General features: G+C 38.7%; 1 protein-coding gene across 8 annotated transcripts; it reads left to right on the plus strand.

The window, feature by feature from the left end:
- Window positions 1-10231: 10231 nt before the first annotated feature.
- LOC149813286 (uncharacterized) lies at window positions 10232-34851 on the plus strand. Of its 8 annotated transcripts, none has more exons than XM_089991792.1 (5): window positions 10232-10361; window positions 10731-10806; window positions 15974-16776; window positions 17245-17705; window positions 34349-34851. In XM_089991792.1, exons 3-5 carry the CDS (start codon window positions 16069-16071, stop codon window positions 34455-34457), a joined length of 1278 nt encoding a protein of 425 aa, XP_089847918.1. In that variant the 5' UTR covers window positions 10232-10361; window positions 10731-10806; window positions 15974-16068; the 3' UTR covers window positions 34458-34851. The 8 variants fall into 8 exon arrangements, with proteins under 8 accessions (XP_089847918.1, XP_089847914.1, XP_089847920.1 ...); XM_089991788.1 differs by having other exon boundaries at window positions 16062-16776; XM_089991789.1 differs by lacking the exon at window positions 10232-10361 and adding an exon at window positions 10420-10632 and having other exon boundaries at window positions 16062-16776.
- The last annotated feature ends 37238 nt before the right edge of the window (window positions 34852-72089 follow it).

Consider the following 72089-nt stretch of genomic DNA (forward strand, 5'->3'; position numbering starts at 1 on the left):
CTGGGAGCTGGACTGAGCATGCTTGGTTAGGGGGGCTGGATGTTTTTCTTCTTCGTCTTTGACAAAGAAATTTTTATCAATGCAGTCTTGGACGATATTTTTGAAGACAAAACAATGGTCCGTGCTATGCCCCACTGCCCAATGGAACTTGCAGACATGGTCTTTGAATCTTCCCATGATTGTGGGAGGGCTGGTAGCTTTCGGGAGCCTGACTAATCCGTTGGACAACATGTATTCAAGGATTTTGTCGAGTGGCTCATTTAAACGAATGAAATCTCGATCATTGCTACAGTCTTTGCGCTTTGACTTTTCCTGATTCTTGCCCTTTTGCTGAGGACTGGATTGAAAAGGTCTATCATGGCTTTCGCAAAACTTTTCCTTCTGGCCTCTAGACTCCTCCAGGTTGCTGCTTTGATTGCCCTAGTTGCCTTTGTTGCTGCCCTTGCTAGGCTTAGAACTTCCCGCACTGTTATTGTTGTGTTTGTTAATAATGTTCATCGAGAAAGCGACAGGTATCTCCTCTTCAGCGAGAACTTTCCTGAAACTGGCTTCAGCCTGTTCGAACAATATTTTAACCATCATCTTCTTGAATAACCGATATATAGCAGGATCAATCTCATCCTTACTGGCCTGATCTCTCTCTGGCAGACTCTTGAGAATCCATTTTGTACTCTCTGCTTGTAATTGTGGTGCTAGAGTGGCGTCGTCTTTGATCTCGTCTGAACCACACAATAATGCCAATGCTCTTTGTAGGTGTGATCATTGCAAAAATTTTCCTCTTGGTTCCTTCTTTTTCTTCTCTTTGCTTTTCTTACCTCTATTACCTTTTTGAAGGGGAATAAAAAGAAAGAAAAGAGAAAAGAAAAGAAAGAAGATAGAGTAACACTTTTGCAAAGGTCTCACTTGACTTTAATTTTGAAATATTTTGAAATTACTAGCCTCTGTTTTAAAAATTTGCAAGAATATGGAGAGGCGGGATTCACTCGTCGATACGAGGTTTGACCATTTCTGGTGCCTTTACCAGAGGTAATTGAACCAAGGATCAAACTTATGCCTTTTGCTTTGCCTAAATATTATCTAAGAATTTGTTCTAAGTCTAAAATATACAAAGAATCATGCTTGTGCAAAGCAAATAAAAAAAATGTATGCTTTTGAAAAAAATAGTTTAGAAATTTTGGGGTTTTCCAAGTGATTGTGAAATAAATTTGATAATGGAGTGAAAAAATGATTCGAAGGGTTGAAAATTGGTATGAAAAAGTTAGATTTTTTAATCTAACTCAGAATTTGAAATAGATCTGAAAGAAAAGACTTGAAATTTCAAGTCTTGGAATAATCAGAGTTTGGAAAATGGATTTTGAACTTGAGAAAATAAAAATAAAAGAAAAGGAGATTTTGGAACTTGAGATAGAATCTTGAAAAAAAATGGAATTTCAAAGTCAAAATGGACTTTGAATTTGAATGGATCAATTTTGAAAAAGGAATTCTTAATTTCAGAACCTGAAAAAGGATTTGAATTTGGATTCGAGAAATAGATTTGAAAAATAGTTTTGGAAATGGGAATTGAAAATGAACTGGATTTGAAATTTGAAATCCTAGATAGAATTTGATCTGAAATCTGGAATCCTAGATGGAATTGGATCCAAAATTTGAAATCCAAGATGGATTTGAATCCAAAATTTGGAATCCTAAATTGAATTGGTTCTGATGTCTGGAATCTAAACTTAGAATTTGGCTTCATTTCATCCCCTTTAACGAATTGATCTAGAGCAGAGAATGATCCATCAACATATTTAAACAGATCCTTAGAGAACATAATTGTGTTTGAATTCCATTGAATAGAAGGATTTGGCATGAGGGAGGTAACCGACGATAAAGTTGCCATAGAACTAGAAGCCATGGAGAATGCAACTAATGTGCATATGGATCAAAACACACTGACATGGGAATCAAGACACTTAGGCTCTAATGCCATACAAACTATGGAGGCACACGAAAATGATAGAATAAAAGCTTAAAGCACACAAATTTATGTGGTTGAGTTAATATGACCTACATCCATGAGTTCTCTCTGTCGATGACTTTTCCTTGCATTCTATACTAGTTACATCAATGAGAGTCCTTAAAGGACAAAGTTCATCTTTGGAAGATACAATATGGTTTTGGACAGAAGAGATTGAGACAGAATAGGAGTCTATCTGGACAATTTTTTTTATGAGCCCTGTTCTCTTGAGACTTTGAATACTGTTGGAGATGAGCTTTACCAAGATAAGGTTTAACAACCTATCTGGTTTGTTTCCACAAAAATAGTACTATGCCATTAGAGTCCATCGTGACTCAGTATTTCAGTAGTCAAATATGCTCTTAAGGCATGTTTGAAAGCAAGAAAAAAATATCATAAGAAAAGAAAATTCTGCCTATGAGAAGCTTTCCCTTGTTTGTGTGGCATGAGAAAAACATGTTGAAAATGTGAGAAAAATGAGAGAGAGAGACTTAAAAATGGAGGAGATGAAGATAGAAGAAGGCAGCGAAGCATCTGACGGAATGAGATGCTTCGAGGGTGAGGAGTTGCAATAATGCAAAAATACTTTGATATGTTAGGTGGAGGAATTTTTCTTATAAAAAGTCTTTTTTTAGAAAAAAATCCTTTAAAAAATTGTCTCATTTGGAATGAACGGAAAAGATACAAGTTTTTTTCACTTCAACTTTTCCTGCTTCCAAATGTGCCCTTACCTTCTTGCATAAATATAGAGGTTTGATTAAAACCGTCGAAAAGAATTTACGGGCATAATGTCCAATTTGTGAATAGGATATTATCTAAAGATAGATGATCACAATAACATTATTTAACAACTTATGATTTATTGCAATAAGTATAATCAATTTAGCATGTCTATAATCATCAGAAACCGATTAATTCAAAAGTATACCTAGCATTTGTCAATCTAATAGGTGCCAACGGAAACTGGTTAACAATAATTTCTTTTGCATTTTGTGGGTAGCTGAATGATCTGTATCAAGTGGTGTATGAAAAATTTATGAGTGATGTTTCCCAAATTTTCTTTCCACAAATATGTCACAATGAGGTTCAGTTAATACAACATAATGTCACAAGTGCCCATTTGCTTCGTGTGAAGCCATTTTCACATGAAAACGTCTGTTTTCTCATGTGAAAACATCCTTTGTGTTGCCTCATGCTGGACATTGTTGTCTCCTAAGCCGTGCACTCCTTGTGAAGCTGTTTTCCTGCTATCCTCAGTGAATAACAGAGGGGATAAAATTACATGGAGGGATCGGATCCTACCTCCATATGGAACCTCTAATGTAAATTCCACTGTATATAACTTTTGTACAGTGTGTAAATATGTCAACCTCAGCAATAAAGTGGGGGCCTTAATCCCTCAATGTTTTATTGAAAAAAAAATTGATGCACCATATTTGGTTTATGCTGGATACATTGGAAGGTACAAATGACACAAAGAGAGAGAGAGAGAGTTACCCAATTATATAGTAATTATTTAAGTTAAATATGAGATTTGTGATTAGATAATTAGAGAATTCTTTAATTATACCGTTTGATGTTTAACTTAATGAAGAACTTAAAAACTTAATGTATGTATGTATGTATATATATATATATATATATATATATATATATATATATATATATATATAGAGAGAGAGAGAGAGAGAGAGAGAGAGATTTAAAGAAATTACAAGCATGCCATGTAAGTAATACAATCTATTTTTGATAAAAAATACAAAATGCCCAAATAGATTCTTGGTTCCATTATCAAAACACATGACATCAGTGTCATTTAAAAAAAATAGTAAAGAGTCAAATTTTTGGCACCCATTACCCCTATTTTTGCTTTTATAATATTATTACAATAAGGTGGAAAGGATCCTTTCTTTCTCACATGAAGAGATCTCAGTGAAGAGGCAACGAGACGAGGACACCCTAAAAGACAAAGATGATCAATCTAAAGGAAATTTCTAGACAAGCAGAAATATGACCGTGAGAGTTGTATCTTGGTCTTTTAAATGAGTGTTTGAAGACCTGCCTAGGCAAAGCATTTATTAGGGTTTGTTCGATCGTCTCGGATCTCATATCAAAGGCAATTTAAGATCCTAAACCCAAGGATCTTTATTTTGGGGAATTATGTGGTTGTATGACTGGAGGATCTGCTGTAGGTCCCACACCAGATCAAACTTCAACCATAGAGATATGAGGCATTTAAAAGCACCCTTTAATCCTAAAGCCTTGGATGTATATTTAGATCTCTCTAATAAATATCGCAGATACTCTGAATATATCAAGATTTTACTGTGTAATATTATCAAACACTGATACAATCCCCAAAATATTTTGATATTTTCAAGATAACACTTATTTTGATTGGAAGACATCATGGTATTAAGTTATTAACCCGATCTTTACTTGATAAAAGCATTTTCTTAGTTATTTTATATGTTTATTTCATATCTTTTTATATATTTGTATATGTATGTGTTCCAAGAAAAAACAAACTGTTTTCACATTTGGAAGCAAAAAAATGATTGGAAAATGTAAGTAGGAAAGAAAAAATGACAACTTTTTCAACCATTCCAAATGATTTTTTTTTTTTTAGAAAAGAAAGTTTTTTTAAAAATTGTGAATTTTTATAGGAAAAATTCCTCCAGCTAAAGGGTGGAGAAATTTTTCTATCAAAAAATCTTTTTGATTAGGGCAACCATTCACACACAACACATCTCATCCTATGGCTGCCACAACAAGAGCTTTCTTCATCTTCATTTTTCTTCCACCCACCACTCTTTCTCTTGCTCTTAGGTGTGGTCCACCACATCTCTCTCTTTCTCACATTCTAAAAAAAAAAAATTATTTAAAAAATTTCTCATATCAAAACTTTTAATAGACAAGCAATATTTTCTTTTTCTGTGAGATTTTTTCTTGCTTTCAAATGTGCCCTTAATTTAATGCAAGATTTTCCCTTATCGAGACAATTGTGATACTGACATCTGTGGTACTGCATTGTAGTTGCTCAACACTGTGAGGGGTTCCAATAGTACTAAATCCAAAGTGGTACAAAAATAGAAAAGTCCAGCTATATAATTGCAGAATGAACAGAAAGGGTTACCTATATTGCAGTTAAATCAATATCTTCTGGTCAATTCTTTATGAACTTTTAAATGCATAGACAGTAAAGGCCTGAACACTATGGGTGGCGTTTGTTCAGGACCCATGAGTTGCGCCCCTGGTTCCAAGTGGAGGTGCGTTTGTCTGGTCTGGAAACACCTTGCCAGTATGTATCAAACACGGGACACAGCCCGGGCAGAGACCAGTCAGTCCCCGCTCGGGTGCGTCCCTTGTATCAAACACCCTCTCAGTAATACCGAAAAAAGAAAATAAACAACCCAGAAAAAAATCTTGGTCTGATCCAAATCACCTATCTTCATAAATGGGAGTACACCATATATCTCACTCGGAACCGACCCAAGCCATGCACCATGGTCCAGGTAACGATCCATGAATGTTGGACAAATTCTACAACCACCTAGATCCAACCAGAGTCCAGACCCGTTTACAGTTCCCAAGATTTTATCCTCCACAAATGAACTCCTGCTATGAAGACAAGGACATGCTCACCTTTCTTGGTATAAATAATAACAATAATTAATTAATTATCAGTTGTACTTCAAATTCAATTTACTGAAAGAAGACATTTGTGGACTCTCACAGCAGCAACAAGATGAACGGCAGAGCACCACTGGATGCAGTTGATCTCAAGATGAACAACAACCAAAACCTATACGAATGGGATGACCATCATTTGGATGGACCCCACTCTTTATTTTATGTCATTTCTATTTTTTGATGGACGACGTCAGAATGGTTTAAAATGAACGGCTCACAACGAGATGGGTGTAGTTCATTTTTAAGATGGGCACCTCTAACGGTAACGCTGTTAGAGGTGCCTCTGATGTGATCCTCTCTCATTATATGCTCCCATGATCTGGTCAACAGCCACAAATCTCTGTGTCTGAAAAATCTCTTGAAAAATTTAAAACTTTGTTTTTAAAATATATCAAGGAAATACTTGTTGTACAAACAATTAGATATAAAATTTATGTGAAATATATAAAAAATCTAGAATAAAAAAAATGTTCATGTGTTAATACCATGTCAAATTAGGTGATATTTGTTGGAAAAAAGTGGCAGGACAAAATCTATAAAATTTATGAAATTTAAATACTATAAAGAATATTATCAATTGAGCATGACATATTATTGTGATTAAATATAAAAAATGATTACTTTGTTTTATGAGAAACATTCATATTATTTATTTATTTATTTAAAATAATCATGAAAGGAGCTATACACTTTTACAAATGATCCATATGATATATCAATTTAAATATGTAAATAAAATGTCTATCAATGTTTTGAATTAATATATTTGATTTCTAGATGAATCAAATTTCAAACAATAAATACTTGCAAATATAAATAAATATAGAATTATAATCAACAATCATAAATATGATTTTAGTCAATATCAAAAATAAGATCAAACTTATTTAAACGAGCATTTGAATATGCCAAAACAAAAACTATTTAATTGTCATGCAATTTCAAACATGAAAGAAGATTAATTTGTTTTTTGCTTAAAAAGACAAAATTTAGAAAATTCAATAAGCTTTCAAACACATCAAAATTTATTGAATTATGATATACGGTTGCAATGTTATGGCTTTCACAAGCTGACTATATTAAGTGTAATTTGATTTCAGGTATGATTCTGTCCAAATATATATAAGATTCAATCATGAATTTGAATAAATAATATATATATATATATATATATATATTAATAATATATATATATATTTCACCAAGAAAAGCTCTCAAATTTATGTTGTTTAAAAAAATTAAATAAAAAATAATGCACACAGTTATAACTTGAATTACCATAAAAAAAAAAGGCTCAAGTTTAAGTATACACCCAATAAGGTAGACTCAGGCTTGCTTAAGGCTACTCAAAAGATATTTTTTCATTGCAGGGTAAGATACTCTTTAAGTTTCTAAATGACCTCAAATGGGTAAAATCAAGATAAGATTTTGTCACGTCACCATTTAAAACAATACCTTAATCATATTTGAATATACATAGATTTCATAAAAATTTATACAAGGCCATATAAAATATTCAACAATATTTTAAAATTATTGTTTCTTTTTTTTTGGGTAATGTCACCTCCTTAATATATCAAAAAAATCAAAGGAAAATTTTTCATTTGGGGACAACCTTTCGCCACTAAACTCGAGAAAGGGCCTTCCTTTTCAGAATTTCCTGTTATTGGGACTCTACTATATGGGAAACTGCCAACATCGTCCTATCTTGGTTAAATTGGGTAGAATGATAATAATATTCTCAAATGACAAATACTTACTTTTCTCTTTTTTATGAGAGTAAAAAGCAATTTTTAACTCCAGAGGGCACATATAAAAAAACTCAAAAGAATCATTTTTCTCACGATGTTTGAGGTTAACTTGACGTCTTTGTTTGGCAGTTTCTGGAAAAACAGAGACCTGTATCAGAAAATTCCAAAACGTGAGGCCTTTTCAGGGGGGCAACAAGTTACCCACTAAATGGAATTCTCTCTATTTCAAAATTCCGCGATATTTGTTGTACAGCATTAAAATCCCACCCGAGGTTTACCTTGCAGGAGGCGAGCTATTGAGCGACCCGGTTCTCGGTGAGGGTTTCTCATTAGGGGTGTCAACCGCGTCAAGTTTGGTTTGGATCCAGGACCCAGGACTCAGACCTGATTTGAACATCGGTTCCGGACTCAGGTTCAATCAAACCCACCATAAGAGAAGCCATACCCAGATCCTATAACGATTACATGAACGAAACCCGAATAAAATAATTGTTTTTATCCTTTTATACATTGAGAAATAGTGGATCTTTGTCGGAACTCAGGTCAGTTCTGGTTCTGGTATGAATTTTTACAAACCATACCTGGCTTCATATATTAATCAAGACCTTTCTGGTCTGACTCGAATTCTAATCGGACCTTCTTATTTATCACCAAACCCTGACTCTATAGAGTTTGGTACCGGTAAGGTCTGGGTCAAACCTGACTCATTGACACCCCTATTCCTCATCACTAAAAAAAAAGAAACCCTCAATTTAAATGAGTAAATGAAGTTATGGATAATTATTTGACTTTCATGTAAGCTGTTTGTCAACAGGGTCCAATGTGATAGCTGGAATGGTATTGGTGCACTTTTTTTTTAGGCAAACGCCTCAAAGGTTCTTAGGTCCAAGTCCCATAAGGGGCAGGTAGTCCCTTACCTTGATTCTAAACAGGGGTGAAAATGGATTGGATTCAGTCAGACCTAATATCTGAATCCAACTTTGGATCTTAAAAAGAAGAACAGAATGTATATAACAAAACTTTCAAAAAGGCTCCAGTTCATGATCTCACTTGCATATTATAATAGAGTCGCAGGAGCAGATCTTATCAAAATCTCTGTTGACCAGATTGTAGGATATAGGTAGCTCTGATCTGGGTTGGATACTATTCAGACCTGTGTCAGAACTCTGATCCATTTGAATTCTTATCAGATACTAGAATGGGCTCCAACCCTGATTTCTACAGGTTTTTTCAGATCAAGATGGGGAGTTTTGGTTATGAACATGATGTAGATCAGGTTGGACCGTGATCCAATCTCAGGTCATAACCTGGTCCAGAATGAAAACATGGGAGAGCTGGGTCCGCTCACATCCGAGAACCAACCCGGATTATAAAAATCCTAAGGGTACGCTTGATACCTTTGGAGATCCAACCATCCGAGGTGGCACAGCAGTGCCATTGTGGCGCGGGCCGCATCCAAGATCCGAGGTGTTTCGAACCCAGGATCTGAGATCCTTTCTTCATGAGATGAAAGGGAAGTGGAGGTGGGTTTCGGACCTCAAATCAGATCCGAGGATACAACTGTCAGCCTAAGTGATGAGCTGTCTATCACCGGATCGGATGGGTCAAAACCCTAACCGTAGATACTGGAAATAAGGCATTGGAGTTCGGACCTTTGGTGGTGGCCAACGGCCGATTCGGGATCGCATCTAACGGCTCAGATATCGACTCTACCTGTGGCCCCACATTTAACGCAAAAGCTGGATGAGTTTGTTGCTGAAAACAATAAATACCCAAATCGTATTCTGACTCTCTATCTCTCTATAAAAAACAAAAAGAGAATTTTCAAGATGGCATCTGATCTTTTGGGTTACTCAAAAATTGCTTACATTTTGAAAACTTTCAAAAAGACGCCAAAATTTTCTTTTATTCAGATCAAAACAAATTATTTTTTATCATCTACTACTAACCTAACTTATCTTGGGGTTAATATAAAGATGTTACTTTTTTGTTACCCTCCAACAATTAGTACATGACCTTAAACTTATGTGCCAACTCAAGTGAATATTAAATTGCTAATTTTATCCTCCTACTTTCGATTCAAAATGCAGTGATCATTCCATCATTATTAACCTTTCCATACCACAAAGGGGTTCAGTCAGCCTATGACTCACAGGTTGAATCTTGGAGGAGTAGAGAACAAAACAAAAATATTTTTAAAAAACGATAATGATGTAAATGACAGTAACTTTTTGGCACCTTTCCATGTTTTGATTGAGACTGAAAGATTGTAACAAACATGGTTTATATATTCTTTTTTAATGGGTTTGCGCTTTTGTTGCCTGAAGAATTACACCTTGGTCTAAGTTCTCGCCTTAAAAAATCAAACGTCTTAATTTGATAAATAAGATGCTATATAAGTTATATTCTTAAAAAAATCCTACACCTTTGTCGGAAAAACCAGGCACCATGATCTCAACCAAACCGTCTGATTTTTCAAGAGACAAAAAGGCAAAAAGCTGAGAAACTGTCAAGGAAAAAATAAATTAGTCATGTTTGTCATATTTTTTAGTTCACGGCCAGTTACAGTATTGTTCCAAAAATTAGTGCGGTCGACAATGATTGAAATTCTAATGTCAAAACTGTTGTGGCTTAAAAGTTTTCAAAATGACAGCGTATTTTACAATTATGCTAAAATATCAGAGCCAGCTTGAAAATTGCGTAGAAAACTTATATTTTGAAGGGATTATAGTCATGTTTAACAGGTGGCGCTTGTCAATTGTCATGCATGATAACCCAAGTGCTCATTTTTTAATCGGGTTTTGCTTGCTCGTTTGGCTCTAGGCAGCATGATCCTTGCCAAACCTGGCCCATCTTGGTCTTGGTTTGGTTTATTCTTTTGTTGGTTTTCTGAGTTCTTCATGCTGATGGTATCTAAGGTTAGTTGTTATTGGTACCTCTTTTTTTGTCTTTTCATTTTTTGGGGTCATAGACTGGTATATATATGCTAATATCTGAGTTGAGTTTCTCTTGTTTTTGGCTGTTTATTTGGTTACTGAGTTGTTTCTGATGACGAATGAGTTTTAGTTGAGCCAGTGGTCGAATTCTGAAGAAAACGTTTCTTGGTTTTTAATTTTTGTTTGAGTTCAGAAAGAAACAGTTTTGTTAGTGATTCTTTTTTTTGGTTTTAGTCCAGGTGCTTGCTGAAATGTGAGATGGGTTTCTGTTGTTTGATTTTTTTTTTTATAGAGGTTGTTTTAGCTGAGTTTTGTATTCAGTTTAAAGGAAAAAAATTGTTGGTGTTTCAGTTCTGATCGAGTTCAGAAGGAAGCCGTTTATGTTCGTTTTCGATTTTGCTAGTGGGGAGTTTCTTTTGGCAGTCGGGTAGGAGATGCTCCCATTCTGATTTTTTCTCCTTTCCGTTTTTTTTTTATGCAGTTGTAGTATTTTTGTCTTTCCTGTTCTGTTTGAATTTGTTGGATCAGAAGCAGATTCTATCTTCCTGGCTTTTGTCTCTATTGAAGTTCGTTTGGACAGACCCTTTTTTTTTCCTTTGTTCTGTTTTTCTATTGGGAAGGGTTTTCTTGATGATGAGCTTTGATCTGAAATCGGGTACACCATAAAGACTAAAAGATGGTTTCCCTGCAAAATTATGTTAGACTCATTCTTTTGTGGTCTGTGGAGTTGTTTGCATGGCAGAACATATTTCTGTGGTTGGGTTAATGAGAAATGGGCACCTAGTGAAGTAAATAGAAAGGTGGTCTAAAGTTTGTTTTTAATTCTTATTGGGGATGACATGAAAAAATAAAGAAAGCGAAGAAATGCGGTTGGGAGCTTTCTTACAGGTTGGCTGCAGTTAATGGCTATGGTGCCTGTATTTATTTTGTTACTTTTGGGCCATGGGATGTCCCTTTCTTAAAAAAGGTGTTTTTTTTCTTTTTCAAGTTATTTTCTTTATTCAATTGGGGTTGGATCTAAAAGGGAAGAGAAGCTTTCTTCTAGTTGCTGCCATGGCCTTGGCTGGGGACTTCTTGGGATCCCTCTACAAAAGATGATGTATCCACTTTATTCCAGCTGATGCACTGGTTCCATATATCGTGAGAGTGGAAGTTGGGAAAGAGAAGGAACTGAAAGGAAGTGATTAGGTGTTCTTCTAGTTTACCTGTGACAGTTCACTGCCTGTTCTTGTCTTTTGATGCCTTCTCTATAATTGTTTCTTCTAGAGTGTTATTTGTTTACCCCTAAACATAGCCTAGCAGGAAGAAGAATGTATGGTGGATGTTAGACTTCTTGCACAGACGTTTTTGTAACCATATGATCTGCTTCATGTTATTTCCTCGAGTTTGCATCTCTGCTCTTTCTGCTTCTGATAGTATATCATGGTTCAACTTTCAATGATTGTTGCTGAGTTAGTCAAAGCTTTAGCATTGTTGCAGTTTGAGCTTTTTGAACTTTGGGATCCTACTTCTCCTTTGGTTTTTGCTTGCTGTTCTATGTTGAAACTTATGTGATATTTTTTTCATTTTTATCAATTTTGTTGCCCAAGTTCCTACTTGGTCAATCTGACCTTTTTTTATGCTTGTGTTTTGGCATTTCATTTCAACTGGTATTCAGCCATTCAATTTATTGCAGACACGTTCACTTCCTGTCAAAATTTCTAAGTGCAACCAGTTTATTGACTTCTTTATAACTGATCCTTGTTTTGGCATAATATTGATTGGCAGTTAGGCTCAACTTATTGCAGTTTGTTTCAGTTGATGCTAATGGTTTTTTGAGTTTAATTATGTGAGTAACCTTTTCTAAATGCTCCATCAGGTTTCTTGTTCGATATCCAATTAGCAGTTAGTCCTGAATTTATTCAAGAGTACTTCAGTTTAACTTGACAACTCTTGCTTTCACACACATATTCAGGCATACAAGCTTATGAATTACTGTTGTACGAGAGTAATTAACTGTACTGTATTTTACCTTGTCGTGTATAATGATAGAAAAGATTTGGTTGACTCGAGAGCAAATTCACCCACTAGACTGTGAATGGCATGTATATTTCTGGAATTTTTTGTGTATCCCTTTCTGATTTTTCTTGTTTTATCAAATCACTCTTCTGCTTCTCTCCGTTAACCAGCAAATTGTTGCATTCAGCTGAAAACAAATGATACTGCAATATCTGTATTGGTATTTATTGATTGCAAAAGATCAGAACACGAAGTGGAGTTTCAGAAATGTGAATTTGGTGATATTTTGCTCGTGTATTTTTGTTTCCTCTTTTTTTTAAGGGAAATATGCACAAAAGTGAAAATTTTGTTGTTTCTTACAACTTTTCCAGTCTTGTGCAGTCTCATAGAACACAAAATGTCCTTTTTTTTCCTTATTCCCCTAATTTTACACTTTTTGTCATTTACTTTATAATATTAAAAGATGTGGTTTGTAACATGTATTTGTTCTCTTAACTGGTGTGAGAGCAGCAATTCCTAAGAGTGGAACGCCTGATTAGTTAGTCCAAATTTTTCCTCAGTTCATGAAGCCCTGTTTGATACGTGGGACAATCCCTTGTAGCAGGGACACCATGGGCCTGTCTGAGATTGTCCCATATTTGAAATGTAGGATAAAGCAGCCAACGCAGTGATTTTCACAACTTCCATGGTCCGACTCGCCACCAGCTCGTCTAGGTGGCATTTGTCCATTGCGTCAAATACGTCCTGAAGTTACAAAAAAAAAACTCTTATCTGCTTGGAGTGAAGATTTTATTCCTGGGGTCGAATGAGATAGCTGGATGGTTAAGTCACTGTATGATAACCAAGAGTTCTCGGGTTCGAATCCCACAGGGGTTATCCCCAAACTTGCCTATCAAATGAAAAAAAAAGTTCCTTGTTATCCATTTTGTTGTCCTTCTTTCCAAACCCTTTCTCATACTAGTAATATTCTTTTCTTACTTTTCCCTTGAAATTGTTATATATGTATTCATCAAAACAAGAAACATCCACCTTCATAATCTTTCATTGATTGTCGTTTTTGGATTTTCTGTTTCTTTTTAAATGAAATCCAAGCATCAAAATATTCTCCCTTCTTATTTGATAACAACCTTATTTAAAGGTAAAAAATATGTACTGACCATCCATAATCGTGCGATATAAGACCAATGAAATGGAAATAAAAATAAAAAAATTGGACTTGGGCTTGTAAACCATGAAGTGCAGGCAGCTAGGCTACCTCAGAAATTAATCCGAGGAAGGTGAGGGGTATTTTTCACGTAAATGAGGACTGGCTTCATGGAAACAAATGCTTGCCAGTTGCCAAATTAAAATTTCACCATGTAACTTGTTTTTTTCTTTTTTGGGTAAATTCAAAATAGGTGCTCAGTAAACTATATAATATGATTTGTTACCTAGCCTTTCCCTAATATTTTACTAGCATTCTTTCCCACCTTTTTCCTAGTGTTTGCAGTTTTTGTTTGAGTTTTTTTATATTGATCCTCTCGAGTGTTTTGGCACATATTTGTGTCTTTGCCATTTCTTCTTCCATTTCAAGTATCTTTTTTAAAGCTTCATCATCATTTTTTTTCAGCTTTCTTCTTGTAATCCCCATGCATTATATTTGATTTTATAATATCAATGTTGTTAGTAATGAGAGTACTCTTTGAATTCAGCATTTAAAGTGTTATTTGTTTCTGTTTTTGTCATTCTTGCTCTTTGCTGGTAGTTGTTAGTGTGCTAGCATGCATTTATGTGGCTTTACATGTATCAAATTTATCAGAGCATTGGATTATTACTTTGACAATATTAACTTTTACATATTGTATTCTAGCTGCTTATTAGATTCTGATGTTCAGATTGTAATGGCTGTATTGTGGTCTGTTTTATGTTTTTTATTATGAAAGCTTTGTGTAAGCAGTTTTAGGAATTCCTTGTATCATCTTTTCATGCTCATCCCAGTTGCACTTTAGACCGAATTTTCATTGTGCTTCACAAGTGAAAGGGACTCTTAATCATGCCATTAGTGTTATGCAGCAATTTAAAATGTCTGAAAACCTATGTCACAGGGATTCGGCTAGCAGGGTGCCGCACCCGCGTCGACGCGACGCGACTCGACGCGGGTGTGGTCAACCCGACCCTTTTTGTCCATTTTTTTTGGATTTTTTTTTTGCCCTATGAAATGGGCTGCGGAATTTTAAAAAAATGATAAAGAAGACCCACGCCGGGGGGATCCCCCGGACCCCCCTTCCTGCAAGGGCAAAAACAATGAATCAGGCTCCACAACTCATCACTTTCATCTTTGGGGACAACCATATAAGATAAAAAAATGGTAAAAAGTAAGTTGGGCATAAATATCATGGACCTTAACAGCTACCATACATTCATACATATAGACTATACATGATATATATATATATATATATATTACATTTTTGCCCCTGCCGCACCCCCGCACCCGGGTTTTTTGGAAGTGCCGAATCCCCGCACCCGCACCCGCACCCATGTGACATAGCTGAAAACAGTTCTGGAAGCATAAGGAAAGAAAGTTTTCCCTTGAAATTATCTATGCATATCAACATTTCAAGTTCATTGTGGTTCTCTGCCGAGTCTTTTCCTGATGGCTTATTATTACATGCATGCGTACTATAAACCACTTTTTGCATGTATGGACCTAAATTTTGAAGAAGAACAAGAAGATGTTTGGGTGCCCACTGGGCATAGTAGAGATTATTCCCCTTTAACTGCATATTTCATTTCAGGTGTTGGTTTGGCACATGGAGATTATATGGTGGTTTTACTAAACCTCATGTGGTGATTATATGATGGTTATATCTAGAGCCACTTATTTGAATGTGCTATTTTTGCACTATGTATAAAATTTTTAGAGCATAAACTTTTTTCTGCCCTTTCTTTTCTTGTTCTCTTCTCTTTGGTTATGAGAGGTTATGAGGGTTGTGTGAGCAGAAGCCTTTTTGTGTGTGCAAACGCGTGCACACATGCATGCCTGCATGCATGCTTCTGACAAATGAATTTTGAGAAAAAAAATAAAGAGATTAGGGGCAGTCAATCAAGACATCAGAATGAGTAGTGGTAAAATAGCCTAGATTGCCTGCTGCTTTATCTGCAAGATCTGGTGCATGAGCAATCAGTCAGAGGCATTTTGCTGCAAATGCACTTGATCTTCCATTTATGGATCAAACCTAGTATGCAGATCAGGTAGATATGGATGTATGCTGCTTATAGTCATATCCATTGAGAACCCTTGTGTCATATTTTGTTTCTTTCTTTTGGTTTGAAGCATCAATGTTGTGTCAAGAGAGGTATGGAAGTATAAAAGAAAAGAAAAGAGGATCTTAGTGGCATCTTCTTTGCTTGAAATTTATTTTTGCATGTTATCTTTGTAGACCAACTGATCATTGTTTACGTTAGACCCAATTGTAATTACATCTGTTCTGCCATTTTAACATGCCTATGAACATGTCTATGGATGTTGATTGCATGATCATCATAGTATTGGAAATTTGTTTTCTCATGCTGTTCTCATACCATGCATTAGTTTTGAATCATGTATACTACAGATGGCCAAAATGATTCTTGCCGCCCATTGCTTGATGTGGAACATGGTTGGATATCTTGTTGAAAACTATGGTAACATGGCATATCTAGGGTTAATATGAAGGTGAAAGGAGATTTTGGAGGACATGACCTTATGACTATTCTAGAGCCCAAAAGAAGTGAGTTCCAAGCAGATCCACTAATTTCACAACAGTCTGCTGGAGATGGACTTAACCATGGATGCCAACTGCATGATGATGTGGAGACAGGAAATGCTGTTTGTACAAGAAAAAATGACTGCTTCCATTCTCCAGATTCTGAGACCAAATCGTGCCAGGAGTCATGTTTATGCACTGATAAAGCTGTTGTAGGAGTCTCCCCAGAACTTGTTTGTTGCCATAAGGAGGGTGTGTATCATGTCATAAAGGATATCTGTGTGGACGAGGGTTTGCCTTCCAAAGAAATTTTTCTGTTAAAGAACAGTGAACTAGACAAAAAGAGACTTCCAAATTTATTAGATCTGGATGTAGATGAACAAAATAATGTCTTGAGTGGAGGGATAACAGCAGGGGCCTCCACATTGGTTGACCTTCCAGTCAATTATAAAAGCAACCAAGTGAAATATCATAATCTGCAATTCTTGGTTTTAGAGGAGGAAGCTATCTGTAATGGTAATATGGACAAGTCACTTAATGGAGGCTGGCCTGGTCCAGTAAAAGAAATTTCCTCTGAAAAGCTATTGTATGATGAATCAGGTAGAGAGGCTGGGAGCTTGATTGCTTCCACCATTGTTGGTAGTGATGAGGGACAGCATAAACATAATCAGGTAACCATGGAGCAATATTTATATTTTCAAATCATGTTTGATTATCTGGATCTGTTACCGATAGATGCAACCACCGAAACCTTGTTAGCGACCATGTTTGGAAGACTCAAACTGACTTAGCCTATTAACTCAAATAGATGCCCAGGCATAGGGCTTGGAGAACTGGAAGAAATTTCAGTCTCAACTTATGACTTGGGCTGAACACACTGAAAAGCCTAGCTTGAGTTCCTGTGAGTCATGTTTTGTTGTTTTTACTCTCACTGTGTCAACTTAGGCAGGGCATTGGCATTCGTGTCTTGTGCCTCACAACTTTAGCCGTGTGCACCATTGAGTAGATCCTCCATGATGACAAGAAATAATAATATAAACATGTGTTTTCCTATGTCTTTTTTCATCTGTACCCATTGTTCATATGTCAGGACCGTGTCATCCTCAACTTGATTGGTTTGATTTTATGTGAGAATACAGGTCAAAACTGAAGAAATTATCACAGATGCATATGTCGCTACTGAATATTTGAAGTGCAACTCCGGTAAGGAAGAACCCTCTCCATCTAGCACAAAGACACAGAGCGGAAGTGTCATTCTGAATTCTGAACCTCCAGATCCATCAATAGAAGGCACTACTGTGGACGAAGGCATGGATTATGGTTGTCAAGATAGTCATGATCTAGCTCAGATTGAACTTGAATGTGGTAGTTCAGTAGGTCTTGGTGCTCAGGGCTCAGTGCACCACATCAGTGATGAGTTGAATAGTTCTGAGACAATTTATTCAAGCGCCATCCATGCAGATCTATCCGGACAATTGAATCCGGGGAGGGATTCTGTATCTGATTCATCTGCATATTCTGCTTCAGTTCCATACTCGGGTAGCATCTCTCTGCAATCTGACAGCAGCACAACCAGTACACACTCCTTTGCTTTCCCAATGTATGTTGATGTTCTCTTTCTTATTTGGTCATGCAAGTGTTTGAAGTTACATAGCTAGCCTTTTTCTTTGTTGATCTCATCTTTGTTTATTTTGGATAATGCCTTTGTTAAGCATTTTACACATGGCTCATACGTTCTGAGAAGAATGGTGCTTCTGTTCTCACAGAACTAAGTTTCAGTCCACTATCTTGATTTAAAGCAGTGTTGTTAAAAACATGCCTCGCCACAAGGGAGGGCCTTTTGGCCTTGAGTGGAACATAAAAAGCGCCAACTTATGAGGTGTGCCTCAGCCTGAGGTGTGCGCCCCATTTTGTTTGGGTCAAATGGGGTCAAAGGCCCCATTTTAACCCAAAAATGGGGGAGGGCCGACTGATTGGGGCCTCCTCCTTCTCGTCTCTCACTCTCATCTCTCGCCCTCTCTCTTGTCTCTTGCCCTCCTCCCTCTTGTTGTCTCCCTCTCTCTGTCGAAAGGAGAAGTAGTAGTAGAAGGTCTCTCTCTCTCTCTCTCTCTCTCTCTCTCTCTCTCTCTCGTCTCCCTCTCTCTCTTTGTTTCTCCCTCTAGCTCTTCCTCTCCCTCTCTCATTGTCTCCCTCTCTCTCACTGTCTCTCCCTCTCTCGCTATGCACACAACACAAACACATGCTACGTCCTTCTTGTTAGTCGACCAACATTATTGTTCAAGTTGAAAACTAACACTGTTTTGACAACTAACCTTTCTAAAAAATTAACACGGGCTCTGTCCCTTTGAACTTTTTTTCCCACTCAAGAGATGAACCATGTAACCAACTAACCTTTCTAAAAATTATATTGATTCAGTAATTTTTCTGTTCAAATAATTGTCATGCTATTCATATTGGTTGCACTTCAAGTTTGCTTTGTTCTATATGTTTTCCTGTGGAAGTTGCTTAAATGTTTCTATTTCATCTCTTCAAGTAACAATCTCAAATTCATTTGATATTGCATCATATCAGATACTCTTTAATGAAATCTAAGATGGCTTACTTTTCATTTAATATTTTCATGTGGCCTACTTTTTATTTCTTAGATACTTGCATAGATGAATCATAGTCACATGTATCGTTAAAGGTAATTTCTCGGCGAGGGTATTTCTCAGAGAGATTTTCAAAAGTTGATAAATCTTGGGAGTTTAAAAAAATTGAAAAAAATATAAATAACAACAAAAAAGCTAAGAAAATAATAAGTTTTGCATTATTTTTCTTTCAAAAATATAAAGAAACATGTTTTAAAGGTTTTCAAATATAAAAGAAACAAAAAATAAAAAATGCAAACTTAAAATAAAATAAAATAATCAAAAAAAATATCGTGATATTTTGTTTCTGGTGATATTTTGTAAATATCATGATATATTCCCGATATTATCGACTACCTTGAAATAGCTGATAATAGTGCAATATTTTCAAAATATCAGTGATAGTGAGATCAATATACACATTAATGTTACTTATTGTAACACCCCGATCTGGGACCTTAGGAGTCCGAGTTCGGTTGGTATTACTTTTCAGAGAAAAATAGTACAAAGTTTACACAGAGAAAACGTGGTTAATTTTTTTTCATTTTATTCTCATAAATCAACTTTTTCTTACAATTGTTCATCATTCATAATAAAATGAAGCAAATACATCTTATTCAATGACAAAGAAAATAAAATATACCAAGTGCTCTGTTGTAGAAGGAGAAGTTGCTCACGTCCTGATTTGGCTAATGCCTGGAACCTACAGTTGTATTTAAACATGGGGGGTGAATCTACAACCTAGTAAGAAATAATTATAAGCAAATAAATAATTAACTTACAACTGTAGTGGGCTCTAAGCTCTTAGTCTTAGTTTAGTTTTTGACACAGCATAAAGTTTGTATATTTTAATTACCCCCTATTATCTTCATTAAACACTCTCTCTCATAACTATCACTAGGTTGGCTATACCGGTCATAGCTGTCTATGGACGTAGCAACCCAGTAGAACACTCAAATTTTACATGTTGGCCAGACAATGAACCATACACTCTCAGTGGTCTTCGGACCACCAGGCACTGCAGTGAACAACCACGGGGACCCCACCGATAGCTAGCCAGGAGGTCAAGCTCTCAATCTCGGTATGGTTCATGCTATATCCTAACCATAATGGTTATCAACCATCAATGGTTCTCCAGAGTGTCAAACCAGTGTGAGTGTAATTCCTAAGTCATAACTAAGTTCACACATTGAACGACATTCTCAAACTCATAATTCACTCATTCTCTCACGAGTGATGTTGTGACTGATCACAAAAAATCTAATTCTTAATCTCATGATGACATTAGAACTTACACCTCTCTCACTTAGCACGCAATAATACAGTGTCTCTACATCGTTAAATCACCGGCGGCCCACTCTCTGTGGTGGCTGCACTCTGGCTGCAAACCAGGTAACCCTTGCCATATGTCGCCACTTTCGGGATTTAAGGGGTCATGCATGCTGATCTTAAAATATTCATTCATACAACATGAATGGACTAAATGAGACTCTAATCTAAACACAGTTTTTTCACAATGCATGCTATTAATGATCATATAGACATGCAATCACAATACAATTTCTTTCTATCTTGCATGACATATCACAACTAACATACATATCACAACAAATATGTATATAAATTAACTCATAATGTCAAGCATGGAAGTTTATTCACGTCATGGACTCACTCGAAAACTATCATGCTAATCATTTATGACATTACAATAATATGCAACGTGAAAATGTTTATTCACTTCTAAAATTACGTATAATATCCTTTACCTTGAAGGTGAATCTAATCTCTCTTCGAAATCGAGCCTCACGAAGCTCTAACAGTATGATCTGGTTACATAATATGTTTATATTAATGCACAAAACTTCATACGTTGTTACTAAATTACCAAAATATCCTTTTCCGAATTTATTCATGAACCCTCAATTTCTGCATCACTAATTTGACTGAATTTCATGAACTAGTAGATTTCTCTCTTCAATATGAGTCCAACGCACCAAACCTCACTCAATTATGAGTTCGGGATGCAAAGTTATGTCCATTTTACCGAAATGGATCTCGGGTATCCAAATAGGTATTCTGGTCATTTCGGACTTTGGTATAACTCCAGAATTACCCGATCCAGATCCATATATGGTCTAGATCCAATACAGTTTAGCTTGATCTAGATTCATTACCCATCTGGGTCCAGAACTATATGACTGAATCTAGGACAGTCTGGATCCAGACATGTCTGTCTGGATTTGGGTTAGTCTGACTGGATCCAGACCTGTCTGACTAGATCCAAGACAGTCTGACTGGATCTAGACCTGTCTGACTGGGTCTCGTCTTGAGACTGATCCAATCGAATTCAGAACAGGTCTGGTTCAGTTCAGCTGGATCTGAACTAAGAACCCTGATTCAGTCAGACCGAACCGATTCAATCAAACCCGGTTTGGATCAAACCGATTCAGCTAAAACCCAATTCAGTCTGAACCAATTCTCATGAACCGGTTTGGCTTGAACCCAGGTTGGTCTAAACCGACCCACATAACCCGGTTCGGCTAGACTCGGTTCAACCCGAACTGGTCCACTTAAACATATATTTTTTTTGTCTGTATCGGTTCGGTCTGGGTACGACCCAGACCAACCCGGTTCGGTTTGGGTTGCATCCAGGTCGAACCGGCCTATTTTTTTTTCGAACTTGATCTGGGTGCGACCCAGACCGACTCGGTCCCCCCCCCCCTTTTTTTTTTTTAATTGGTCTCAGTCTGGTCTGGGTCGCACCCAGACTGACCCTCGGCCTGTTCAAAAAGAACCGAAAGGGGCAAAGCCCCTTTTGTTTATAGAGAGGGGGTGACCACCGACCGACCCTCTCTTTTGTACCCAAAAGGGCACAGGTCGGCCACCGGCCGCCCCCCGATGATAGAGAGATCGGCCACCAGTGTCAGCCGATCCTCTCTCTCCTCTTTGTCTTTTTCCTGCATTCTCTGTTTTTTTTTTGTTTCCTCTGAAAATCGCCGGCAGCCATGGCTGCCGGCCCTCACTCACCGGAAAAGGAAAGAAGAAGAAGATGAAGAAGGCGGAGGAGGGTTACCTTGTCGTCGCCGTCGCCGTTGTTGTTGCCTTCACCTGTAAGCCCTCTCTCACTCTCTCTATCGCCCTCTTCCTGCTCGAATGCGGGGGAGGGCGCACTGCGAGGGCTACTTATAGCGCTCACGGTGGGGTGAGGATAACCCCCCCCCCCGTGGGGGGTGAGGTTTATCCTCTCCCCACTCGTCGCAGATCAGGGAAAGGGGTTCCCTGATTTTTGGGGAACCGCCTTTCCCTCTTTTTTTTTGAATGTTTATCTTCTCTAGCGACTTCATCGGAGGGGGTTTACACTTATACATGTTAATCTCATATTTGTCAATATTTATTTGATATTTTTTATTTCTTATTGGTTGTTGCTTGATCAATAAAGCATTTTTTATTTATTTGTATTTTAGATATTTTTAAAGGATTTTTTTAGTTTTTTTTTAATTTGAGGCTTACTTTTTATGCCTTGCTTCAGTTTTGGTGGAGCATCACACTACGCCTTAACACTTTTCACAACATTGGTTTAAAGTCATCCTCAGGTGTAGGTCTTGGGTTCTGTTACTCGATGTGATTTCAGGTGCCTGACCTGAGATGTGCCAGGTTAGGGCAACCGAGAGAGCTGCCTGTTCAATTTGTAACCTAAGTCACAGGGACTCGGCAAAACAGGTGCCACACCTGCGTCGACGCGACGTGACGCGGGTGCGGTCAACACGACCCTGGGTGCAGTCAACGCACCCAGGGTCATTTTTGTCCACTTTTTTGGTGTTAAAAAAAAATCCCCGATGAAAAGGAGGATTAGGGCAAAAAAAAAATTTTTTGCCCTAATCTTTCCTCTCCCCTTGAGCTTGAGCTCTCTCCTATCGACGCCCCAGCTCCACCTCTCAGGCTCCTCCTCTCCTTTCGCAGGTATGTACCCTCTCTCACTCACTTCTTGTGTCGGCAGGGGAGGGGTCGAGCCCCCCCTGCACCCTCTTGCTCTCTTGTTGGGTCAGCAGGGGAGGGGTTGAGCCCCCCCTCTCACTCTCTTGTTGGGTCGGTCAGGGAGGGGCTGAGCACCCCCTTCCCTTCTCGCTCTCTTGTTGGGTCGACAGGGGAGGGGCTGAGCACCCCCTGCTCCCTTTGTTTTTGGTAGGGAAGGGGTTGAGCCCCTCCCTGTTTTTTGCAGGGGAGGGGCCAAGCCCCCCACCCTACTCCCTTTGATTTCAAGGGAGGGGTCGAGCCCCCCCCCTGCTCCCTCTATTTTCGGCAGGGGAGGGGACGAGCCCCCCTCGCTCTCGCTCTCTTGTTGGGTTGGCAGGGGAGGGATTGAGCCCCCCCTTCTCCCTGTGTTTTCGACAGGGGGAGGGTGTCAAGTATAATTGATTTGAAAATTTTAATGTATTTTTTTTTGTGTTTTCAGGATAAAAATGACGGATAAAGGGAAAGGACTTGCGTCATCCTCATCCCAACATGTGAGTTCTGCTGCTAGTTTTGCTGATAGTTGCAATGGGATTGATGATATGGGGCCACTATGGGTACTTGTAGATAAACTTGCAAAAACTGAAGAAGGAGGTGGTGGAAACAAGAGATTTCGATGCAAGCTCTGCAAAAGAGATTTTGTTGGGTCTTACACAAGAGTGGAGGCTTATTTGTTGAAGATACCAAGACATGGCATTTCAGCTTGCAGAAAAGTTGATGAGGCAATGCGAAGACAATACAAGAAAATACAAGAAGAATATGAGAAGAGAAAGGCAATGGTTGATTCTTCTGCAGTCAATGTGCCATTTGCAAGCCACCAAGAAGATGCTGAAAAAAAAGAAAAGTCAATGTAGGAGGTAGATGAACGATACAAGCAACATTCAATACATATGGAAGATACACTACAACAAAGCAGTAGATTAGCGACGACCACCTTCCGTCGCTAATCCGTCGCTAATCCGTCGCTAACCATGTTAGCGACGGATTAGCGACAACGCGGCGACAGTATGCTTACGTCGCGAATATTTCGACGCTAACTGGCGACGGAATAATTCCGTCGCCAAGTCCGTCGCTAATTGCGACGGAATAACGAGCGCTACATTCCGTCGCCAATCCGCCGGTACTAAACGGCGACCACGGCGTGGCGACGGATTTAATTCCGTCGCTAAGCCGTCGCTAGAATAATATGAATATCGACGGAATCATCCGTCGCTAATCCGTCGCAAAAACGAAAAAAAATAAAAAAAAAATTATTTAAAAATTAATTACGGAGAACTGTACAATTTATATTTCCTGTACAATTTATATTTCCTGTAAATAAAAAACAAACCACACAAAAAAATTCATATAACAAGTATCTATAATAATTAATCGTTCCACCTTAAAACTAAGAAGTTTAATTATTTACAATTCAACAATTACAATTAGGAAAAATAAAAAAAATAGAACTTCTTCAACAAAGTCCTCTAATCATCGCCAAGATTTTGTGCGTCTTCTTGTTCATTGTCTTTATCTGTCCCTTCAGCTCCACTACCCTGATTATCGCTAGCAGCCTACACAAGAAAAGAACAGTCAGTATTGATAAACAAAATATAATAAAATAAATTACACACTATATGTGATTCTATCATGTGCTCATGTGTGATCTAAGGCAATAAAAAAACTCTATATGTGATTCTATCATGCTCATATGTGTGCTAAGGCAGTCAAAAAATTGAATATGTGATTATAGCATGTTCATATGTGTTCTAAGGCATCTAAAAAAACTCTATATGTGATTCTACCATGCTCAGATGTGCTTTAAGGCAGGCAAAAAACTATATATGTGATTCGATCATGCTCGTATGTGTGCTAAGGCAGTAAAAAAATTGAATATGTGAATATAGCATGCTCATATGTGCTCTAAGGCAGGCAAAGCCAAAAATTTTATATGTGATTCTATCATAAATGATATATAACATGTTCATATGTGTTCTAAGGCAGTTAAAAAACTCTATATTTTATTATAGCATGCTCATATGTGTGCTAAGGCAGTCAAAAAACAGAATATGTGATTATAATATGCTCATATGTGTTCTTAGGCAGTCAAAAAACTGAATATGTGATTATAGCATGCTCATATGTGTTCTAATGCAATCAAAAAAACTTTATATATGATTCTATCATGCTCATATGTGCTCTAAGACAGACAAAAAGTTAAATATATATATATGTGATTCTATCATGCTCATATGTGTGCTAAGGCAGTCAAAAAATTGAATATGTGATTATAGCATGTTCATATGTGTTCTAAGGCATATAAAAAAACTCTATATGTGATTCTACCATGCTCAGATGTGCTTTAAGGCAGGCAAAAAACTATATATGTGATTCGATCATGCTCGTATGTGTGCTAAGGCAGTAAAAAAATTGAATATGTGAATATAGCATGCTCATATGTGCTCTAAGGCAGGCAAAGCCAAAAATTTTATATGTGATTCTATCATGCTCATATGTGTGCTAAGGCAGTAAAAAAATTGAATATGTGATTATAGCATGTTCATATGTGTTCTAAGGCATCTAGAAAAACTCTATATGTGATTCTACCATGCTCAGATGTGCTTTAAGATAGTCAAAAAAACTATATATGTGATTATACCTGAGAGGGACCTGGAATCGAAGATCCCCTATCCTGAACAGCGGCCTTGATCTCATTTCGGAGAAAGGGGGCGACGGTGTATTGGAAGTAGTTATTCAGTGATTCATTAATGATCTCGCGTACATCATCACCGGAAAGAATAGTCGGCTGCTTGGAGCTTATGTCGGCGCAAGAAGTTGGTGAGCCATAACTGGAAGAACCAATAACTGGTGAAGTGTTCATATTACTCCCAAACCCGAACACGCGACCTTTTTTGGGTTCACCTGCTGCAGTCACCCATGCTGTAGGATCAAATGATGGATGCTGAGTAGCGTCTTCACCATATCGCTCTACCATTTGTTGCTCATATGCCTCCTACAAAATAATGTTTAAAGTATTCATTAATAATTAATGATAACATTATGATGACTTGCATATATATTGCAATGATTATTAATAGAATTAATACATACCGTTGTCGTTCTCGCCTTCTCTGATACGAAGACTCCCGTGGTCTTCCGTTTATGTGTTTCTACAAACACATCCTTATATGGTACACTGCCTCCTTTTTCTGCTTCCTGCGAAGTTAAATGATAAAAGATTTAGTACACAAATTTGCAACTATACTTATAAAATTAATATTATATATTGATGAGTTACCATTTTCTTTAGGTGGCTCCCAAATGTCTTAGATCCACCTGTGTGTAGATGGGCTTCGGGCATCTTCGATCGATTTTGTGAAGCCTTCGCAGAGCGATTTTTAAATGCATCTCCCGCCCACATATCGCACATTTCATCCCAGTAATCTCTCCTGATAGTAATAGGACCATGGCCCTTCCACAATAATGGATCATCTACTACGCCAGATGTTTTTTTTGCTGCAGTCTTCATAGTGTGCAGCATGTCTGCAAATCGATTGGCAGCCACCTTCTGCCACACCTTCCTTGCATCATTTTCTTCCACCGTAGTTGCAAAGCGATTCGAAGCCTACAAATATTTTCAGAAAGTTAGTAGACATTGCTTAAATAAATTAAATATGAAACACATTAACTATGAGGAACAACTGTATACCATGAATGAGGACCACAATCTGTCTAATACCTCCTTTGGATACTCTTTCCATTGAGCAACTGGTCCTGGTAGATGTTGAAGAAGTGAATTCCTAATCTCCCGTACTACTTCTTGTGGCTCAAACCTCGTGCTGCACATGAATTGTTACACAGTAAATATCAATATAAAATATTTAAAAGATATGCAATAATTGAAAACAAAATACTTACGGTCGATTATCGATATACACTATTCGAATGAGTCTTCTTGTGCCAGCCTGTGAAGACCCTGTTTCCTGTGTTGGCTGTTGACTTGTGCGATCAACTGGTGTAGGTGGGTCGTGTACAGGCGCAACATCATCTGTAAAAAAATACACACCAAGTTCTCAGAATGTGCATTTGAACTAATCAAGCATCTAATTAGTTATATGATATACCTATCACAGGAGCCCGTGAAGATGAAGGTTGAGCCTGGCTACTACTGGATGAGCGACCACTATAACCTCCACGAACCATATTCTAACAAATAACATATGTCATACAATACATTCAAATAATTCACATCAAGTATTACAATGCATTCAAGTCATTCACATCAAGCATTGCAATGCATTCAAATAATTCAAATCATTGACATCAAGTATTGCACTAATTCAAATCATTCGTTAATTGCATAAATTATAATACATTCAGATAATTGAAATCATTCACATCAAGTATTACAATGCATTCGAATCATTCGTATCAAGTATTACAATACATTGAAATAAAATTTTTAATCATTCACACCAAGTATTGCAATACAACTCACATCAAGTATTACAATGCATTTAAATAGAGGTTTCTAGTATAAGATTTTGCTCACTAGCTTGAGAATTCTTCCTCGTCACTAGTTTGACTTTCTTCTTCTTCTTCTTCTTCTTCTTCTTCTTCTTCTTCATTGTTTGCCCATCCACTTGGTACATCATTTGGATCACATTCCTCTATGAATGTTTCATCAGCCAATGGAGATATGACATGCATATCATGCGCAACATCGTGACCATAAGCGAAGTCACAGACATCATCTGATTGATAGTAATCACTGTCTTCAGCTAACTCATCTTCTTGTAACTGATCATACTCGGGGTATAGTTTGGATTTCACCTTGCAAACTGCCCACCATTCATTTCTATCTGACTTTTTTATACTCGGATATGAAGTATAATAAACTTGTTGAGCTTGCGAGGCTAATATGAATGGTTCATATGTTCCAAACCTGGATTTATGATTCACCTCCACAATGCCTGAAGCTTTGTCGAGTCTTGTTGCAGTTGGATCAAACCAATGACACTTGAATACCGTAACCCTGTTATTCATGCCTAAGTAAGTCAACTCCATTATTTCCTCTATAACACCGTAGTAATCATGTTCATTTTCACCGTAGCTGCTACCCTTGACACACACGCCACTATTTATCGTTGATTTGTTTATACCGGTCTTTTGTATGGAATCGATAACCATTTACGATATACCCGTTGTAGCATTGCACAACTTTGGTCGGACCATTTTCTAAATCACATATTCCTTGATCTTTAACATCACCATGGCGAACCTACGCACAGACATAAACAATTATTGTGATCACGATCAATTAAGTAACTTAGTGTTGTTTATAAGTACAAAATTTATGTTAGCTTCTTTACCAACTGTTTGGTGATTCTTCATCTACGACAGTTCTTACATCACTAGAACTCATAGCAGAACCCAGTTCTGTTCCTGCAGCATCAAATATCAAATTCGTATATGGATTATCGTGCACCACATTCACCCGTGCATCAAAATCGTTTCTAAATTCTTCTCCATGAAACGCCCAGTTCTGATAATCACTCACAAAACCCTTCCTGTATAGGTGATGTCTAACGCCATGAGGTTCTACAAATCGATTATTCTTACAAATCTTGCAGGGACACCTAATCCGACCTGTGGGATCTACCGTACTGACACTCGCCGTTGCAAATTCAATAAAACTATCGACACCATCCATATATTCATGCGATAACTCATTGTCCACTATCCTACGGTACATCCATTCACGGTTTGCAGTCATTCTGTCGTATGATGTTACGAATAGTATCCTAACGAATTAAGAAAAAAACAATCAGAATGCGACGATGAAGAAAATATCAAATTTATCATGCAATATACTATGTCAAACAATAACAAGAATTTTGATGCATGCATTGATAACTTAATATTTTCATGTGCAAACTATTAATGACATGATACAATCATTTGAAGCATGCTTTTATTATAAAATTTCACATGGAAGTCAAAATCAAATTGAAAGTAACTACATGCAAGCATGGATACAATTACATCAAACATTGCAATACATCATAATCATTCATATCAAATAAATGGCAAACATGTACCTGCAGCAAACACACTTCAATATCTCACTAACTACTACCATGCTTAGCATGGACTCCGTACTCCAAAAATAAGAACACTTCCATATTTCTACATTAAAATCATGCTCAGCATGATCTCCGAACTCCAACAAAGCAGTCCTAGATATCAACAACTAAGTGAGTGTGTGAACAATAAAGTGCTGCATTCAATAAATTAAATAACATGTGATACGTTTGCATCACTTACTCACCACGGGTATTTACCCGATTTGCATTGTTTTTGTCATTTACTTACCACAGGTGGCCGAGCACGAGTTGGTTCCGTTGAAAAATCTGCACAAAAACAAAACAAATTAAGTAACAAACTAACTAATCATGAAACAAGATGAAACACTAACTAAAAAAATTAAAACAAATTAAAACAACTCTAACTAATTGAAAGAAGAGAAAAGAAAAATAGTATATATGTTAAGCCAAATCTAACTAGAAGATGCTAATTTAACAAACCAGCTATAACATGTTGAACCAGTCGACTAACATAAAGTCATAGACAATTTCTAATCTGAACTACTTAGCAAAGGAATAGTAAATCAATCAATTAGTTTACTAGAAAAGATGTGAACTCCGTTTAACCACCACTATCATAAAGAATTCAAATAGCCCTAATCTAACTAACTGATTGTGAGAACATTAAATACCAATCTATCTAAGAAAAATATAATTATAAAAGACTAATAGATTGAAATACTCTAACTAACCAGATTTCAAGAAAACAAATTGAAGTAAAACTAACTACCAGTAGACATTAACAAACTAACAAATTGAACAACATGGACAACTTGTATATATACATTACAAAAAAAATTTCAACTTAAAATCCATATGGACAACATATATGCAAACTACACTTAAAACCATATGGACATCTTATATACACATATTACAAATTTTTTTTCAAGCTAATCACATGGACAACATAGGGATCACATAATAACTTTTTTTTTTTAAAAAAAGAGATCACATGGGCAGCATAGGTATCCATAACAAAAATTCTTTTCAAAACAGATCACATATGCAACGTAGGTATCTCATAACAAATTTTTTTTAAAAAGATATCACATGGGCAGCATAGGTATCCATAACAAAAATTCTTTTCAAAACAGATCACATAGGCAACGTAGGTATCTCATAACAAATTTGTTTGGCAATGAATTGATCTTTATTCACAAAGCAGATAAGATAAAAACAGGTTCTGTGGACTTTTGATCCGGGGCGGGTCCGTACAGCATCTTTTTGAGCTCCCGTTCAAAGATCTTCATAGCTGGAGCAGGCAAGGAAATCGGGATCACCATCCCTTCTCCCCCTTCGTTATTCTTGGAGTTGACGTAGAAGCTAACCAAGCCGGGGATTGGGCCGTCACTGCCCTTGGCTGGACCGCCGTACACCGGCATTCCCCAGCCGAGGTCCAGCTCGCTGAACCCGGCATGCCTGATGTCCGAGACCACGAAGGTGCGGACCACCGTGATGTTAGGCCGGCCCTTGAGCACCATGAGGTCCGCCACTGACCTCATGTACTCGTCTGTCACCTCCTCCTTGGCCTTCTTCACGAGCTCCACCGCATAACCTAGTGGGTTCGCACAGAGCTTCGCCGCTATCGAGACAGCTGCCGGGATTACTATCAGGCATTGCCGTAGTACCCCTGCGGCAGCGGCGGAATGTACCGGGACCGCGCGTTAAAGATGCACAACAGGCGAACCTCCTCCTCCGGATCGGGCTGGAGGCCGGCAGTGCGGCACCGCCATAGGCAGGGGGTCGACCCCCCTTGCCGGAAACGCAGGGGGTCGACCCCCCCTGCCGGAAAGCACGGCAGGGGGTTAAACCCCCTCCGTTTCCGGCAGGGAAGGGGCGTACCCCCTGCGTTTAGAAGAAGAAGAAGAAGAAGAAGAAGAAGAAGAAGAAGAAGAAGAAGAAGAAGAAGAAGAATATTACCTGCGCTTCGCCGGACGGTGGCGGGAGGTTGATGGGGAGCGGCAGCTGGCGAGCGCCGGCTGGCGAGCGGTGGACGGGGAGCGGCGGCTGGCGAGCGGCGGTGGCCGGACGGTGGCGAGAGCCGACGGGCGGGAGGGAGCAATACAGAGAAACAGGGAAAATAGAAAGAGGGATGGGATTAGGGATTTACGCGATATTTAGCGACGGCTTAGCGACGGAAACATTCCGTCGCTAAACCGTCGCTAAATCAAAATACAAAAACCGCGACGAAATATATACTGTCGCTAATCCGTCGCTAATTAGCGACGACGGATTAGCGACGACAGAGTTCCCTCTCTAAATCCGTCGCTAAAATGGTGTTCTTGTAATCAAAAGTAGCGACAAAAACATGCAGTCGCTAATCCGTCGCTAAGTAGCGACAGATTAGCGATAAAAGTCGTTTCTTCGCTAATCCGTCGCAAATTAGCGACAGATTCTATCTCTAGCTAATCTGTCGCTAAGTAGCGACGGGAAAAATCCGTCGCTAATTTCCGTCGCTAATTAACAATTTTCTTGTAGTGATACGAATTTGATAGAAAAGTTTGGAGGTATTTTTATTCTGGTTCACTCCCATTTAATGCAGCTAGAAATCCTTATTTGAAGGATTTAGTAACATCCTTGGCAAATTGTAATTTGAGTGGTTATGTGCCTCCAAATTCAGAAAAAATATAAACCACACTTTCTTGCAGAAGAGAGGGCAAATGTGGAGAGGTTTCTAGAGATTAAAAAATATTCATGGGAGCAAAATGGAGTTTCTGTTGTGTCTGATGGATGGACAAATATTCAAAGGCATCCATTAATCAATTTCATTGCTTGTTCACTTAGTGACTCAATATTCTTGAAAGCAGTTGATGCATCTGGAGAATATAAAAATGCAGAGTATTTGAAGGGATTGTTTATAGAAGTGATAAAAGAAGTGGGTGATTAGAAAGTGGTATAAATCATTACAAACAACGCTCTAGTTTGTAAAAGTGCAGCGTTGAGTTTGGAGAGTAAGTACCCTCATATTTTTTGGACTCCCTGTGTAGCGCACAACTTAAATCTAGCCCTAAAGAGCATCTGCAACCCCAAAGAAGAAGAAAATTCACAAGCATATGCTTTATGTTCATGGATTGAAGATTTAGAAAGAAATGTCAAAAGCATTAGGAATTTTGTTGTTAACCACTATCGTGCTAATGCTATATTTAATAGGCATTCTGATTTGAAATTGTTGAAGGTCGCTGAAACATGTTTTGTGTCCATCATTGTGATGATGAAGAGGATTAAAAGAGTGAAGAATGCTTTGATTAACATAGTGACTGATGAAAAGTAGACATTCTATCGTGCTGATAATGATATCAAGGCTCAAGAAATTAAAAAATTCATTCTTGATGATGATTTTGGGATAGAGTGGTATACTTCCTTCAATTTACGCAACCTATTTAGGAAATGTTAAGAGAAGTTGATAAGGATGAGCTCATGCTTCACAGAGTTTATGAAATGTGGGATAATATGATTGAAAAAATACAAGCTATAGTTTTCAAGCATGAAAAAAAATCCTGCATTGGATGATTCAGATTTTTTTAATCATATTCATTCAATTTTAGTCAGAAGATGGGATAAGAGCAACACTCCTTTGCATTGTATGACACATTCTCTTAATCCAAAATATTATGCAAATAAGTGGCGGGCTGGTGGTATTGGTCGTGTCCCTCCAAATTTAGACCCAGAGCTATCAAGACATAGAAATATGTGTATGACAAGACTTTTTCCAGAAGCATACCTTCTACATCAAGTCACACAAGAGTTTGAAAAATTTTCATCTTCGATATTATATGGACCGGCATTATTTGCGAGAGAAGAAGATAATATAGATCCTATCACATGGTGGTCGACATTTGAATCAGAAACACCTCTTCTCCAACGTCTTGCATTAAGATTGCTATCGTAACCTGCTAGTTCATCTTGTTGTGAAAGAAATTGGAACACATATTCTCAAATCCATAACATGAAGAGAAACAAACTCACCAGCAAGCGTGCAAAGGATTTAATATATGTTCATTCAAATCTTCGATTACTTTCGCGAAGCAATGATGAATACAGGTACTAATTTGTTCTCTTAGTTATTTGATTATTTCTTAGTTTTCATTTAAATATACTTGTATTGTATTTATCATTTTCAAATTGGGTTTATAACGCAGACAAGGAACATCCAAATTTTGGGATGTAAACCCAGAAGAGTGTAACTTCGAGGGAGAACATGATTTCAACATAACAAACATGAATTTAGCTGAGCCCAATATTCCTTCTAATGATGCATTTGATGCTGAAGAAGAAAATTATTAACATCCATTACTTCATCATGATATACTTTGGTATGTAATTTAGTTCTTTTATACTTTACTTATTTGATTGATATTTAGGTCGATTTATGTAATTGCTTTACTTATTTGATTGGTAATTTGATATTTAGGTTGATATACTGCATGCATGATCATATTATGACAATGTTAACTGTTAAATGTTAAACTGTTAAAACTTCAAAATTATATATATATATATTTACATTTTTGCCCCTGCCACACCCCCGCACCCGGGTTTTTTGGAAGTGCCGCATCCCCGCACCCGCACCCATGTGACATAGTTTGTAACCTGTTATGTCCCTGGCCTGGCCTGAACAGTAAACTAGGCCTGTCTATGTCTTTGGTAAAATGCACTTTCAGTGGGCTTTGGCCTGACCCAAACCCAATGAAACTTGAGCCCAGCCCGATCGAGGCCACTAAGGGTCGGATCTGTTTGTCAGTGGGTCAGGGGTCTCCCTGGCTTACTTGGGTCTAATGGGAGTCTAGTCAGGCTGGCCCAGTGTCCACTACCACCCATTTTTTTTTGATTTATTGTACAGTGTGGCCCCTCATAATGGAGCAGATAGAGGGTGAGTTGGTTGATTATTCCATAGGATTAAATATTAAACTGTGAATCAGAGATTTCACTAGTTCAAACTGAGTTGCTGCTGAAAGGATTTTCGAGTACAAAAGATTGATAACAACTACCAAGATCAAACACAAGATTTCACAAAAAACATGCACACAAAGAAACCAGGTTTTACGTGGTTCGGCGCACTGCCTACATCCACGATCTTCACCTCTCTTTTTCAATAACTCAACGTGAGAGGGTGAGTTCCACTATATTAGCAAAGTCAGTTACATAAAATGTGGGATCCTTCTCTAAGATTAGATTCCTTGATTTTAGGTCAAAGATTTAGGAAACTAACTTTACAAGTTTGTATTGCCGCTTTTGTAAGACTTGTTTTTAACAACTTTATCAGAAATCAAGAGTCCTTCCTTTGTGGTTAACCTTTCCATTTGGATCGTCTTTGGATCACACGTTTTTAGAGCCTGATTAGGATCAGGATTGGTAACTCCAACAGCTGCTCTATGTTGACTATTACCTTGTTAGGCAGCTCTGATTGAAGTTACCAAATCTTGGAACGATTGCTGTTGTGCTCTTAACAGATTTACTGTCATTTTCCATTGCAGATTGCCTTCGGAGTGGAATATGAGTCCTGTGAAGATGGCAAGAGCAGATCCCAAACAGTTTAGGAAGCACAGAGGATGGAGGATGTCACTTCTATGCTGTAGATTCTGAGAGTGTGACAGGTGTTATGATTGGTAGATGAGACATATACTACGTCATCGAGGTTCCCAATTCTTGGCATGCATGAAGTTTGTTGAAAATCTTGTTCACATGTTCATATCCATTATGCAGGTATGAAAGAGTTGATGATCGGAAGGGATTCATGGTTGTAGTGTTCGAACGTCAGCATCATATTTGCATTAATTTATCTTCACATCTGATGTTGCAATGCACACAGATACATACATATGTGCAGAATGTTGCCAGTACTGTTGCACGTCTTATCATGTACATGGGCTGGTTCATCTTTGTGTGTGTGTGTGCGTGCATGCACACGTGTGCATCCTTCACCTATTTGGCGTGTGCACCTCTCTTGCTATATCTAATTGAAAGTTGGTCGTGAAAGGTAGCTTGCTTCTCTCTGAATGCCCCAATGGATTTGGAATTCCTGGGAAGAGGAAAAAGCAGATAGAGCACAGGCCTTCTCTTTCCGTCTGCTATTCTCGAAGTGAGCGAATTGCATGTAGAGAGGGCTTATAGTTTAATTGGTTGATACTTACTGCTCACAAGGGTTATATTGTAGGTTTGAGTCCTACTAAGCCTATTCCTTTTTTTCTCCTACAGTACACTCAAAGCCCCCTGCCACCTACTTGATTCTGATTTAGTCCGTCATGTGGGTACCTCTGAGGGCAAAAAAAAAAAAAAGTTTCATCTTGGTAATGATTGTCAACTTTTATGTGGTGGAATTCGCTTTGTGTGCGTGCGTGTATGCATGTGCAATTTCGCTTGCTGTTAACTTGCCATTACTTGAAATCTATAATGCAGTTGCAGAGTGCTTTTAGGTCCCCATAAAACTTGAGTAACTTTACAGCTTGCCTTTGAATTGATTGCCCAACAAATATGGCAGGAGAAATTGATGGCATCAATTAGGTGAGTTGTGTTGAGGCTACTTGTCTAACTACGGCATTAGCAGAGAGAATAAATGAGAAAAGAGCACACACGTGCTTTTCTTGCTGCAACAGCCAATTTGACAACCTTCCTCCCTGTATCGGCGTGCTGAAGTGGCTATATCAAAGCCCGCTGGTCCTTAGCTTTCAGAGGTGGACCACGTAAGGCAGGGTGGTTGTGGGGGCCCAATGTTGTCAGTTGGTGTGTGTCGCTCGATATGTTGTTAGTTGGTGTGTATCGCTCGATATTGGTGGGGTCCCACCCGGGGTATCTTATCGATTGAAAATCAATACGCATCACTCCTGAATCGGTTATTTTTTTAATAAATGTAAAAAAAAAATACTTAAAATTAATTTTTAATAATTTTTATTATTGTTTTTAATAGTTTTAACACATGTCACATTCTCATTAACACGTAAATGTTTTTTATTATTTTTTGGTCCATACAAAACAATTCTCAGTGTACCGATATACAGCTGAATCGTTGGCCAAACGATTCAGGGATGATACTGATACTGACAATTGGTGGGGGTCCCACCCGGGGTTTTCCCTCGCTTTGGTGAGGTAATCAAGAAAAAAAAGATGAAGTTGTTGGACATTATGGGTTTTGGGTCCAACCCACAGTGTGACCCGGTTTGACACCCTCTTAGTGGGTCACGTAAGTGGCCAAGTAATGGAGATAGTGGGTGGGAGTTACGTGAATGTGGAGAGACCACATTCACGTAACTGCCTAATCTCCCATTACAAATAAGGGGTTAGGGGCTACGAAAATGATGAGTGTTCATAGCCATTATCCTGCCCGAATTCTATTCCGCATTCAGACTTAGCGGAAAGGGTCATGCTCACCGTCGACCTAAGGCCTGGGCTCATTGTGGGCGTCGACCGGCTGAGGAGAACGCTGAACTTCCTACACGAACAATGGTGAATTCAGGTACGCTCCCTGTCATGTTGTTTTTGCAGGGTATTCGCCGACATTGGGTTATAGGCCCACTGCCACGCATTTCCGTTGCGCGTAGTCGTGTAGACCCTTTTGGCGTTTTTTGCCCCGTTGCCTGATTTTTGCGACCGCAGGTCACCGTGGGGTGACATCCTGGCAGATGCAAACAGTTTGCTACAGAATTGGGTTTCAGGCAGATTGTCGTCGTGGGGCGACAGTCATCACTGGCAAATGTCACTGAAAAAGGGTGACATCTATTTCCTGGTTCAGGCAAACCTCATAAAAAAAATAATAATCGTTTTATACCTGTGGCCGTTGGGCTGCAGGGAGGATTTGCCATCGCCGGGTTCATTGTCGGAGATGTTGCCGAGGTTGAACACCGGATGGCCGACGTCTGGGGCCTGAAAACCCCTCTTTTTCCAACTGCCCGACGTTCCATCAGGCTGCTAATGAGTCGCTGGCACCTGGACGTCTGTAGTTGATTCCAGCAGGTAGCCGGTGCCGGCAATAGCTTGCCGCCGTCGGTCGTCGATGGCCTTGCTGGCGCCGCTGGGATGTCGCCGACGGATTTTAGGGCATCCGGAAATGGCAGCCGCGAAGCGTCGCCGTGGGGCAACGTCTTTTGACGGGGGGGGCTGTCGTCGGACCAGCGTCACCATGGGGTGACACAGGTCGCCGGGGTCCGGCGTCAGTCACCGTTACGGTGACGTGGGTCGCCGTGGAACCGAAAAGGGCGGAAACCCCTTTTAGGTTTCCCTGAATTTTCAAACAGAAACCCATCGGGTTTCTGTTTAATTTCATTCAAGGGGACCAGACCGGGTCTCCATTTTGAAACGGGTCCGATCCGGACCCATTAAGAGCCGGGTCGAACCTGGGGTCCGTTTCAGACCGGGTCGAACCCGGGTTCATGAAGGATCGGGTCGAACCCGGGTTCATGAAGGATCGGGTCGTACCCGGGATCCAGTTTGGACCGGGTCGTACCCGGGATCCGGTTTGGACCGGGTCGTACCCGGGATCCGGTTTGGACCGGGTCGAATCCGGGTCCATTTAGAACCGGGTCTAACCTAGTTCTGTTATGGAACGGGTCCGACCCGGGTATGTTTTGGACCGAGTCTAACCCGGGTTTTAATTCGGTCTGGGTCTGACTCGTATCAAGTATGGGTCGGGTCAGACCCGGATCCCATTTAAACTGGGTTGGATCCATAAAAGCAGGACCCAAACACTATTGAGACTGAATCGGATCAGGAACCTGATCTGACCCCTTCCGGAACCGGTTCAGAGCCGTTTTTGACCGGTTCTTTCCAGTTTTTCACCGGTTTCGAGATGCTGAGACTCTGTTTTCATAAATATAAAGAAATACAAGGATTTTGACATACGGTTATAGGGTTTTATGAACTTTTGTTCATATTAAGTATCGGTTTATAAGGTTCAGAACCGGTTTAGACCCTTAGATGACCGGTTCGGGGCGGTTTCAGACCGGTTCAGAGTGTTTTTAGACTGGTTCCTACTTGTGGACCTTGGGTTTTACCCATATAAGCACGCTTTTGTTATTTTTCATGCTTTATAAAGTATTTATTTTGAATAATGCATGACTTATGCATGTTAATTCATGTATTTTGCGTTGGTTAAGTTATGCATGATGATTTTAAGCATGAATTGTAACTAAATTTATGACAATTAGTTTATGCATTTTTTGTTGAAGTATGAACTGATATTATGTCATGAATATACATGCATTAAAATGTGTGCATGGGCGTGCTCCATAATACGAATAGGATTTTCGGTAAAAGATTTTGATTGACTGATTCATGTAATCACCAAAGTGATCTGAATCGTGTTAATTAAGGATTCTTTGGACCGTATTAAGATTTGTAATTATGATTGTGTGTGAATTTATGAAACATCGATTCTACCCAAAGGTAGGTCGTTGTGTTCCAAATTTACACAGGGTGTGATAGTAGATGTGCATTCCAGCCCATGAAGCATGTTTGTACCCAAATGTACAATGTTGAATTGCCTCTGGATTCATGATCTACTAGTTTCACCAACTGGAGTCAATTCCTTGAGAATTGAAGAGACGGAGCAATTATGAGTATTGTCGTTTTCACCAAAGTGAAACGATAATGGCTCAACTATGCTTGTCTCAGAAAATATGAAAATAAATGGTCTCACTTTTACCTTTTCAACACGAGTCTCGTCTGAGAAATAATAGTAACGTCTTTCCATTTTTTGGTTCCTTGATTTATCAGGTTCCTTCCATATCGACGGTTCAAGTAGTATCCCTATCTTAGACGGATCGAATTTTTCTGATTGGAAAGAAATCGTGTTATTCACTTTGGGCTATATGGATTTAGATCTGGCCCTTAGAATTGACGAACCTCCCGCTCTTACAGAGCAGAGCACAACCGATCAGAAGGCTGCCTCTGAGAAGTGGGAGCGCTCAAACAGACTTAGCTTGTTGCTTTTGCAATCTCGGGTGGCTAAGAATATTTGAGGCGTCATTCGTCATTGTAGGACGGTTAAGGAATTTCTGGGAGCCATTGAGGCTCAGTTCATCACTTTTAATAAGGCAAGAGCCAGTACGCTCATGTCCAAATTAGTGTCTATGAAATATGTTGGTGACAGTCACATCCGACAGCACATTTTGGAAATGAGGAATATTGCTACTCAACTGGATGACATGAAGTTCGCCATCTCTGACTCCTTCTTAGTCCATCTGATTTTAATCTTGTTACCTACTGAGTATGGACCCTTTAAAATCTCCTACAACACACATAATGATGAGTGGTCTTTTAATGACCTCTTAAGTAAGTGTGTTGAGGAAGAGGAGAGATCGAAGGGTGAGAGGGTGCCAAGTGCACATATGGCCTCTCATAAGGATAAACAGAGGTCGAGGCCAAAGAAAAACTCTTTCAAAAGAAAGAATCAGAAGAGAGTCACTGGTGAGAGTTCAAACTCTCAGGCGAAAACTAGATCCCAGTCAAAAGGCCCTTCTATAAAGTGTTTCTTTTGCAAAAAGAAAGGGCATAAGAAGGTGGACTGTTTGAAGTTCAAGAAGTGGCTCAAAAATAAAGGTAATAGGTCATTCGTTTCTCATGAGTGCAATCTAATTCATGTTCCATTGCATAGTTGGTGGATTGATTCTGGTGCCACGGTGCACATTGCCAACTCTTTGCAGGCATTTCTGAACAAAAGGGAACCAACGGAGCATGAAAGAAGCATCTTCTCAGGAAATAAGATGTGTTCGCATGTCAAGAGCGTTGGGACTTGCAGAATTGTGTTGGAGTCGGGATTTATATTGGATTTGGTCGATACTTTCTATGTTCCATCTTATAGTCGGAACCTAATTTCAATTTCAAAACTTGATAAGTTTGACTTTGTATTTAAATTTGAAAAATCTGAACTTATTATTATGAAAAATTCAATAAATATAGGTTCTGCATATATGTGTGATGGTTTGTATCGATTAAGAACCAAACTCTAAATTCAGGAATCTCACTTCATTGAGAACACAATGATTGGCAATAAACGTGATCTAAAGGATGATCAATCCTATTTGCTTTGGCATCGAAGATTAGGACATATCTCGAAAGAAAGAGTCCAAAGACTCGTGAAAGAGAGAATCCTTGGATCCCTTGATTTTACGAATATAGAGCCATGTGTTGACTGCATAAAGGCTAAACAGTCTAACACATATAAGAAAGATGCCAAACGCAGTAATGGAAAGTTAGAAATAGTGCATACAGATGTCTGCGGCCCTTTTTCATCGTGTTATACGGGTGAAAAATATTTTGTCACTTTTATAGACGATTACTCACGGTATATGTATCTCTACTTATTATCTGAAAAATCTGAAGTCTTTCAGGTTTTTAAGGATTTCAAGAAAAAAGTAGAGAAACAAACCGGTGAAGTTATTAAGGTTGTTAGGTCAGATAGAGGTGGCGAATATTATGGTCGTTTCACTGAGATGGGACAAAAGGAAGGTCCATTAGCGCGGTTTCTAAAAGAGGAAGGCATTGTACCTCAGTATACCATGCCTGGTAGTGCTTATCAGAATGGTGTAGCTGAAAGGAGAAACCATACGCTTAAAGAAATGGTTCGAGCGATGTTGAATCACTCAAACCTCCCTTTGACCTTGTGGGGTGAAGCTCTTAGGACAGCAGTGCATTTTTTGAATAAGGTTCCTACAAAAGATGTTCAAAAGACTCCTTACGAGTTATGGACAGGTAGAAAACCTTCTTTGTCATATATGCACATATGGGAATGTTCAGCAGAAGCTAAATTGTATAACCCACATATAAAAGCTTTTGATCCTAGAACAACTAGTGGTTTCTTCATTAGTTATCCAGAAAGATCGAAAGGCTTTAGGTTTTATTGTCCATCTCATACACCACAGATAGTGGAAACAGATAAAGCAAGATTTCTTGAAAATGGTTATGTTGGGATAGATGCATCTCAAAATATTAATTTTGAGAAAATGCAGGATTCAGGTTCTACACCTATTGAGGATAATGACCCGATTTTCTCTATCATTGTTCTTTCGAGTAATGTAAGAGAAAGTTCAGTCAATGAACATCAATCCCAACTAGATCCGGTTGTTGATGAGGATATACAACAACAACATGATACAAAGGCTCATTTTGAACCACTTGTAGCACCTGTATGGAGGTCCACCAGAATTAGGAAATCTGCTATCCATCCGGACTATGTAGTGTATTTACAAAAGTCAAATGATTTCATAGACATTGATGAAGATCCCTTCACATTTGCAGAAGTCATTGAAAGTGAAAGATCAACACATTGGATCAATGCCATGAAAGAAGAGCTTGACTCTATGGCAAAGAACCAAGTGTGAGATCTTGTACATAGACCTGATGGAGTTAGACCTGTTGGTTGTAAATGGGTTTATAAAACCAAAACAGACTCTAAAGGTCATGTGGAGAGGTACAAGGCTAGGCTTGTTGCAAAAGGTTTCACACAGATAGACGACATTGATTATAATGAGATTTTTTCTCCTGTCTCAACTAAGGAATCATTGAGGATAATCATGGCCCTCGTAGCTCATTTTGATTTAGAGCTACATCAGATGGATGTGAAAACTGTCTTCCTGAATGAGGATCTGGATGAGGAGGTATACATGCAACAACCTCCTGGTTTCAGTATAGATGACTCGAATAACTTAGTTTGCAAATTGAATAAGTCAATTTATGGACTTAAACAGGCTTCCCGCCAGAGGTATAAGAAGTTCAATCAAGTAATAATGAACTTTGGATTCACTGAAAACATTGTTGATCAGTGTATTTACATTAAGACTAGTGGGAGTAAGTTCATAATTTTAGTTTTATATGTTGACAATATTCTTCTTGCAACTAATGATTTGAGTGTTTTACATGAAACAAAAGACTTTTTTTCCTCTCATTTCGATATGAAAGACATGGGTGAGGCCACTTATGTCCTTGGAATCGAGATCCGTCGTAATAGAACTAAGAGTGTCCTTGACCTATCTCAAAAATCCTATATCCTTAAGGTTCTTAAAAGATATGGGATGGAGAATTGTTCTCCTAGTTCGGCACCTATAGTGAAAGGGGATAAATTGAGCTTAAAGGACTGTCCTCAGGATGATATTGTGAAGGCTCAGATGGATGTTGTCCCATATGCTTCAGCAGTTGGGAGTTTACAGTACGCGCAGACTTGCACTCGACCTGATATAGCATTTGTTGTGGGAATGCTTGGTAGATATTAGTCAAATCCAGGCTTTGCGCACTGTAAGGCAGCAAAGAAGGTCATGCGCTATTTACAATGAACGAAAGACTATATGTTGACCTACAGGAAAGCTGACCACCTAGAGGTCATTGGATACTCTGATGCGGACTTAGGAGGGTGTATTGACAGTAGAAAATCCACTACTGGATACATTTTTCTTCTAGCGGGTGGTGCTGTCTCATGGAGAAGTGGAAAGCAGTCTACCACTGTTGCTCATACCATGGAGGCGGAATTTATTGCTCTATACGAGACTTCGTCACATGCCATTTGGATAAGAAACTTCATTATGGGTCTTGGCATAGTGGACTCTATTGAGAGACCACTAAAAATCTTTTGTGACAATGAAGCAGTCGTATCCTTTTCAAATAACAACAAGAGCTCAACATCGTGTCGACACATGGAGTTAAAATATTTTGTTGTTAAAGAAAGGACTGAGAATTATCTGGTATGTATTGATACAATTGGCACGAAGGAAATGACTGCGGATCCCCTTACTAAAGGGCTAGCACCGGGATTGTATTCCCAACATGTAAAGGGGATGGGTCTTTTTTATTCCTTCTGATGTATGACAATACATTATGTGATCACATTTGTGTTTATGTTCTGATTCTCTAAGGTTTTGTGTTATTGTTGATTTTGCATAAAGAATCTCTCATATGGGTTAGAGAGAATAGCAGAATGACAATATTAAAGGACCAATAGAATAGGTGAAAGACCAATCTATTCATAAAGATAATTTCTTTACATGCCTAAGCACTGAAGGTGAATTGTAGTGTAGTACAAGGAAATATGACATTTCATAAAGGGGTGTTCATATCCTTGACTCATACAATTCATCCTTGTGATAAAGGGTGGCATGTGAACCCACATGAAGAATTAAATCGAGATAACGGTATACACCTCGATTTAGTACACTTTTGGTGTCAATGGGTCAAGTGGGAGAATGTTGGACATTATAGGTTTTGGGTCTAACCCACAGTGTGACCCGGTTTGACACCCTCTTAGTGGGTCACGTAAGTGGCCAAGTAATGGAGATAGTGGGTGGGAGTTACGTGAATGTGGAGAGACCACATTCACGTAACTGCCTAATCTCCCATTACAAATAAGGGGTTAGGGGCTACGAAAATGATGAGTGTTCATAGCCATTATCCTGCCTGAATTCTATTCCGCATTCAGACTTAGCGGAAAGGGTCCTGCTCACCGTCGACCTAAGGCCTGGGCTCATTGTGAGCGTCGACCGGCTGAGGAGAACGCCGAACTTCCTACATGAACAATGGCGAATTCAGGTACGCTCCCTGTCATGTTGTTTTTGCACGGTATTCACCGACAGAAGTGGCTATAAACTTTGTTTACTTTGGCCTGTTAACCATCTGAAGACACATCATATAACATTGGTGACTGCTGGCCTGAGTTTACTGTTCATTGATGTTTGCACCATTGCATCCTCTTTAATTTTTTAAGTTTCTCGACAGTTGGATGCAGTTAAGAGCACTTCCACAGTTTCAGTACTCTGAATATTATGTTAAGAGCCTGGATCCTTATTGTTGCTAAAACCACTATCTCTGAATAAATGTTTTAAATTAGAGAAGTCAAACAAAGAGACGTTGGGGAAATGGGATAAGAAAAGGTGGACGTTTACATTCAATGGACAAACTTTTCTGTTCTGAGAATGATCAAATCTGCTTGACTTGTGATCCTTGAAGAACTGCTGCTCATGGATTCCGGGATGCTTTCACGCAAGTATGCGCTGTTTGGGTAGGGGGTAACTAAGAGTTGGAACTAAGAACTCCTCATCTGTGTTTTTACAAGGCAGTTGTTGCACGGCCAGGCGTTGTAATTCTGGAATGAGGGGGCTCTCTGTCATACCGGGTTGTTAAAGTGTGCAAGGCCACATGAAAATAAGAGCTTTTTTTTTTTTTCTTCATGCAGGATAGGGAAACCACCCTTGAAATCAGCGACCTAATCGCGTTGGCTAAGCCTGTCCTGCTTATGGTTACTGTCCCGCCGATGGTGTAAACTCTTGACCCATCCCTTGCTGCAGGGAGTCCTTCAAGCTTAGGCTGAAGCAAGGACTTATCATCATAGGTGGGCCTTGCCCTCATTAATGCAAGGGAATGGAACCCTTACTACCCTTTAGTGGCCAAGGCCCCTTGGGGCTGCATGAAATAGGCGTTTGAGCTGCTGACCCCAGCCTTTTATGGGGGTTGGAGTGAGTCCAACGCTCTGGCTTCCCAACATCTCTGTTCCCTAGTCAAATTGGCCCCCAAGTTGACCGAGCCTAACTGGGTTGGTTCTAATGGCATGAAGATTGAAGGCACCATTAATTCATGAACCTCAGGTTTACAGCAGCTTGCTTGGCTACGACTTGTGGGTTTCTCCCTCAGCAGAAAACTGAACCTCGGCCTGACCTTCTCGCATTTCATAGCTCATACCATTGCCACTAGCTACTAGGGTTGTCAAAGGGATGGATCTGTGTGGGATATTCATGACCTGAACCCAAATCTCTTGACCTGGGCATAAAAATATCCCGACATGAAAAGGACGTGGGTCAACTTAAACCTGATTCAAATGATATCAGTGCCAGTTTTGGGATATGATTTTTGTTTGGTGTCCTATCCAACCTTATATATATTGTTAAAATTGGTTTACTATGTGAATCGTTTTTTCAACAACAATAAAATCTTTTGAAATTGAATTTTTTTTTTTTTTTGAATTGGACCCATTTCAAAGATTGATTTACTTTATTTTATTTTTTTATAAATATTTTATTTTTTAAAACATTTAGGTGAATCGAGAAATAGAGAAAGGAACAAAGATTTGCATATAGTTTTTATTGATTTGGAGAAGGCATATGATAGAGTACCTAGGGACGTTCTCTAGTGAACAATGATGAAGAAAGGTGTTTCTCTCAAGCACATTAGTATAATTAAGGATATGTGTGAAGGAGTAGTAACCAATGTCCGCACTTGTGGAGGGGTGAACCAATTTTCCTATAACGGTTGGCTTATATCAAGGATCTGTTTTAAGCCATTTCCTATTTGCTATAGTGATGGATGAGCTTACGAGATCAATTCAAGAAAATGTACCATGGTGTATGTTGTTTGCTGATGATATTGTTTTGATTGATGAGTCTAGAGCTAGGGTTAATACTAAGTTAGAATTATGGAGACAGACATTGAAAGCAAGAGGTTTTAAGTTGAGTAAGAGTAAGACAAAATATATGGAATGTCGGTTTAGTAAACAACGAAGTAGTGATGAGAGTGTAGTGAAGCTTGGTGAGCAAGAAATATCGGTGGATGCTTATTTCAAATATTTAGGATCTATCATTCAAAAGTATGGAGAAATTGATGGAGATGTAAATCATAGCATAAAGGTTGGGTGGATGAAATGGAAAAGTGCAACTGGAGTGTTGTGCGATCGTAGAATGTCATTGCGGTTGAAGAAAAAGTTTTATAGGACGATTATTAGGCCCACTTTACTATATGGTACGGAATGTTGGGCTACCAAGAGACATCATATTCAAAAAATGAGTGTAGCTGAGATGCGTATGCTTAAATGGATGTGTGAAAATACAATAAAAGATAAGATTCAGAACGAGGAGATACTTAAGAAGGTAGGTGTTGTACTCATTGAAAATAAGATAAGAGAGAATCGTTTACAGTGGTTTGGACATATTCAGTGAAAGCCTAATGATGCTCCAGTTAGAAAGATGAAAAAATGGAAAAATATATTAGTTAAAAGAGGTCAGGGTAGGCCTAGGAAGACTTGGATGGAGATGATAGGAAAGGATACGGATGCTTTGAACCTCACCGAGGACATGACATTGGATAAAAATGATTGGAGGAGAAGGATTCATGTGGAAGACCCAAAATAATTTTCTTTTTTGGTTCATATCGCCGACCCCAATTGTTTTGGGATGTAGGTGTAGTTGTTGTTATTGTTGTAGGTGAATCAATTCAGGGTAGAATCATGATTTGGGTCAGTTCTGCAAATTATACCGAAAATCGCCTGATTTTGGGGTGGAACGCCCACTGTATTGTTAGGATAAAGGGCCCATTCAATGTGAATCAGACGATTCATGCTAGATTGGGTTGTTAAGCCATTGGCTGGGAGGAATTTTGCATGTCGTGAGCTGGGTTGACTCTGCCTGGCATTGGTTAGTGAGGCTCATGTTTGATAAGATAGAAGTACGGTTAAATGTGAAATGGATTGGATTTGGTCGGATCTCTGATCTGAATCCATACATTTATTCCGACATGAATCCCAAGATGGAAACTCCATTGTGATTTCGGTTCGGGTCCAAACTTGTAGGGTGTGTTTGATCACCTCGGATCTCTGCGTAGAACCAAGGAATCGCAGATCAAAGCATGGAACCACGCCTTGATCCAACCTCTATGCAAACAGAGGATCTCAAAACCGAGTGTTGAGGTTCTGAGATTCTCGTTTTAGGCCAAACCCCCCAGGGAAACCGTGGATTTCAAGTCCAATCTCTATCTAAAAAACCTCTGATCTTAGATCCGATCCGAGGTAATCAAACGCACCCCTATGGACAGACTCTTTTTGGTTTCAAGCTGAGATCTGGAATTGGATCAATATTTTCTGTCGGACTCAAATTAATTTTGTGATTTTTTAAGTAACTTCCTTGGCGATATTTTCCCGACAAAAATAGAAGAAAATGTCGTGGTCATTTTCCACATCTTTGTCACGACGCGTTATATTTAACATTTATGTCCGCGTTTTGAGCTGTCAGACTAATTGAAAAGTGATAGGAAAGAGGAGTCAAGAAACTCTTTTCCCACTCACGAGAGAGATCCCACCTTGGGAATCTATTTCCGGAATGTGAACTCCCACGTTTGGTGCTCGCCACGTGTCCCTTGCATTGCCCCCTGTCCAGCGCGTTCGACGATCAAGAACGTGATTTGTATTTAAAAAGCTTTAAACATGATTTTATATTTTTAACCAGATAAATAAAAAAAAATGAGAACATGGAAACGAAAGGAGCATGGTGACAACAGATTCAAGGGTTTTCGGCGTCATATAATAGATTAATACAGCGTACTACAATAACGAAAAAATTAAAAAGAAAATTACAGGCCGTTAAATTTTATGTAAAGTTCCTCATTCTAAATTTTTCTATTAAAAAACGTTAAATATGTTAAAAAAAACTTTAAGTACCGTGATCCAGGAAGCCAGTGGTGTTGAGGACACAACTACTTAAATTCCTCTGCATCTCAGGGATAAGCCTCACGGACCATGGCTTGAAATTATTGTTAACATTTAAAAAAAGAACTATTTTAACGTTCTGTCGCTACCTTCCAGTTAGATTACGTCACCACTTAATACCTTGTGCCACGGTGTTTGACAAATGAAACAGTACCGATTCGTCTCGGGACTGTCCAGCGCAGGGTTTGGTTTGATCCGGAACGGTTAGAAATCTTTTTTTTTTATTGGACCAACCTCACCATATAAAGTTCGGAATAGATTCAAGTCTACCACATTGGATCGGATTCACACAGATTTGGATATGGTCTATTGCGTCATGTTCTGGATTTGGACCCATATCATCCATGATCCATCCGATATTTTGATCCATTTTCACCTCTAAATGCCAACTCCAGCTTAATCATGCTTAGACTAAATCTAGTCAATTAGGACATTACGTCTCTTGTCCGAGATATTGCAGGCCTTCTTGACTGGATCATACCTGGATATGAGTCGACCCTATATACTTAGACCCAATAACCTAGCAGTGTTCTACTTTGATCAGATCCGATTCGGATATGAAATGATCTTCTACACTAAGATCTGGAAACCTGTTCGTGACTTTCTAAAGTAAAAAGAAGTTTCCAATATACCGCGAGATTCACCAAGGTTTCCCGGGGAACAAATTCTGTGACATTAGTGTTCTTGAGCCCTCTGACTGTGTGTGAACCGGTTAAAATGGTTTGGACTCTGTCACCTGCAGCAGGGTCCGATCCATTGGCACCTTTGGATCCGTTGAGATTATGTACCCATCGTTATAGGGATGTAAACGGTTCGGATTCAGATCTGTTGTGGCCAATACCATGTTCGACTAATCAAACGTTGGCTAAATGGATTTCAATTCTGATGATGAAAATCTGATACCAAATCCATTTTTTTACATGTAAATGGATTCGAATATCCATCAAATTCAGATGTATATCTGATTCATTCACAAAAAAATCTAAAACCATATCAGCATATGGTTATAATCGGATATGGTTTTGGCTTACCAAACGTAACTAAAAAAAGAATCGAATTCGGTCGATAAAATCCGATTCATTGACATCCCTGTTCATTAACAACCCCAGAACCGATTCGGATCACCGACTCGGGAGGCATACCAGTGAATAGTAGCAGTCGGTGTGCCTGGAAGCCTCAGAATCCGAAACTACTCCCCGGCTTCCAAGCGTCAAAAAGGCAAGACGTACGATACGAGACAGCCCATTGTAAGATGCCCCATCACCACCCATGGTTTCTGCTCTCTCTCTCTCTCTCTCTCTAGATTTCTCACTTCTCTCTCTAGACCCCCAAACCGAGGGACTAATCGGGAGAGTTCAACATTCTACCAAAGCGACGCCCACTGGTTTCCCCAAAAGCGTTTTGTACAAGCACCATCTCTCCCACTATATAACCATATTCCTACCACACTCATCGTGTGAGAGAGAAAGAGAAAAGGAAAAAGGCAGAAAGGTTGGTTGACTAGTGAGAGAAAGTAGAGAGGGAATCACAGATGGGTGGGTGGTGACTGGTGACTCTAAAGAAGTTAAAGGCAAAAAAAAAAGTGAGGGAAGGGAGGAGAAGAAGAGCAGTATGGATGTTTACATCTCTGAGGAGTACAAGTTGGCTCGGTATAGAGAGAGAAAGGCACAGAAGGATGCGGGAAATAGGGTGACAATGGTGACAGTGACAGAATCAGGTGAGGTGCAGGAGAAGAAGACCAAGAGCAAGGCCATGGGCTCGATAGTGTCACAGGTGGAAGGTGCATTGGTTGGTGGTGGGAGTGAAGACATTTTTCTTAGTTGCTTCTCTGCTTGATTTGAGCCGTCCATCATATAGATGGATGGTGCATTATAACCCCCCCCCCCCCTCCATTACAAAAACGACTTCCAATTAACCCTTTTCTAAATTTTCATTTGTTTCTTCCAGTTTTGGGACAGGAGAATCAATGGTGCAGACCAACGGGGGATCCGCTTGTCTGGTAGGAGCAGCTAGTGCACGTCACCTTTTGTTGGGACGTTGCAGGTTCAAAACCCAATGTTATAGTTGTATAACAGCTGGTAGGGGTCTGCCTAACCCCAGCTTGCCTTTAAAAAAAAATTAACGGTGCAGAAATTGCTAAAGGTTTGCCGAATGGGTTTCTAGTTTTGTATTTTCTAACTATTTTTGTTTTTTGTTGGTACATTTGAAATGATATACAGATGATATGAGACATTTAAAATTCTGTTTTGTTCTCTGTTTTTGTTGCGGTCCACCATCATGATAAATGGGTTGGGTCCAGTGGGTTTAGAGAAATTGCCCCATGTCCATATGCCGGGTTTCCTATGGGCTGGTCTACTATTATTTGATTAACTAAACCAAATTAGTGGTTGTTAAGCACGTAGATAATCCTAACTTGTTGTCATTGACCCAAATGAGAGAGAGGTTTGGATCCGGTGGCTTCAGAGTTTAGATCCACTGTGATCTCATTGACCCTTGGGTGCCTTGGTGAAATATTTTAACAGTGGGGTTTCTACCGAAATGCACAAAGCACCAACGGGTTACACAAACGCACCCTAGCTGTTTCAGGCTTTATATATACGGAAAATGAAAGCCTACAAAATGGGCACACGGTGTTAAATCAAACTTGTTAATGAATTTTTGGTGTTTTTTTTTTTAAATCCTGACTTCATAAACGTGTTCATCCTGATTGATTTACTAAGACACTTGGATCATTTATTTTTTATGGAAAAAATGGTATTTAGAGCCTCAACAATTTTTCAAAATTAAATTGTAGGCCTGTTGATTTTTGCAAGGCATCGGAATCAAATGCTCCAAAAAAGTGATTCTTAGAAAAACAAGCATACAGATGTGAATGAGAAAACCTACCCAATAAAAAACTCCCAAACCTACTCAATAAAAAAATATTTATCGGATTTTTGATGTTTTTTTAAGTTCACACCTTACAGATGTGATCTATGCGCTTTTATGCATGGAGTTCAAATACCATTTTTTATTCAAAATGCATGATTCAAGTGCCGATTTCTAGTAAAACAATAAATGTTTCATATTAGGTATTTCATATTAGGTAGGTTTGAGAGGTTTTCTATTGGGTAGGTTTTCATATATATATATATATATATATATATATATATATATATATATATATATATATATATATATATATATATATAGAGAGAGAGAGAGAGAGAGAGAGAGAGAGAGAACAGTTTTGATCCAGTTTCATGCCCAAACTGGATATTCTTTGTTCCATTAGGGCAAGCAAATTGCAAAGACATACATGAATTCTTTACTTGGGATTTTGTCTGATCAGTATATATGCAGGTGGGGGGTCCAAACCGGAACTATGTTTGATTGGATTCTTTGTTTGGCTGACATGGTGGGGCTCAGATCTGATGTCATCATGCAAACTTTCCGTTCTTTATTAACTTTTAATTAATCAGTACCTGGGATAATAAAGTGGAATATTGCTGAAAAAGTGTCTGGTAGATTTGGACCATCTTATTCAAGGTCCTATTTGGATCATCAGACCTTGAGAACCAAGGACCCAAATTTTAGGGTGTGCCAAGGGAACATCACATCATGTTCTTGGAGTAATATTCAAATGACCACCAAAATTTGAGTTCTCATTAATTTATTTAACAAAGTTTCCTTATTTTTCAACTGCCCTCAAACTTTTAGCCTAAGATTAGAAAAGTGGCATTTAAGTATCATTAATGATACTTACCGTTTATTCCCTAGCTTGTCCGTTTCAAACAACAAAATCCATTGACAGTATAACCCTTGCCTTACTGTGTAGTTTCTTTGATATTGCAGTTGACAAAATGGCCTGCATGATTACAAAATGTCATCTTCCATGGAATAAGCCATTGATGCAGACTTGGATCCAGCCTATTTTTGGAGGATTAATCCACCCTGCCAGACCCCGCCATATGATTGATGTAGCCTTCGTAGAGTTATGCATTACACTGAGTACGTGCTCTCTAGCGGTCATGAGGCCCTTGTTTAGAAATAGTGTTGCAAACCACCTCACTCCTTCAAAAATCATTTTGTTTTGTGTTTTCCAAATGAACCAAACCAAAGTCTGGAATGTCCTTTGTCAGCTCCACCTTGCGGCTTTGGAGTTGAAATTTACAAAGAATCATGAGTGCATATTCTGTTTGACATCCCCTGTAAGATGTCATTGCACCCCAATCAACTCAGTTGCCCTCTCTCACAAATCGTTGCTGCCTGTGATAGAATATGATGCAAAACGGGGTTACGTGAATGGGTAACTATAAGTCATAGGTTAGTGGGTATGCGTTAGAGACGTTTTAGAATCCACGATTGTGTTGTGGTTCTTAAACTTAAGGAGTAAGTTATGTAATTCATGAGTTATAAATGGGTCATGAGTAGTGGCTATTAATGAGGAAGTGACAGTTATATGTTTACTTTTTTAGCTATAAATAGAGGTCTTGGAGGTTGTACGAGATGTGTAATCTCTCACCTTTTGTTTTTACTTTGTGTTAAAGATTTTCAATATGTTACTCCATTGTTAAGTTAATATTTTATATTGTTGATGCATATATCTTTGCTTTATTCCAACAAGTTTGGTATCAGAGCCCCAGGTTCGATTAAGCTGGGTGTATTTGAGCATTGCGAAGATCATTGTTGAAGCCGGATCTTCAAGTTGGTTGGTAATTACGTGGTGTAATTCACGATGTCTAACGGTACAAATCTGAACTCTATAAATCTCTCACATGCCTTGGTACCCATTTTTAATGGAGAAAATTATGAATTTTGGAGTATTAAGATGAAGACGTTTTTAATTTCTCAAGATCTTTGGGATCTAGTTGAAAATAGTTTTGTAGAGACACAAAGCTCAAAAGCAACAGAAAAGGCAGCAAATGAAGTAAATGAGTTGCGTAAGAGAGATGCCAAGGCTCTTCTCGTTTTGCAGCAAGCCGTGACTGAAAGTATTTTCCTTGAATTGCGGCAGCCACCAAGTCAAATGAAGCATGGACTATTTTGAAGGAAGCCTATCATGGAGATAGTAAGGTAACTATTGTAAAGCTCCAAACACTTCGTAGAGATTTTGAGACTCTGCTAATGAAAGAAAATAAGCCCGTGCAAGATTTCTTTTCTAGAATATCTACTACTGTAAATCAAATGAGAACATTTGGAGAAATAATTGATGATAAAAAAGTAGTAGAAAAAATCCTACGAAGCATGCCACCAAAGTTTGATCATGTCGTCACATCTATAGAGGAATCTAAGGACATGAATGATTATTCTATTAACGAATTAATGGGTTCTCTTTTGGCACATGAGGCTAGATTGAACAGGTCAACCGAAAAAAGCATTGAACATGCATTTCAGGCCAAGGTAGATATTTCCAACAAGCAAACGAGTGGCGAAGGTACCTTAGAGAATAAATATCCAGGAAGAGAAAGAGGTAGAGGAGGATATCGTGGTCGTGGTCGTGGTCGTGGAAGATTTGAAATGGGTCGGCACAATGGAAGCAATCAAAGGCCGAATTATAAAGACAAACAATGTCATTATTGCAAGAAGTATGGGCACGTGGAAGCAAGGTGTTGGGAGAAATAAAAAAAGCAGGTTAATGTTGCTGAAGAACAAGAACAAGGTAATCTTTTCCTTGCACAATTTGAAACCAAGGTTAATAATATGTGGTTTCTAGATAGTGGGTGTAGTAACCACATGACAGGTGAAAAAAGACTTTTTCACAATATTGATGAGTCCATGAGAATGAATGTTCGTCTTGGAAACAACAAAGAGGTACAAAGTGAAGGCAAAGGAACTATTGAAGTTGATGTTAAATCAGGTAATAAAAGAATGATTCATGATGTTTATTATATACCTGGTTTATCATACAATTTATTGAGTGTTGGACAATTAATTGAAAATGGGTATGTACTTAACTTTTATGATAGAATATGTGAAATAAGAAAAAGGAAAATGGACAATGAACCTCTTATAAGAGTCAAGATGGCACCTAATAGAATGTTCCCTCTTGAATTTACACACGTGAATGATGTTGCTTTAATTGGTAAAGAGGATGAGCCATCACATCTTTGGCATTTACGATATGGCCATTTACATTATAATGAGCTGAAAATACTAAGAACCAAAAACATGGTTTTGGGATTGCCTAGTATAACGTGTAATGATGGAATTTGTGAAGGATGCGTATATGGGAAGCAACATCGTTTATCATTTCCCATCGGAAAGGCGTGGAGAGCCAGAAAGCCTCTTGAGTTAGTTCATGCAGATCTTTGTGGTCCCATGAACACTCTATCCTTAAATAATAGTGGATACTTTCTATTGCTTACTGATGACTTTACTCACATGAGTTGGGTGTTTTTTCTTGCTAAAAAATCAGAAGCATTTAAAAAATTTCAAGAGTTCAAGGCTTTTGCAGAAAAGGATAGTGAGCATGTCATAAAGTGTCTACGTACAGATAGAGGGAGAGAATTTTTGTCTAATGATTTTGAAGAGTTTTGCAAAAGAAATGGAATTCGCAGGCAGCTAACAGTAAGAAAAACACCAGAGCAAAACAGTGTAGCTGAGCGAAAAAATCGTACAGTCGTGGAAATGGCAAGGAGCATGTTGACTGAAAAACAACTCCCGAATGAATTTTGGGTTGAAGCCGTGAACACAACAGTATACTTACTCAATATATCTCCAACAAAAGTTGTGTGTAACATGACTCCATATGAGGCGTGGTGGCAGCGAAAGCCAAATGTAAGTAATTTGAGAATTTTTGGTTGTGTTGCTTATTCCTTGATCGATTATAGTGATCGTAGCAAGATGGATAAGAAAAGTGAAAAATGCATTTTTGTTGGTTATAGTGACACAACAAAGGGGTATCGATTATATAATCCAACATCTAAGAGTTTAATCATTCGTCGTGATGTTATTTTTGATGAATTAAGCTCTTGGACTTGGAATCAAGATGCAGATAAGTCAAAAATAGAGGTTGTTTTCCTTGCATCTGATAAGACATTGGAAGCTTCAACAAGTATGTCTAAAAACAATGGTGATAATGAGGACATAGACTCACCACCTAAAAAGGTAAGATCCATAAAAGAGATTTATGAATTGTGTACTTTTGCCTTGTTGGTTGAAGAACCTATGTGCTACAAGGATGCTAGTGAGAAACAAGAATGGGTAAAATCCATGGAAGAAGAAATGGTAGCCATTCAGAAAAATGATACCTGGGAACTTGTAGATTTACCCACAGGTCAAAATGCTATTGGTGTGAAATGGGTTTACAAAGTTAAATATAATGCAGATAGGAGCGTGCAAAAATATAAAGCAAGGTTAGTCGTTAAGGGGTATGCTCAAGAATTTGGAGTAGATTTTTCAGAAACTTTTCTCCTGTTGCACGTTTTGAAACTGTTAGAATTATTTTGGCATTAGAAGCTCATATGAAATGGTCAGTTTTTCAATTTGATGTAAAATCTGCATTTTTGAATGGGTTCTTGGAAGAAGAGGTATATGTTTGCCAGCCTCAAGGATTTATTGTTAAAGAGAAGGAAGAGAAGGTGTACAGGTTGAAAAAGGCGCTTTATGGCCTTAAACAGGTACCACGAGCCTGGTATGGGAGATTGGACTCATATCTAATGCAAAGAGGATTTCACAGAAGTGAGAGTGAGCACACTTTATATGTAAAAGGATCAGGTACTAACTTTCTTATTGTCTGTGTTTATGTAGATGACATAATTTATACAGGCTCGTCGAGTATACTTTTTGAAGAATTTAAAGAGGACATGATGCATGAATTTGAAATGTCATATTTAGGGTTGTTACACTATTTTCTTGGACTTCAAGTTCAACAAAGTGTTGATGGTATTTTTATTTCTCAAGAAAAATATGCTTTAGACTTACTTGAGAAGTTTAACATGGTGTCATGCAAGCCGTGTTCCACTCCCATGAATACTAATGAGAAATTATCAGTACATGATGGTACTATGAAGGTTGATGAACGGTTGTATAGAAGTTTGGTTGAAAGGCTAATGTATCTTACACAGACTTGTCCATATATCGTGTTTCCTGTCGGCCTAATTTCAAGGTTTATGCAGTGTCCAACGATACATTATCTTGGAGCAGCAAAACGGATCCTTCGTTATATTCGAGCTACCACTAATTATGGGATTTGGTACCAATCAATTTCTGAGTTCAAATTAACTGGCTTTACTGACAGTGATTGGGCTGGTTTTGTAGATGACAGGAAAAGCACAAGTGGATTCATCTTTAATCTTGGAACAGGAGTCGTGTCATGGATGTCAAAGAAGCAAGCAACAGTAGCACTTTCATCTTCAAAAGCAGAGTATGTTGCTGCGAATGCAACTGTATGTCAAGCTATTTGGATAAGAAGAATTTTGGTGGACTTGCATCAAGAACAAGCGAATGCAACAGAACTCTATTGTGACAATCAAGCAACCATTGCCATGACAAAGAATCATGTGTTCCATGGACGAACCAAGCATATTGAGTTGCGTCATCATTTTATCAGACAAGTTGTTGTCGATGGAGCTATAGCAATGAAATATTGCTCTACAAATGACCAAATTGCAGACGGATTTACAAAAGCACTAAGCTATTCAAAGTTTGTGAAATTCAGATCCACTTTAGGTGTATCGAGTTTTGCATCAAGGGGGAGTGATAGAATATGATGCAAAAGGGGGTTACGTGAATGGGTAACCATAAGTCATGGGTTAGTGGGTATGCGTTAGAGACGTTTTAGAATCCACGATTGTGTTGTGGTTCTTAAACTTAAGGAGTAAGTTATGTAATTCATGAGTTATAAATGGGTCATGAGTAGTGGCTATTAATGAGGAAGTGACGGTTATATGTTTACTTTTTTAGCTATAAATAGAGGTCTTGGAGGTTGTACGAGATGTGTAATCTCTCACATTTTGCTTTTACTTTGTGTTAAAGATTTTCAATATTTTACTCCATTGTTAAGTTAATATTTTATATTGTTGCTGCATATATCTTTGCTTTATTCCAACAACCTAGGTAATCGAAAAACAGATGCTGAGGCACTTCGTTTGCCTCATGGCAAATTGAGCATCTACTGGTAAAACTGTGGCCTAGTTTGTAAAGCCGGTCATGTGTCATCAGCCTGTCTTCCACTGCCCATCGTAAAGTGAGGGAAGCCCTTGGGGATCCCTTCTTAATCCAAATCTTGTCAAAGATTTGGTTCGGTTGACCCTTAGCCCTAATGGTATCCCAGATTGCGTTGATGGATATATGGCTAGTAGGATTTCAGCTGAGCCTATTCAGGAGGCCTGTACACCAGCACTGGTTGCCTGCAATCTGTTTGATAGACTCTAGGATGAGCATGACTATTTCCTTGTAATGGCAGCCTGGGGCTCTATCCACATCAATCTGATCGTTCACTTTGATAGGGCACAAGGAATGATACAATACATGTTTCATATTTTTCCGGAGAAGGTTGATTAGAGGACCTTGAGGCACAGTGGGTCAAACCAAAATTCTACTTGGGAGCCTCCCCATAACTTCGAAGTAGGTTATATGCCCCCCCCCCCCCGAACACGCAGGTGCATCTTTGAGGGTTCGAATGAGCGCCACGTATGTAAGCATGTGGGGCTCGTATCTTCGAGTGTGTCGGCATCAGTTTGCATCAGAGTCCAGTGCGGTTGCAAAGACTTAAGTACCCTTTCTCGCCATTCTCACCATGAAACGATGATTCTAAAAAAAGACAAAAATGTCTTTCATCCAGAAAAGGGAGGATGATCGTAACTCTTTAAAGTTCAAACATTATGTTTTCGTCCTAAGCAGCAAACTCTTCTGCTATAACAGGATCTCCTTGCAATATTTTGCCCTAAACATTTTGGATCATCTGTTGTAACATGAGTTCTCTTTGACGACACACCATTTGTCGTCGTCTGCTATCGTCGAAGCACCCTTTATCATCGTCTGCTGCCACCGGAGCACTCTTTGTCATCGCTTGCTGTCATCGGAGCACCATTTATCATCGTTTGTTGCTGCCGAAGCATCCTTTGTCATCGTCTATTGCCGTTGGAGCACCTTTTGTCATCGTCTATTGTCATCAGAGCACCTTTTGTCATCATCTGCTCGTGAGAAATAGTTGAACTACCAAAGGAATCAACATTTTGTCTATTATTCATCATGATACCAGAGTGCAAGTGTTGAACTGAGTAGACAAAGAATAGTGATTTACAGAAGAGATAATGGTGGCAGCATTGAACTGAATAGGCAGAGAACAATGATTTACAAAAGATATTAGATTAGAGAGTAGTGATTTACAATAGAAATCAGATTAGAGAGTAGCGATTTATAGTAGAAATCAGATTAGAGGGTAGTGATTTACAGTAGAAACCAGATTAGAGAATAGCGATTTATAGTAGAAATTAGATCAGAAAGTAGTGATTTATAGTAGAAATTAGATTAGAGAGTAGCGATTTACAGTGAAAATCATATCAGAGAGTAGCGATTTATAGTAAAAATCAGATCAGAGACTAGCAATTTATAGTAGAAATTATATTAGAGAGTAGCGATTTACAGTAGAAATCATATTAGAGAGTAGCGATTTACAATAAAAATCAGATCAGAGAGTAGTGATTTACAGTAGAAATCACTACTCTCTGATATGATTTCTACTATAAATCACTACTCTCTGATCTGATTTCCACTATAAATCGCTACTCTCTGATCTGATTTCCATTATAAATCGCTACTCACTCATATGATTTTCACTATAAATCGCTACTCTATGATCTGATTTTCACTGTAAATCGCTACTCTCTGATATGATTTTCACTGTAAATTGTTACTCTCTGATCTGATTTCTACTGTAAATCGCTACTCCCTGATCTGATTTTTACTGTAAATCGCTACTCTCTAATCTGATTTTCACTGTAAATCGCTACTCTTTGATCTAATTTTTACTTTAAATTGTTACTTTCTAATTTGATTTTCACTGTAAATCGTTACTCTCTGATCTAATTTTCACTCTAAATCACCACTCTCTGATCTGATTTTCAATATAAATTGATACTCTCTGATATGATTTCTACTATAAATCGCTACTCTCTAATCTGGTCTCTTTTGTAAATTGTTGCTCTCTGTCTTCTCAATTTGACGCTTGCACCCTGGTATCATGATGAACAATAGACAGAATATTGATTTCTCTGGTAGTTCAACTATTTCTCACGAGCAGACGATGACAAAAGGTGCTTTAGCGACAACAGACGATGACAAGGGGTGCTCCAGCGGCAACAGATGATGACAAAGGGTGCTTTGGCGATAGCAGATGACGACAAAGGGTGCATCGTCAAAGGAAACTCTTGTTACTGCAGATGGTGTGTTGTCAAACGGTGATCCAGAACATTTATCATCGAGTTTATTTCCTACTGCAAAGCGATTCTATGTGTAGCTAATGATACATCCTCTCCAAGCAAACAAGTTCATTAGTAATGACAGCCCACTGCACCATTTTTCTCAGGCTGAGGTTGATTCTTAGAGACTATAGCAATGGTGCACTCTCGAGAATATGCTTCACAAACTTTAGCTCTGGTATTGTTCCCTTGAAGGATCTGATGGGCTCTGACTCAGGCAATGATAAGAGTCGCGAGAATATGCAAAGCTATTTACGTGAGGACATTTCTGTCAAATGCATATCTACTTTTTTATATGTTATTTTATTATAAAATCGTCATGGGTAACATTGGCATACGAATTATCGTGGGTCCCAAGATATTCTTCTGTACACACCGGAACACGCAAATTTGTCTTCAGGGGAGAACACACAACACCCTCCCCCATAACTCCCATGAGACGTGATCCAAAATGGTGGCTGCCCCTATTTCACCCCCTTCCATCCATAAGAACCATGGCTCAGAGGAAGAGGAAACCATAATGATTCCAAGCAGAGATATTTTTGGCAGAACAATGTTACCTAGGGAGAGTTTTGATGGCTAGCAACTTTCCATGTTAAGTTCGCCAAGCAAGCACAGTTGAGTTCTTTTGGGTCTTGAATGCCTAAGTCACAGTCCTTTCGAGGTTGACAAATTATGTCCCAACTCACTAAATGGGCATGTTTATGTCCAGAGGCCCCTTCCCATAGAAAATTCTGAGTGATTTTGTGCAGTGTAGAGGTGATAGAGTCAGAAAGACAAAAAGACTCTCATCCAATATAGTGGAAAAGACTAAAGGACTGAATAAATAAGTACACCCTAGCAGCCATTGAAAGAAGCTTCCCTTGCCAACTCTCCATTTTCATTCTCAACTTGTTAAAAAGAGGTTCAGATAATTCTCTATGAAGCCTACTTCTGAATAACGGTAGACCTAGGTAATTAATTGAGAGCTTTTTTATTTTCTAGCCATGCCATTGTGAGATTACTCTCTCCCTGCTAAGAGGATTGTTCCAGGGACAATGATGGATTTTTTCTTATTGATTTGAAGCCCTAACACTGCTTCAAAGAGGTTCATACTATCAATCAAGAACTTTATGGACTGACCATGGTCTCTTACAAAAAAAATAGGGCATCATCTGCATAAAAGGAGTGATGTCATTTTGAATCCTCTGTTGCAACTAATTTTAAAAGGCCCTAGGTAGTTGAAAGATTGAGGTACCTTGACAACCTTTCCATTACCAAGAGAAACGGGTACGGGGAAATCAGATCGCTCTGTTTGAGACCCCTGTTGCCTCAAAAATGTAGGCTCACTTTCCCATTGATGATAACTGCATATGACAAAGTTCTAACATATTTGATCACTTTTTTGGTCCAACCTCTATCAAAACCGAAAAAGAGTAGGGTCTCTTCCAAATATTCTCAATCTACCCTATCATATACTTTGGCCAAATCAATCTTAAAATTGACTCCTTTTTTTTTACTAGAAAACATTGAGTCCTCCACTTCATGTGCCATGAGAATGCTTTTTTTGTATATTGTGACCTTTCAAAAAGGCTTGCTAATTTTGACTAATTATCCAATCAAGAATGCCCCTAATTCTATTTACCATGATTTTGGAGATGATCTTGTAGAGAAAGTTACATAATTCGATGAGTCGAAATTGCGACAATTTGTTAGTTCCTTCAATCTTCGGGAGGATGGCTATATTGGCTCAATTCACTCTCTTAAGTAGTTGACCTTTGTGAAAGAAGTTTTTTACAGCTTTACAAACATCATGACCAATGATGTGCCAGAATTTCTGGAAGAAGATTCAAGAGAACCCATCTAGACTCAGGGAACTCTCGCCATCAAGATAAAAAACCATGTCCTTGATTTCTACATAAAAAAATTCCTTTAAGAGCATTATGTTATCAGCATTGTTGACTTTTGGCTTGCTCTATTATACAAAGGGGGCTACAAAGGTTTTTTTTATAAAGGTTGGAGAAGAACTTCGGTGCTTCCTCTTTTATGGAGTCCTGATTGGTAACCTCTGATCCATCTTCCAAAATCAAGAAATTAATCTTATTCCTCTTTATATTTCTATTGAAGAGAGAGTGGAAGAAAGCGGTGTTGTGGTTCTCTTCCTTGAGCCGTTTGTAACAAGATTTTTATAAACATATAGTTTCTTCAATTTTTTGAGGGCTTTAAGTTTGTCTTGGAGTTGCGACTCTTGAGAGATTGTGTTCAGGGTATCGCTTTTCGCTAGCTGTTGACATGAATCAAGCTATTCGATAATTTTCTTATTTCAGCTCGGGATATCCTCGAGAGTAGCCTTGGCACATTTGAGAAGAACTCTTTTAGTGGCATCTTATTTTGATATGAGGGAGAACATTACATGACCCCGATCGGATAGCTCCCATCATCTAGCCACCAGTTGTTCACATTCAAGTTTGAAGGCTCACCTTTAAAGAATTTAAAAGAATAGAGAACCAGTCTGAAGGGTACCGGGAAGGTTCATCTTTGGAAATTCTGGGAATCTACTCTGCCAAATTTGTGCCAACTCGTGCTTTGAGAATCTTCGACTGTCTGAGAACCAAAGTAGTGTTTGAGCAAGGGAGGGGAAGGAGGCCAGGGGAAACCGCAATGAGCAACTTCGTGCTCATTAGGGATACTTTCTGTTTGAAAGGGTGGGCATGGTAGGGTCAAAATCAACATTTTCTTTCCCCAACTGTTGGATCCGAGCAGACCTCTTTGAGGGTTCGGGTCGAGACTAGGAGGACAAGGTCGGATCGGGAGAGCTAGCATCTTCCTTCCTCTAAGGGTTCTTGATAAGGGATTCTAAGACTTTCGTCTATTGAGAGACATCGAGGTCTGGAAAGGCTTTATAGAAATTAGTTTTTGAGTGATCCATTAGAGTGGTGGTGTGTTTCTTTGGATTAAATAAAGGGATCGTTCCATTACAGAGTCGCGTCTATTCAGAATAGGTGACTCATCAGAGTCTCATTACAGAGCTACATCTATTCGTAATGGGCAACACATCTAGAGTCATGTCTGTTGGAACAGTTGTCTTCCACGTCTTTTCAGACTATAAAACATGGTTAGAGGGGTTCAAAGAGATGAACAATCCTACATTGAATGTTCTTCCTTCTTCTCTCTTTGCTTTCCTGTAAATGGGAGTTCTGCAACATTTGTTCAAAGAGGTTGTTTTTAAAGAGCGATCTACTATCAGAGTGCACCGATCCAGATCGATGAGACTACTGTATCTTGGGGGAAGGACGTTGGAACTTTTTTGCACCATATATGGGGGAAAATCTTATCTAAGGGGAGTACTTTTATATGCCTTAGCCTAATGTAGAGTATTAACATATTTTCATTGTTGTTCTTATTTTGTTCTATACATTTGTTTGATTTGTTCTCTTTGTATGGATTTTTGTTTAAAACGAAACATGACAGGCTTGAACCCTATTACAGTTGAATCAATTATTTTATATGCATATCATGTTGTATTGTAATCTGATTTGTATTATGATACTGTTATTGATTCTAACAGTCTTAGAGAAGATTCTAAGAATGTCAATTTCATCTAGTTTTATACTGAAAGTGGACATGTCTGGTATACCTGAAAAGTTTGCTGGTCAGAAATTCAAGCATTGGCAACAACACATGAAAATTTGGTTCACGACTATAGGCTTGAATTTTGTTCTGGAGTTCGAATGCCCTACAGTTTCTAATACTGATCCTGATCCCGCCACTGTTATTGCGGTTGTAGAGTGGAAAGAGAATGATGGTATATGTCATGGTTGTATTCTGTTGGCTCTATCCAACACTTTGTTCGACGTGTACAGTTCCTCTTCTACCACTACTAAAGCCTTGTGGGACCAACTTGATAAAAAGTATAATACTGAAGACCAAGCTCTTGAAAAGTACTGTGTTGCCAAGTTTCTAAAGTATCAGATGGTTGAGAGCAAGCCGGTCACTGAATAGGCACATGAGTTTCTGTTGTTGCTTCATAGTTTGGCTGATGCATATATGAAACTTCTTGAGAAGTTTCAAGTCATGACCATCGTGGAAAAATTTCTTAAGTCTTGGGTAGACTTTGGCATGTCTCTCAAGCATCGTAGAGGAAAGATTTTCCTGGATGATCTAATGGTAGTCATAGCCTTTGAAGAAAAGCATATGAGTCAGAAACAAGTTGTAATGCCAACTGAACAACCTAAAGTTAATATGATGATCGGATCATTTAAAAGCAAGGGCCAAAAAGCTAAACCTGTAATGAAAAACCAATTCAAACCCAAGGCCAAAATTCAAAAAAAGACAAAGAACAAACCTTGCTGGAACTGTGGACAGGTTGGGCACTGGGCCAAGGAATGTCCTTCCAAAAAGGCCAAAGCTCATGGGACCACAGATGGTACTCCTCAAGTCAACATGGTGATTGAAGATGTGAAGATGGGACCAACACTGAGTATGTTTCTGTTAACCCTCAAATTCATCATATTTATGAGCCAACTGAGTGGTTGGTTGACATTGGGGCTAATGTGCACGTTTGTGCTAATAAGTTTATCTTTATCTATTACCAGGCTGCTGCAAGTAGATTCATGACTATGAGCAACTCCACGAGTGCACCATGTGCTTGTAGTTAGAAGAAATATTTTAAGTGGTTCATGTCGAGTTAGAGAGGGTTATGAATTTAACTTTAAATGTAATAAAGTTGTTATTTTACATTTAGGAACATTTATTGGCAAGGGGTATTTAGATGATGGTTTGTTTAAACTTCGTGTTGAACATGTTTGCAGTAATAAATTAGAGAATGATATTTCTTTTGATTCATTGTCTAATGTTGCTTACAAAATAGAATCATCTGATTTGTGGCATAATAGATTGGGTCATGTGAATTTTAACTCTGTAAAATGCATGATGAACTTGAAGATGATTCCTAAACATGCCATAGATAAAACTAAAAAATATGAAATTTGTGTGCAAGCAAAATAATGTAGGAAACTATTCCATACGATTGTTAAAGATTCTGAAATATTGGATTTGGTACACACAAATATCTGTGAGTTTAATGGAGTGTTAACTAGAAATCATAAAATGTACTTTATCACTTTTATAGATGATGACACTAAATATTGTTATGTGTATCTGCTAAAATCAAAAAAATGAAGTTTTTGATAAGTTTTTTATTTTTAAGAATGAAGCAGAAACACAAACTTATAGAAAACTTAAAAGATTGAGGTCTGATAGAGCAAGAGAATATATGTTTAACAAACTTGATGAATCTTGTAAATTCGTTGGCATAGTTCATGAGTTTACCGCTCTATATTCTTCTCAATCTAATGAGATTGCAGAAAGAAAGAATAGAGCCTTAACAGTCATGATAAATGCTCTACTTAGAAGTTTTGGATTACCTACCTATATATAGGGGAAAGAATATGACTTTCCATATTCTGAATAAAGTTCCCCAGAAGCATAAGGATAGTAGCTCATTTGAACTCTGGAAAAATAGAAAATCTAGCATAAAATACCTCAAAGTGTGGGGGTGTCTTGCAAAGGTACTTGTCCCAGAGCACAACAGAAAGAAGTTGAGTCCTAAAATCGTAGATGTTATCTTTTTGGGTTATGTAAAGAACAATTATGCCTATAAGTTCTTAGTAATTAAGTCTGAGATATCTGACATAGATGTAAACTCTATTGCTGAGCTTCTAGAAGCTACATTCTTTGAGCATGTATTTCTCATGAAAGTTTGTGTGCCTTAAAATCTTTCTTCTTTAGATATACCTTCAACTTCTGGTTTCATTATCGAATATATGAAAATGATGACAGATGTGGGGGTGAAGCCATCTTGTTCCTACTCTAGACCAAATGAGTTCAAGGAAGTGGTTGAACCAAGAAGGAGCAAGCGACCACAGATTACCAAGGATTTGGGAAGTGATTATATTACTTACCTTATCAAGGATGATCTTCTCACTTTTCAAGATGCAATGGCTTCACCTGAAGCAAGACATTTGAAAGAAGTCATAAAGAGTGAAATGGACTTTATTGTCTCTAATGACACTTGAGAACTAGTTGACCTCTCTCGTGGTAGATCTATTATTGGGTGCAAATGGATCTTTAATAAGAAGTTAAAACCAAATGGATCCATTGATAAGTACAAGGCTAAACTGGTTGCCAAGAGGTTCAAACAAAAGAAAGTAATAGATTATTTTGACACCTATTTTTCTGTTACACGGATGACCACAATTAGGGTGCTTGTTGCACTGACTTTCATTTATGATCTCTCGGTTCATCAAATAGATGTGAAGACTGCCTTTTTGCATGGCGATCTTGAAGAAGAGATCTATATGGATCAACCTGAGGGTTTTATGGCTCCTGGTAATGAAAATAAAGTTTGTAGACTTATTAAGTTATTATATGAACTAAAACAAGCCTCTAAACAATGGCATGCGAAATTTGATAAAGTTATTTTATCATTTGGCTTTGTTGTCAATGAATTTGATAAGTGTGTTTATTGCAAAGTTAAAAGTGATGCATGTATCATTTTATGCTTGTATGTAGATGACATTCTATTGTTTGGTTCCAATATGAGAATTATGAATGAGACGAAGTCATTTTTTAGTAGTAAATTTGATATGAAGGATATGGGTATTGCAAATGTGATTTAGGTTTAAAACTGACTCGTTCAGTTGATGAAATAACTATTTCTCAATCTCATTATATTGAAAAAGTACTTGAGAAATTTGGTTATAACAAAGAAAGATTTATAGCAAATTCATATGACCCTTCTACTCTTCTTTATAAGAATACGACTGGTGTTTCTCTGTCTCAATTACGGTATTCTCAAATTATTGAAAGTTTGATGTATCTTGCAAATTGCACGAGACCGGATATTTTGTTCTCTGTGACAAAATTAAGTACATACACAAGTTATCTAAATCTCACTCATTGGAAGGCATTGGACATGGTACTTAGGTACCTGAAAGGAATTATTTTCTTGAGTTTGCATTATAAGAGATTTCATATCGTACTTGAGGGATATAGTTATGTAAGCTGGATACCGTTGAACTCTAAGAGTTATTGAATTACAGGATTTGTATTTACCTTGGGTGGTGGCACAATCGCCTGGAGGTCAGTAAAGCAGACAATCTTGTCACGGTCTACTTTTGAGGTTGAGCTATGTGCTTTAGATATCACAGGAATGAAAGCTGAATAGTTAAAGGGACTTCTAGAAGAACTTCCTTTAATGAGCAAACTAATTCATGTGATATATGTGCATTGTGACAATATGACCACAATTGCAAAGATCAAAAGTATAAAATATAATAAAAAACATCAAAGACACATCCAAGTCAGAATAAAATCTATAAGAGAATTGGTGTCTCAGTTAGTAGTTGTTGTGGACTATGTTGGATCCAAAGAGAACGGAACTGATCCATTAACAAAAGGACTAGATAATTCATTAGTCTTAAAATCCAGAGTGGGGATGAGACTAAAACTCATCATTAGTTTATCTACAGTGGCAACCCAACCTATCTGATTGGAGATCCCACAAAGTAGGTTCAATGTGATAATAACAAGCTGTAAGATAAACTGGATAGCATCTTCTTAATGTGATACTATGTATCTATGTTTTTTCTCCTGATTACTCTGGAAAGGTGTTGTAGCTGCAAGTAAAGGAAGAATGAAAACTTTGAATGAGTTCAAAGCCTTCTAGGCGAGATGTTAGTTGTGTATCTCTGGAGAAGTCCATCTATGTGAGTGTGACTGTGTGGCCGCAGTTTAATGAATTGGGTTATTCCTGAAGTCACTCATGAAACAGCATTCGGGCGCATGGCCATTAAGACACCACCCATAAAGATTACAACCAGAACCTTAATGATGTTGTTTCTAATGGATACTCCTACACCAGAAGTTCAAATTCAAGACTTTAGTTCACTTGGTTTCTGTGGGGGTAAAGTTAGCCAACTAAGATAGTGGTTCAAACCGAAAGGTACCATTACTAAAAGCATGATATATCCTTCTACAGATTACTCCATCTTGCATCTTTGTTTCCTCCTGTTTTCATTCTTTGAATTTGTGGGAGAATGTTGGATGTAAGAAGAGATGAGAAATTAATTCAAAAAAGAAAACAATTTGGGGACAACTCCTTTATGGAGTACTTTTGAACTTTGATGATATGAAATAGTCTCATATTGAAGAATCTCAAAAAGGTTGTGGGGTTTATAACCTACATGGAGATTCTATCAATTGTTCCAAAAACAAGGGATTAAATGGGAGCCACACATGCATGCACCCGCCCACCGTGTTGGGCCAGACCGGGTCGGGCTCGGGTTTGGGTTTGGGTAATTGGCCCTTTAGGGCCATGTCCAATGTGTTCCCGCATTAATTGTTTTATTTTTAATTCTTTAGACTAAATAAAGGGGATCGTTTCATTACAAAGTTGCGTTGTTCGGAACAAGTGACTCATCAGAGTTTCGTTATAGAGTTATGTCTATTCGTAATAGGCAACTCATCTAGAGTCACGTCTGTTCGAACGGTTCTCTTTGAGGTCTTTTCAGAGACTATAAAACGTGGTTAGAGGGGTTCAAAGAGATAAACAATCCTACAGTGAATGTTCTTCCTTCTTCTCTCTTTGCTTTCCTATAAACAGGAGTTCTGCAACATTTGTTCATAGAGGTTATTTTCGATGGACGATCTACTATCAGAGTGCACCGATCCAGTTCGCTGAGGCTACTGTATCCTGGGGGAAGAACGTTGGACCCTTCTTGCATCGTATATGGGGGCAAATCTTCTCTAAGGGGAGTATTTTTATACGCCTTAGCCTATTGCAGAATATTAACATTTTTTATTGTTGTTCTTATTCTGTTTTATGCATCTGTTTGATTTGTTGTCTTCGTCTGGATTTTGGTTTAAAATAGAACATGACATGCTTGAACCATATTAAGGTTTGAATCAATTATTTTTCATGCATATCATGTTGTATTGTAATCTGATTTGCATTATGATACTATTTTTTATTCTAACAGTCTTAGAGAAGATTCTAAGCATGTCGATTACATCTAGTTTTATAGTGAAAGTAGACATATCAGTTATGTCTGAAAAGTTTGCCGGTCAGAATTTCAAGCGTTGGCAACAATGCATGAAAATTTGGTTTACGACTATAGGCTTGATTTTTGTTTTGGAGTTTAAATGCCTTACGATTTCTGATATTGATCATGATTCTGTCACTGTTACTGCGGCTGTAGAGTGGAAAGAGAAGGATGGTATATGTCATGGTTGTATTTTGTTGGCTCCGTCTAATACTTTTTTTGACGTACATAGTTCCTCCTCGATCACTGCTAAAGCCCTATGAGATCAACTTGACAAAAAGTACAATACTGAAGACCAAGGTCTTGAAAAGTATTTTGTTGCCAAGTTTCTGAAGTATCAGATGGTTGAGGGCAGGTCGGTCACTGAATAGGCACATGAGTTTCTGCAATTGCTTCAGAGTTTGGCTGAGGCAGATATGAAACTTCCTGAGAAATTTCAAGTCATGGCCATCATGGAAAAATTTCCTAAGTCTTGGGTAGACTTTGGCATGTCTCTCAAGCACCGTAGATGAAAGATTTCCCTGGATGATCTAATGGTAGCCATAGCCATTGAGGAAGAGCATAGGAGTAAGAAACAAGTTGTGATGCAAATTGAACAACCTAAAGTTAATATGATGAGCGGATGATTTAAAGTCAATGGCCAAAAAGCAAAACCTGCGATGAAAAACCAAGTCAAACCCAAAGCCAAAATCCAGAAAAAGACAAAGAACAAACCTTGCTGGAACTGTGGATAGGTTGGGCACTAGACCAAGGAATGTCCTTCCAAATAGACCAAAACTCATTGGACCACAGATGGTAATCCTCAAGTCAACATGGTGACTGAGGACGTTGGGACTAGCGTTGGGTATGTTTCTGCTAACCCTCAAATCTATCATGTTTGCGAGCCAACAAAGTGGCTAGTTGAAACTGGAGATAATGTGCATGTTTGTACTGATAAGTCTGTCTTGGTCTATTACCAGGCTATTGCAGCTAGATCTGTGACTTTGGGCAACTCCATGGCTGCAAAGGTGTTGGGGATTAAATGTGTGGACCTCAAGTTTCCTTCAGAACGAGTTTTATCTCTACACAGAGTGCACCATGTGCCTATAGTTAGAAAGAATATTTTAAGTGGTTCATGTCTAGTTAGAGAGGGTTATGAATTTAACTTTAGATGTAATAAAGTTGGTATTTTACATTCTGGAACATTTATTGCAAGGGGTATTTAGAAGATGGTTTATTTAAACTTTATGTTGAACATGTTTGCAGTAATAAATTAGAGAATGATATTTTTTTTATTCATGGTCTAATGCTGCTTACAATATAGAATCATCTGATTTATGGCATAATAGATTGGGTTATGTGAATTTTAACTTTGTAAAACGCTTGATGAACTTGAAGATGATTCCTGAACATTGCATAGATAAAACTAAAAAATATAAAAATTTTGTGCAAGCAAAACAATGTAGGAAACCATTGCATACGATTGTTAGAGATTTTGAAATATTGAATTTGGTGCATACAGATGTCTATGAGTTTAATGAAGTATTAACTAGAAATCATTAAAAGTACTTTGTCACTTTTATAGATGATGGTACTAAATACTATTATGTGTATCTGCTAAAATAAAAAAGATGAAGCTTTTGATAAGTTTCTTATTTTTAAGAATGAAGTAGAAATACAAACTGGTAGAAAACTTAAATGTAAGACTCGTAAAATTTTAAAGAAAATTTGATGAAGACTTTTTGGAAAAAGAGAAATGATGATTGTTATCGTTCCAGCTAGTTCGAGACTTATAAACATAGGGCTCAGAAGAAAATTTCTAACCTTCCACGCTCGCCAAAACATTGGCGAAATTTTGATGCTTAATTAAGAAGAAATCTTGAATGTCTTCTTGTGAGGAGCCTTTGTGAAAAGTCTCGGAAGATCATGGGCTTAGTGTCGCACATCAGGAGCACTAGAGGTGTAACCCACGTCGACAAGGCGGCCCTAGGATGGCGCACCTTGGCTTGTAGAAAGGAGGCCAGAGGTAGTCGTGTAATAAAGCCCAAAACCGGGAGAAAAAGTCTACCAAACTAGGCGGTGGCATTTTTGAAAGTGTGTTTGAAAATTTTCAATTTCAAATGATATAAGCTAATTGGCTTTGGTGAGGCCTCTTTGGGGAATTACGAAAATCCCCACCCTAGAAGGGCGTGAGAACCATCCTCACCACCCCTTTTAGAAGATTAGATCTCCACCCTACGTACTCAACCCTAGCCCCATTAAAAGGATTCTCTTTTGAGAGGTGGGATGAATAGTGTTACATTTTTTTGAAACTCCCTCTCTTTGTTCGCTCTCTCTCTTTCACCCCCGTCTCTTCCAAAACTGTGGGAGCTTCCTTCCCAAACTGTTTTTGTGTAGAGGTGGGTACCAACCAGAACTCCCCTCTACCCTTTAAACGCAAGGGGAAACCGATTTCTTCATTTGCACGCAGCAAAGGTGAGTTCCATTTCACCTTCCCATGCTTGTGGATTTCTTTCTTTCATTTTCGTTGGTGAGCTTCCATCTACGTTCATCTCATGTTTTTCATTTTTGTACTTTTTCTTCTTCACGTTTTGTCCTCGTTTTCATCATCACATATCAACTGCATATTTTCCTTCTCCATGCTTTTGTTTTGCTGTTTAGTATGATTGAGAATGTAGAGTCGTGGGTGAGCGTGGGACTAAACCTTCTCTTGGTTCGGTCATACCTCCCCTCCCCTTTTTCTTTTTTTTGCCTTATGTGGATTGGGTGCTCGACTCTTCCTTTATGGGAGCCCCTTTTGGCACCTCCTCACCTTCCTCTTTCCGTTGTCGGTAGCCCAAGGTCTTCCCCACCATGGTAGTACCCCAGGGTTGCCCAACACCCAGGTTAGTGTAGCAATAAGGGCCCGGACTGGGTTTAAAACCGACAATAATACCCTTTCTCGGGTTCAGCGTTGGTCGATTACTGCTGGTCTGAACCCGTCCAGGCCAAGCTACGCTTAAGGCCCGTTTTCTTGGAAGGGTTTTTGGGTTTGTTTTGCTACGTTGGCTCGCACTCCATGGTGCATTGCAGTAGGGAACAACTGCAGCTAAATGGGTTCAGGTAGGCTACAGTCAGACCCTTTTGTTTCTGGCTATGCGAGACTCGGTCTGGACCACACTCGGTCCAAACCAGACTTATTTGAGTATCATGCCGGATGCCCAGCGTCTGGTCCACTTTTCCTTGGCACCCTGCAATCGGGTGTCTTCATGGCAGTTGACCTAGTTCAGGGGTCTAGCAAGACTACAGCAGGCTGCGTTGGTCGAGTCTTATGATCCTGCACGCCTCTACCATGGCCCATCCTCACCTCGTGTTGCCCTTGAACTCCCCTTTCTTTTTTTGGTGTCCTTGTCGACAGGGTACCACAACACCCTCGGTTAGCCCTAACGACATTGTGCCATCCTGGGTTCGGGTGATGCAGGCAGGCCCAGTCCAGCCGCACCCTCCCCCCCCCTTTTTTTTCCTTTTGGTTCAGGACTTCACACACATTTTGGGTGTAGGTGCAGTCCTGCTCGTTCCAACTAGGGTCGAGCCCCTTGCAACCGAGTGCACCCTGCACTCAGTTGCAGGTCTGGCTAGGCCTGAGCCAGAACCATGTGTGGCCCAGGCCAGTCAGTTGGGCATCTGACAGACTGAGCAACCTCGGTCTATCCAACAATGTCGCAGGCCATCTGCAACACCCCCTACAACTTGTGGGGTCTTCCCCTGCAGCAGGGCCTGGCACCGTGTCACATGCCGTGTTAGATACCAGGCCACTACCCTCTTTCGCCGGCAGGTCTAGACAGAACCAAACCTGCAGGTGTCGTGCTTTCTGCCACCTGCGAAAACCAGTCTACTGCAGCAGACTGGTCAGTGACCTGTGCATCACCGAGCCCAAGAACCGGATTTGACCCTTGGTCCGGGTCAGGTTGCTTGCTTTAGGGCAGCGGAAAGTCCCCAGACATTTCCCTTTCGTGATTCCTCCTTGCCATGTTCGAGCTTGGACAGGTTTTGCCGCAATAAAACATGTGGCCTAATCCCCCCCCCTCCTTTTTTGGCAGCATGCCTATAGCGGCATATGACTTTCTGTGGTTGCTACCGGCATGGCAGCATGCGTCGAGACTACAAGCATGTGTTGGCAGCACACCTTGTTTAGGGCATTTTTGCGACTAGGGTTTAGGTAATAGCCTACACTCGCAGCCTTCCATTAACAAACTGTGACAACATGTATGTGTGTATGCAAAATATGAGGGTTGAGCGAGACATGTTAATACCAACGTTCAAGTTA

Source organism: Nuphar pumila, chromosome 16 (genome assembly GCF_984573655.1).
Source record: "Nuphar pumila chromosome 16, dmNupPumi1.hap1.1, whole genome shotgun sequence".
Taxonomy (NCBI): Eukaryota; Viridiplantae; Streptophyta; class Magnoliopsida; order Nymphaeales; family Nymphaeaceae; genus Nuphar; species Nuphar pumila.

Coding starts and splice junctions, on each gene's coding strand:
- LOC149813286 (XM_089991788.1), top strand. CDS start 10,760: ATGTTCGTTTTCGATTTTGCTAGTGGGGAGTTTCTTTTGGCAGTCGG. Junction 16,777..17,244: donor GACAGCATAAACATAATCAG/GTAACCATGGAG, acceptor GTGAGAATACAG/GTCAAAACTGAAGAAATTAT. Junction 17,706..34,348: donor CACTCCTTTGCTTTCCCAAT/GTATGTTGATGT, acceptor TTTCCATTGCAG/ATTGCCTTCGGAGTGGAATA.